Below are 72,089 nucleotides of genomic sequence, written 5' to 3'. Positions count from 1 at the left end.
GAGCCATGGGCCAGGTGCTGCCCCGTGGCACCCCAGTGAGCCCACAGACCAGCAACAGCATGGGCGCATCCCAATAGCTCTGGGGGACCCATGCTGACCTACTGAGTGTAAAGAATGTGGATGCTGCCACTGCACCTCAGAATCTCATGCAAAATGTCTCCTGGGGCCTGAGCTAACTCGGAACCATGCAGAGATAGGAATTCTGGGAAGTGTTGTTCCGGGTTAGTAGCTAAGCTGACTCAGAGCAACTTACCAGCCGTGATATACTGGCTGCTGCGGTCTGTTCTCTTCGAATCGCCTGGCACGCCTTCTGGGCTGGACGGCGGCCTCCTTTGTCACCAGGAGATTTAGAACTTTAGGGTAAATGTAACATATTTCTTTAAATTTCTTTTTCAATTATAGTTGATATATAACATTATATTAGTAAATGCAATCTTATTAAAGAAACACTTTTGTTTTACATGTTTTTAAAGTTCACCAGATTATTCTAATGTGCAGGTGGGCGTGGGAACCAGTCGTCCATAGGGAAAGTGACCGAGGCTGGTGGAACTTACATGGGACCAGCATGTAGGAGGTGGCCCAACGTCACACAAGTGACGGCTTTTCCAGCTGACCACGAGCCTGTGGTTCTGCTGTAAGGACAGCACAGGGAGTGGAGACATCAGTGAGCCTAGGCCTGTACCATCGAGAAGTGAGGGGCAGAGGGGCAGGCAGGCGGGTCTCCATCTCTCCGTAGAGCCTGTGCCCCCTTCTCCCACTATGCCCATGGCTTGGGGCCGTGGCTGGGCTCACCCACTTCTCAGTGACCGGGCCCAGGGGTTAGAGATGAGAAAGCACTCGTGATGAGTGGCATTTGGCTTGTCCTTTCCTTGCGTAGCCTAAAAAGAAGTGAATTACTCTGAAGATATTCGAGGACTATAGTTCCCAGGTCCTCCAGTATAAGGTGAGGCTGAGTGAAAGGTCCTTGCCTATGGCTTACGAATGGAAATGATATGCACCTCTTTCTGGCTCAGGAGCTGAAGAAGAGGGTGGAGCTCCTCCACTTGTTTCCTCACCTATTGGGGGGCTGTCCACATGACCTTGGAAGCCTCACGCTGACTATGGCAGGGCCTCTACCAGCTTGGACTCCCAAGTAATGGAGTAAAGCAGCATCCCCCGCACTCACCAACCAGGAGCGCCCAAATTGGAAAGTTACCGGAGTGGGAAGTAAACTTTCACTGTGATGAGGCATTGGCACCTTGGACTTTGTTACAGCATCTGTTGTTACCTTAACCCAGTGGTTCTCAAAGTGTGGCCCCGAGACCAGCAGCACCAGCAGCCCTGGGGGACAGGCTAGGGGGGCACACTCTCAGGTGCCGCCCCGGATCTGTTTCATCTGAAAGCTCTGGGGTGGGGGTGAGCTTTCTGTGCTTTTAACAAGCCGCCAGGGGCTTCTGAAGCACACTCAAGTTTGAACCCCCCCACCCCAACTTCTACACCTGTCAGTCAAAACTCCTGATTGGAGAGCCAGGTTTGGGCCCCCTCGGCGGCTTTAGGTTTTCTCCCACTGCCGTCCTCACCCTCCACCCCACTGTGGCCTCCCAGGGGTCTCTTGCAGAACACAGCAACAACACATGCTCTGACTCTTGCAAGGAAACCGGGCAGTAAAACGGTTCTCGTGAAACAACTCCTTAATTCCTCCCTGGTCTTTCGTCCACTCGACTGGTACAGAGAGGTGTGGAGCCCGAGGCTGACTGACAGACTTCGCTTGGGGCTCCACACTGTGCAGTTTGGACCAACAGCCTCGTTAGGTGGGTTTACTATCCCCGGAGCTTTAGAGAAGTGAGAACTGGGGCCCAGAGGGTGCTGAGAAGTGGTGGGTCCAGGATACAGGCCCGGTTCTCTGCGCTCCCATTTCCCATAATCATTTGGCTCCATTGTTACTGCCATGCCCGCATATTCCAGCTGGGTGGCCTTTTGCAGACAGAGCTCACTGATCGAGATCTTGTGTTGCCTAAGGAAGAATCACATTTTCCTGAATATATTAGGCAGGGGCATATGTTTGCTTTCTGTCTGTGACTGTGAATTCAATCCACCCTGAAAAAATGAATGAGTGAATGGCTGAATTAATGAATGGCTATCTAGGCAGCTTGCGCGGACCTTTCGTCTAACTTTGCATATCTAGAAACTCCTTGGGTCCTCACACGCTGAGAACACGCTTTCTGCACAGAAGCCAGCACCCAGCTGCATTGTTGCAGTTGTTTGCGGAGGACAAACAGATGGACTCGGTCCTTGAGGGCTGTGAATGACATGGTGTAAGTGAGGGCAGTGAGTCTTAGACCTGAACATGCGTCAGAATCGCTCGTAGTGCTTGTTAACACACAGTGGCTGGGACGCCTTCCTCACTCCCTGACCCTTGCCCGAGTCTCTCACATGGTAGGTCTGGGCCAAAGCTCCGCACTTCTAACAGCTTCCCCGGTGAGACTGCTGCTGGTGGGTCTGGTAGCCACACTTTGGGAGCTGCTGGGTCAGAGCGATGCTAACTGCTTTAAGTAAGCAGCCCCTGGGCATCAGCTCAACCCTGCAAATGTGCATTTTTCACTCACCGACAGGGTTAGCATTGGGCTGACCGTGTTGTGTTGAGCTTGTGACATGGCGGTCGGAAAGAATCGGATGTAGATGGAATAATCTGGAGCGATATCAACGGCTGTTGACCAAGCAGTGCAACTTGCCAAGGAATTCATATAATATGATCTTAGTTTTATAAAACAAAAACAGAAAACAAAGTGAAACAGCCCGTTTTCCCCCAACCTTAAGCCCTATATATGTTTTATAAATACAGCAAAAGGTACGTAAGACTATACCAGCCTATTAACATGGGGGTCATAGCCTGGTGTAGTCTTTTCAGAAGAAAGTTAAGTGAGATTATTAGCTTTCTAGTATTTCCTTCTGTATTAAGAGGATGCGGTTTTTGGAATAATTTAAAAATGCTGTGAAGTAATGAAACTGCTTAGCTCATTGAGAGACAGATTTGAGTCTGCTTCATTTTTTTTTTTTTTACTTTTCTGCACGTGTAGCCTCCCGCAGAGCATGTGGCCATGTTTCTCCTGTCTATGGGGCACATGCTATAGAACTTGTGACATTTTGATGAATGAATGGCCACATAAGGGACCATCTACACATGCAGTTGAGGAGGAAACCTGGAAGCCAGTTCCACCATTTTTTAGTTGTATGATCATGTGCCTGTCTTTCTGTTCAGTTAAAATACTAGAAATACTAGCTGATTTCCTCTTCACAATTGTTCTACGCAGTTGGCGTCACCATTCTCCATCATCCACATCGGTAAGTGAGGAAACTGAGGCTCAGAAGGCCTCCGAGTGAGTGACTGTCAAAGGTAGGCTTGGCCCCAGGCTCTGTGCCAGTGTTCCCTCGACTGGGATTTCCATGCCTTCTTTTAAAGCTTCTCTGAGCTTCCTTCCCTTCAGGCTTCATCTGTCAAGTGGGTTTGTATGAATCAGTTTCCCCCAAGAAATGGGAATTGCTTTAGGTATTTCAAACAGAGGGAATCTAATACAGGAAATTAGCCACACAGGTGGCTGAAGAAACTGAGAAGCACCCAGCTTTCAGCATGAGCAGGAAGCTGTTCCCACCTTTAGGACAGAGGGACCATGGGAGGGACAATGGGAGGAGGTGTTGTTTTTGGATCCCAGGAGGCAGGGCCACCAACGGAAGTTAAGGCCAGGGTGGTTTTGCCCAGTGGGTGAGGATCTCTGGAGGAGACGTCATCATTGCCAGAGAGGCCAGAGAGGCCAGAGGGAGCAGAGAGAAAGGGAGAAACACGCCCCAGTTTCTCACCTTTGCTCTCTGGTCGAAGTCAGAGGACAGGTAGTTCCCAGGGCAGAGCAGATGAAGGGCTCAGAATGGATCAGGGACCAGATGGGCAGCTGACCAGCTCTGCACTATTGGGAACACTGAAGACCGTATGGGACAGAGCAGGACCTCAGTGGGGCACACCGTGTGTGACAAGCTAGACTGACTGCCGGTGACTCCTGTCACTCCACTGCGAGGGAGTGAGGGCTGAAGAAAGCGTGTTTGATTCCATGGCTGTTGAGCCTCCTCAAGGCTGAAGAAAGTCGTTTAAGGCAGACGTAGAAGGAAGGCAGCCAATTCGATGGCCGACGGGCAACTTGCCCATAAACCTGCCCCCTTACACTTTCCGAAGCTCTGCTCCAATTGTTCAGGCTATTCCTATACTCTCCATGCTGCTGGGAGGTTCCGGACGCCTGATCTTTTTCCAGCTGGGGGTGGGCTCGTCACTGGCACATAGAGAGGAGGAGACACAGAGGGTGGGAGGTCTTGGTCCAAGGCTCAGAGGTTCCTGAAATTCCTCTGAGGTTTTCAGAATTGGGTCTGGGGGCCTGTGCTCCCCTCCTCTGCTTCCATCTAGCCACCCAGCATTCTTCCTACCGCAGGTCTGTCCTGTGGGATTTTTGGTCAGACCAGTCAGGGTCACTCTGTGACCTCTCTCTCTCCATCCTTCCCTCCCTTTCTCTTCCTTCTTGCCTTTCAATAATCTTCGATCATTTGTTATATCTAAGGATTATGCTTATGTAAGCAAGGGGAACACAATGGTGAGTAAGGTAGCTTTAAAACAAGTATATATATATTTGAAATAAAGAAACTACTTCTAAATAACTCATGGCTCCAATGAGAAGCTACAAATTATGTAATATAGTTAATATATTGTCTACAAGTTGTAATGAAAATTCTGTATATAACAACTGGTGGCATGTACTTGAAATGGTACTTGGAATGATCTCTAGAGCCTTGAATGCCTATCATGAGCTTAAGGAGATGGGAAAGGATTACTAGATTAAACCCCCCAAAAGTTTAGTAACAGAAGAAGCAAGTAATAAAATAAGAAACAGGGAACATTTGGGGAAGACCCGCACATCGGAAGCCGACTCTCAAAAAGCAAAATACGGAGAAGGCAGCCTGAAACCGCAGCCAGACATCACCCATCACGAAAGACTGTGTGACTCCTTTTGCACCCAAATACTGAAAATATTTTCAAAAGGGGCACTTCTAAGAAAAATCTAATTAATCGAAACTGACTTAAGAAAGATGAAATACACCAAACCGACCTGTAGCCGTGATCTTATTATGAATCTGGTCCCAGATGAAGTTTATAATTGTGCTTTCATGACTAAGGACATCGAGGCTCAGAGAGGTCAAAGAAAGTTGCCTAAGGACCTACGGTGGAGGTATGGAGACCGAGGTGTGTGGGTGCAAGTGTTCTCCCGCTGGGGGGCAGGGGAGGGCGTTGGTCCCGTGCGGCCTCTGCTGGGAAACTCCCCGGGCCTGCCTGCCGTTGGGGTTGCTCAACTCCCAGACACTTGAAATGCACCTCTAGGAGAGGCATTTGGCACCTGAATTTCCCCTGAACGTGTCGCCATCTCCAATTAGTGGACGCGCACAGCAGCCCCGCACTGCCTCTGGATCCTTCAATGCCTCCCACCTGAAAGGAGCAACAGCCTAAGCCCAGGCCCGAGGCCCTTTGACTCAGCAGCTCCCCAGCCCAAGGACGCCCAGTGCCTGACGTGGTGCCCGCAGCCACAGCCCAAGCCTTGGAGCCAGGCTGCCTCTTGCAGGGAGCAGGTGGTAGCCTGCCCCAGAGTCTGGGTGGGTGACAGACTTCCCACGGTCTGAGGCCTGCAAGAAGCTGCACAATGAAGGGAAATGAATCTTGAATTGGAAATCGTGGTGCTGGGGTATTTGGAAGACCAAAGATCTGCCCCTAACCTCGCTGACCCCAGAGAAGTCACCTCTATTGTCTCTGTCTTGCATCCTTTCCCTCGTTCTTCTCTCCTTGGGGTCCTGGTGGAGGGTCAGTTGTGATGTGTGGGTACTCCCTCCTTGCTCTGAGTCTGCTAAATAGAAATAAAGCAAGTCTGGAGTTTTTTTGGGGGGGTTCCATTTCTCTCTGCATCATGATAACTAGAGAGGGAAATAAGGGATCACACAGAGGCAAAGATGCTGGGGGAGGAGTAGAGACACCTGGTAGCAACATCCGTGGAGTTCCTGGATCCAGCTGTGCCCGAGGTACGGTCTGTTTCCTCATTTCTTTTGGGTAGTGGCAGCCAATATTGTCTCTTTGCTCTTCAACTTGTTTGAGTCGGGCTTTTGAAAGTCAGAACCTGGCTAACCCAGTTTGCCTTGGCTTCCTTTTCTTGTTGTCCCTTCTGAGTGGTGACCCATCTTCCCAATGCCTTAACTGCCACCCCCTCGCCCCAAACCATCCTCTCAGGGAATGGGTCCCAGCATCTGATTCTGAATACTTCAATGTTTAATATCCTAATAATGTAATGCAATGATAAGGAACTGTGAAAGAGACCCTGCCAAGATGGGTTCAGAGAAACATATCTGCCTGGGAAAGGGGCCAGTCAAAAAATAATCACCACAGCCAATACTGATTGAGCCAGAAGCTGTGCTATGGGCTTGTAGTGCATTAGCTCATTTCATCCTCACACCCACCGCACTCTTGGCTCTATTATTTTTCCTTTTTTGCAGATGAGAAAACTGAGGGTCGTGGAATTACAGAATCCACCAAGGTCCCAGAATTAGGAATTGGTGAGGTCAAGTTTGGAACTCAGGAGTCTAACTTCACAGTCTGTATTTTATACCACTCTGGGCTTAATCATGTTAGTATGGGGTCTTCTCTCAAAACAATCTTCGGTATCTTTTAGATTGTTTTCTCAATGTAAGGGCACTTAAATAAAATTAAATCTTATTTTGGAGGTGGAGGATTCCACAAAAATGCTGTGCATTAAAGGAAAAAATTAAAACAAACAGGAAAAAAAACAAATCTCAAACAACCCTTTCCATCACTGTTAGAGGTTATCTCCCTAGAAAAAGTAATGTTCTTTTACAAAGGAAAAGCTTTTGTAATTTTCCTTTGCTTGGGTGAAGGCTAAATTCCATCACCTGGCTTCCAAAGTCTTCCACAGACTGGCTCTGGCCACTCCCTCCAGGTTGTCTTTCCAAAATTGTCTAGACCATGTTCCCTTCCCCGAGGTAGCCTGGCTGTTGCTCTGCTAAGGTTGCCGCTCAGGGCCCTTGCTCAGGTCCCCAGCACTGTGTTCCCAGGGTGATGTGTTCCTGCCAAATTTGCAAAAGTTAGATATTTTAACTGAGATAGGTTAAGGCTAGTGCCTTTGTCTCTGACTTCAATCCTTCTATTTCCTCTTACTGTCAGAAAGGCTCCAGGGACTTTGGGGGTCTAGACAAGAGGAAGTCGAGGTGGGGATACACTTAGTTTGGGTTGGTAACTGTGGGATAGGCTGTCTCATCTAAGCGTATAGTTAAGTAATTACTAGTCAGCCTGGTGTAGAAATAGCTTCCAGGGAAACTCCTATCATGTATTGTGTCAGCTCACACGAGACATGTGATATATTGTGACATGAAAGTTTGGGGCCAGAGGCTGTGGCGTGACATGAATGAGTCTCCTGGTGCTCAAAGGATGGAGGAGAAACAAGTTTGAAATGCACACAGCCAGAAGCTCTCCCGTGAAAATCTCTCACGCGTCTCAGGGCTCAGGCGTTAGAAGGCGTGATAAAGACTTGGCCGTGGTTTGTAACACTCAAAACACAGAGGATGTTAGCAAAGAACTATGAAGCCAAAGGTATTTTCTAAATCTTCAATAATAAAAACAAATTTTGATCAACCACTGATACTGAAGAATTGTAATATTGACATAGGCAGAGAGAAAGAGAATGAAGCCAAAATATACACAGGAAAAAGTATTATAGATGTATGTCACACAGTTAATTAATGAGCAATATGGGTATTTTTCTGGATGTTGTGATGTTTGGGTTTGTCAGTTTTTAGAATTTGTTAATTAGTTGTAATTTCTTTTCTCATTCTAAATGAATGTTCCCCTTGGTGCCCACATTTTTATTTACTTTAAAAATCATCTTTACTGAGGTGTAATTTATATTCTATGAACTGTACACACTTACAGACATGGTTGTGGCTTTCAACAAATGTATACACCTGTGTAACTGCCAGCCGGTGGAACCATAAAGATTCCCCTCACCCCAGACCTTTTCCTCTTGCCCCTTCCCGTCCACCTCCTGCACACTCCTGCCCCGGGTGGCCATTCATCTGCTCTGGATCACTACAGAGTCCAACTGTTCTAGGACTCCATGTAAGTGGAATCATGCAGTACCCTTTGATTTCTGCCCTTTTTATGGGGAGGTGGATCAGCATTCTATCTCATTTTATGTTATGCAAAATTTTGTATTTTTTTCCTTACATAAGATCTGGCAATTTGGATATGCTGGGCCTGCTGCTACCCCCAGGCTCTGGATATGCCCAGAGGCCCTCTTGCTGCGTGCATATCCCATGCACATGCGCATCCCATGTGCATGCACATCCCATGTGCATGCACATCCCGTGTGCACACACATCCCGTATGCATGCACATCCCGTGTGCACACACATCCCGTGTGCATGCACATCCCGTGTGCACACACATCCCGTGTGCATGCATATCCCATGCGCATGCACATCCCGTGTGCATGCACATCCCGTGTGCACACACATCCCATATGTATGCACATCCCATGTGCACACACACATCCCATGTGCATGCACATCCCGTGTGCACACACATCCTGTGTGCGCGTCTGAGTTCATACACCTGAGCACTCTGTTCCCTCTGCCAGGAATGCTTTTCCCTCCTCATCCACATGGCTCATCCGTAGCTGTCTGGGTCGAATGCCTCCTCCCTTCTGTTTTCTTTCAGAACTTTCTCTGCTCTGGGAAGTGTTTGGCTTACAGGTCCCGCTAATTCCCATTTTATGGTCTCATATTGGAACTGACTTATTTTCCTCTGTCCTTCCCCCAGCACCTGCGGTTTTGATGTGGGTGCTGTGCACTGGCCAACACGAGCCACCCATTCCTCTTGGCCCCTGTTCACTGTAGCAACAAGGGGTCAGGTGAAAAGAAAAAGTAGAATGAAAGTCATCTCCCACTCTTGAAGACAATTGCCTTCCTCCAACTGTATCCAGTTCTCACTGGTTTCTCACACACCAGGTTTAGTGGGAACAGTGGCACTCCCTGTCCACTTAGGGGGACTAGAGTAAAGCCATCCCGTGGGGACGGAACCTCAGAGGACACTCTGAGCAGGAGCCGTGCTCTGCAAGGGCGGGGGGTTGAATAGTGTCTCACAAAAGACATGTCCAAGCTCTAATCCCTGGAGCCTGTGAATATGACCTTAGTTGGAAGTAAGGTCTTTTCAGATATAATTAAGGTAAGAATTTTGAGGTGAGATCATCCTGGATTCAGATGGACCCTAAATCCAATGACAGACATCATTCTGAGAGACAAAAAAGCAAAAGACACTCAGAGACACAGGGAAGAGGCCGTGGGAAGACAGAGGCTGAGGCTGGAGCGATGCAGCCACAAGAGAAGAATTGGCAGGGGCCTCCAGAAGCTGAAGCAGCAAGGACGAGTCCTCGGGTCCTCGGCTGAGTCTCTGGAGGGAGCGCAGCCTCTGGCCCCTGGGTCCCGACTTCTGGCCTCTGAAACTGTGTGACAATGGATTTCTGTTGCTTTAAGTCACCAAGTTTTGGTAAGCTGTAGTGGCGGCCTTAGGAAACTGATGCAGGTTTGCCAGTCTTCATGGATGTGTATATGGAGATGATACAAGCCAACTGAGATGGGAGAGAAAGTTCTATAGAACCGTGGTTGTAGGTTTATCCTGAAGAATCCAGAGGGTTTCTGAATTCTTCACCAAAGCTCCAGAGGGTTTGGTGAATGATTCAAACTATCCAGGCAGCAGGATGCAAGATCCGTTTTATTTTTTAAACAGCTTTTTTTGTGGGCAAGAACTTAAGTAATGATTGAGATAGTAAAATGATAAAATCAAGTAAGAAGTGACCATCTTCATCTGTCAAGTTGACACATAGAAGAAAAGAATGTTATATTTAGGTCTATTCGTAGGGTGTGGGGAAACAAGTGAAATCTTATACTCGACACAGGAGTCTAAACCTCCCGAATTTGTCAGCATATAGAAAAAAAGTTCTGAAAGGCACCTACTCTTTGACCCCTTCTCAGAATTTATGCTAAGGAAATATGAAAGGTGTAAATGATGGACACAAAGACTCTTTCAAGGTTACTCGTTACAGTATCGTGTGAAATAGCTGGAAATCGGAAACAACTTAATACACGCCCCAGACCAGGCTGGTTCAATACGCATTGCCACCTTCACGAAAATGGAGAAATGCGGCCCTCAAATTTTAGAGTATACAGAGATACCGACTAACTTGAGGAAATGCTCAGGATAAATGTTAAACAGAAAAAGTACACAACAAACTGGTGTTCAGCATGATCCTGATTCACTTACAAATATGCATAGAAGACTGAAAGTGGAATATTCCCAGTGCTTATTTCTGAGTGCTGAGATTAAAGCTGCTTTTATTTGGTTTGTTTATACCTACCTTTGATAAAACTCTAAAAAAACAGGTAGTGTTTTTGTAATCAAGAGAAATAGTAAATAGAATTTTAAAGAGGACTAAATTTTGAAATTTTTGCTGTAGTCTGTTAAGGATAAGTCATAGTTTCTCTCTCTTTAGGCAAAAGCGCTGTGTCGTGGATTCCAAAAGGGGCTCAGGATTTTTAAAAACTTGTATTTAGATATATTTGCATGTGGATATTGTGGGTGGGGAACTGAATCCGGTTTCAGCCAGTTCTGCCAGCGTTTGACCTGAGGGAGAGGCAAACGCTCCTGGAAATGCGGCAGCAGCAGATTCGCCCAGTGTCTCTTTGGTCCTTTCTTGTAGGCAGAGCAGTGTCCTCCCTCTGTCCTCCTTGCAGGCAGATGGGTCTGTGCCAGCCCTGCCTCAGGGCATCCCTGGCCTCCACGGCCCTGCCTTCACTGTGCACCTGGATCTGAGTCTTCTCTGTGCTGGTTATTAAAAGGAGACTCTGGCGCTGGTGGGTGTGGCTCAGTGGGCAGAACGCCAGCCTGTGAACCAAAGGGTCGCTAGTTTGATTCCCAGTCAGGGCACATGCCTGGGTTGCGGCTGGGTCCCCAGAGGGGCTGGCGTGAGAGGCAACCACACATTGATGTTTCTCTCCCTTCTCCTCTCTCTAAAAATAAATAAATAAAATCTTAAAAAAAATAAAAGGAGACTCTGCTTCTAAGTCATCTCAGGAGAGGGCAGGGACAGCTGGTGGAACCAGGAAAAAAAAGCAAGGCTGGTTCCTCTTCCTTCTCTATAGCCTGGCCTGAGCCCCAGGCTGCGGGGGAGCCCCTGTGGGTCTTAAGCCTCTATTGTTCCATTCTTAGGAGCATTGGAGTTAGGCTTGGAGTGACCAGATATCCTGGTTTGCCCAGGGACCATACCAGAGTTTTAAGATTCCTAGTGTAATCATCAACACTGTCCCCTTTGAGTCTCAGAAGTATCCTGGTTTGGATGACAAATTAAACCATTACTAGAGTTTTCGTGCAAATTGTCAACTACCATATCTGAATCACAGTACAGAGAACAATACTTGTTGCTACTGTTAATTGAGCTCCTATCCCGGGCCAGATGACTCGTACATAGATTTGGTTAATTCTTACAACTATCCAGTCACTAGACCCTAGTTGATATCTCACAGTCACCTCAAGTCACCATGTTCCCATCCAACCTCATCCTGAGAGATCGCCCTCCCCCTGCTTCTTCCTGAGTCTTTGGTCCCAGTCCAGGACTCAACTTGTCCCTGGTTGCCCAAGGGGGTGATCTGATGTCATCTCTGACCACTTCCTCTTTCTCCCTCTAATCAGCCCCCAGGCCCCAATGATTCTATCTCCTTAATGTCACACTGCACTCCAGCCACGCCAACCGTTCCATTCTGAGAGTTCTCCGTGGGGCCTTGAACCACAGGGCTCCAGCACGGGCTACTGCCTTGCCTGCTTCTGCGAAGTTAACTCGTATACTTTGTGGATTTCAGTTCCCTCTAACCTGACCCTCAGTTCTGGTAGGCTTATCCTGTTAAACAGGCCATATCACCCTTTATATTTCTTCCATGGCATTTATGTGGTTCTTTGGATGCTGTGTGTGGACCTCGATATCTCAAGCTTCTGAAGTAGGAACCTAGTCTGTCTTGTTCTCTGCAGAATCTCTAGGCCTCGGGCTAAGCCCAGTGTCTGACAAGTGGAAGGTTCTTGGTAAAGTGTTTGCTGAAAGAGTAGGAGCTGGAGTGCATCCACTTTTCTCCATTCCTCTGCTTCTGCTGCTGTCCAGCACCTGGCTCTTTGCAGCGGCCTCTAACCGGCCTCTTGCTTACGTATTACATTGCCTTCCACCCATTCTCCATACAGAGGCCATTCTCCGTGCAGAGGAATCCCGTAGACCAGACTGAGTGCCACTCCCCTACTTAGAACCTTCAATGGTTCCCCTTCATTCTTGGAGTGAGGCCCAAATGCCCAAACAGAGGCTTTCTGCTCTGGCCCCACTGACCCCGGTTCTCTCTGGGTGGACCAGCGTCTCTCATCTGCAGGTCCTTGCATGGGAATACATTGCTGGCTAACGCTTCCTCTTTCAGATCTTGGTTCAATGTCACACCCCTGGGGTCTTCCCTCAGTACTCAGAGGGTCACAGACCCCCTTGGTTACTCTCATATCCGTCTCCTTTTTGCGTATCCCAACCACAGGATGATCACGGGTTATTATTCCTTTACAAAGAACCAATAGGAAAAAACTCCCCCCCACCTTCATCAGAGTTCTCGGGTCTAGGGTATTCAAGTTCATTCATTTAGGTTTCCTGCATAATTTTCATGACACAGGAAGCACTCAAAGACTCTTTCGGAAATGAACGAATGATCCATTTTAAAGGTAAGAAATTTCAGGTAAATCCGTGGTGAATACAATACATCTAGTAAATGAACATGAGTTTCTAGTCTGGGGCAGTGTCATATGGTTATGGGCTGAGTTGTGTCTCCCTGTCCCCATTCATACACTGAGGTCCTAACTCCCAGTAACTCAAAACGTGACTGCATTTGGTGAGAGGGTCTTTAAAGAGATCATTAAGTTAAAATGGGGTCATTGGGGGGGCCCGAATTCAAAGCGACTGGTGTCCTTATAAGAAGAGAAGAAGAGGCCATTGACAGGCACGGAGGGAGGCCCAGGGAGGACGGAGGGAGAAGAGGGGCGTGTGCACGCCAAGGAGAGAGGCCTCGGAAGGAACCACCCCGTGGTCACCTTGACCTCGGACCCCTCGCCTCTACAGTTGTGAGAAAACAAACTGCTTGTTGTTGAAGTGACCAGGTCCGTGTGCTCTGTTGTGGCGGCCTTTGCAAACTAACCGAATGCCTGCAGGGGCTCTTCAAGGGGCCACCTGGGAACTGCCCACCGAGCAGGCTGTTGAGTAGCCATTCTCTGCGAATCACATGCAAGTTGAAATTTTTTCAGTAGCAACATTAAAAAAAAAGAAAAAGAGGTGAAATTAATTTGAAGAATATATTTAACCTACTAAATCTAAAATATCATTTTAATATGCAATCTATGTTAGACATTATTAGCAAAACACTTCACTTGTTTTTCATACTAAGTCCTTGGAATCTGGTATTTTACACTTAACAGCACCTCTTGATTCAGACTAGCTACATGGCCGGAGCTTAGTAAGCCACATGTGGTGACCGTATTAGAGATCATAGATGTAGATTTCTGCACATCAGTTTGACGGAAAAGGTGTTCTTTCCTGAGAATATATATATGATCATTATAAACAGTTAAAAAAGAAACTCAGCATATCTGCTTGCAACTGTCATTCCTGGGAGTTTCATCTTTGCTTTGACATCAGCAATCCTAACGGCTGGCTTCGTTGTTACTCAAAGGACTAAAGTATTTGGGCATTTTGGCCATCAGTGTTCGCCCTGGCATTAAACTATGAGTATCTGATGCAGATCGTACCTGTGCCTCCAGAGAAAGCCTCTTTGCCCCTCCTCCACACACCTCTTGGAAATGCAGAGCCAACAACACATTGCACCAGGCCTCGATCCCCCAAACCTCAACACAGCCTGTGTGTCTAGTGTGCCTCTTCGGTGGTTGTCGCTGCCAAGTTTGAACCAAGCACTTCTCTGGCCCAGTGCAGGTCTGGTCACCGCAGCCTGTTACCCTGGGCAGAGGACCCACCTCTGCAGCCCCTCAGCCAGGCCTTGCTGAACTTCCTCTTGTGCTAGGAGCAGAGAACTCACCACAGCACAGAGGGAGCTCAGCAGTTGCAATAAGCAGAGTCAGGGCATCAGGTAGTTAGCTTCAGACCTAATCGTTACCCAGTGCTCTCCCAAAGGGCATATTTGAACAGGCTGCGGCTGAGTGGCTCAGAGTGTGGTCTCGGGCATCGGACCGACCTGCTTCGTCATCCTGCTCTGCCAGTTGCTAACTCTGTGATTTTGCTGCGACTTTTCACTCCTAGGAGCTGCCTCTGTAAAATAGGAATGATAGCAGCAGTGCCCACTTTATTGGGCTTTGCAGTGGAGTTCCAGTAGTTTTCAACTTGGCAATGTTTAGACACTACAGGGCACATGACATGTTGCCTTGTATGTAGGAAGCTCTCAGTCAATGATGGGAAAAACCAGGCATGTAGTCTGGGTCAGGCACCAGGAGACTAGTCCATCATTGTTTGAGCTTTTATGTTACAAATGACAGAAACCCACTTGTACTAGCTTAAGCTGTCTTGGTTGAAGGATTGATTACAAGGGCCTTGGGCTGTTTTCCAGAATGCAGCTTGGCCTCAGGGAGGGACTGGGACTAGATATGGAGTGTTCTGGAACCCGGGAGCACACTATTTCTCATCTCTGCTTCAGTGTATATGCCTGGTCCCTTCCTCTTTCCTCTGGTCAGCATTCTCTGCTTCTCTGGCCACATGTTGAGTGACTGAAAGCTCCTCAAGATCTCTTTCTTTCCACTGACCAGCCTAGAATTCCTGGGAGACAGACGGGATTGGCCCAGTTGGAGCCAGGTGTTGACTTTTCATCACCTGTGGCCAAGAAGAGGGGGAGGCACAAAGTACAGACACAGCCTATTTTTTAAAAATGTGTTTAGTATGATGATCAGATCTTGGTTAACAAGGAGAATGGAGATGCAGACTTCGTGAAGGGCAAGACAATGTACAGTTTTGACTCTGAAAAGTTTACTCTAAGATCAAGAATGGAGACCTTGTGGAGGATGCCTCAAGGGGTGGATTAATAAGGGAGACTTAGAGCCTGTGTCTCATGTACTGCTCATTTCATTCATTCATTAAATTTTTTTCAAGTGCACTGGGGATACAATAGTGAACTTGCTCTCACGGCTTGTACTGCCTCCTTCTGTTGGTGTGGTTGTTCAATGGCATTCCATCGTTGTCTCACTTTTCCTACTTGGAAGCATCCTTTCAGGAAAAAAATAAACTCTGGACTTGGGAAAGGTGGAGGTCATTCCCTGGTGATTCTGGACAACTGGGTTCCAATCAACAGTGGCCAACTTTTGTTTTGATTTATCTCCCCAGTCCTTTTTTGCACCCACCAAAAAGTAAAATTCACCCAGAGGAGGCAGGAAAGGAGGCCAGGGAGTCAACACTATTGGAATACTTACGCTAGTCGAATACCTCTATTAGGCAGGATTTGGGGGCCAAGAATGGACTAAACCAAGAGGCTCTCCTCTCACAGAATTCCGTTGGTCAGTGCCGCCCACTCCAGGTTTTGGATAGCTGCCATTGAGAATGTGCCTTTCAGGGAAGTCGATGTCTATCTTCTTCGGACAGTGCACCTTGCCCTCAGAGGAGATGCAACTCCTACTAAGTGGCTGCAGGTAATGTCTGTTTTGGGAGTTCTATTCACTCATTGAAAGAACTCAACCCATATTGACTGAGCATCTTCTAAGCACCAAGCTGTATTCTGTGTGCTGCCGTGACGATCCAAGCCCGGTCCTCCTGCAGCTTACATTCTAACTGGGGAGCTCACATTTTTGGGGTCTTGACAATTACGCAGGGACTCGGAAGAAAGCCTGGGACATAGAAGCCCTTTGTGCAATGCAATGTGTTACATTTATTGAATGGGACTTCTGTGTTATTTTAAAATTATTATTGATATAATAATAATAATAATAATAATAATAATTGATATTATTGAGCAGTTTATTGGTCTGAGACAAAGAGAGAAGCGGAAAGAAAGAGAGAGGAACACTGATGTGAGAAGTAGCCATTGGCTGTCTCCTGTATGCACCCCAACGAGGGATTGAACCTGCAACCTTGGTGTGTGCCCTGCCTGAGAATCAAAGCCATGATCTTTTGGCATATGGGATGATGCTCCAGTCAACTGAGCCACCTGGCCAAGGCTGACTGGGACTGCTAAAACACTATTTGCTATCAAAGATATTTTTAAGGTTGGGCCTTCTTAGGTTCTCATTTTTGATTCAAAACCATTTTGTTAGAAGGTAAGTACCCTGAATCATCTGCTTTAGTATTTGTAGCAGTTACAAGATGACGTTTCTCCTTCCCTCACAGACACCTCACATTCAAGTTTCAATTTGGTAATAGTCGGGGCCCACGAACCAGAAGAAACAGAGTGGATCCAGATGGCCTGTTATTTCTAAGAACTTTACAAACCTGGGAGTGATGAGGAGTGCAGGCGAGTTACGGAAGATTTTGGAAGCTTGACATCACCTTCTTCTCCCCTTTCTGATTCTTGAACAGAATCCCTCATTTCTGAATGTAGTTGAGGACACAGTCATCTGGTTTTGATTTGAATTGTGGACACATTCACTACTTTCTCCCCCAAACATAATCAGGGCAGGTGAATATACTTAACACATTCTAGTGCCGTAGAGTGTCGGCCAGAGGAAGGGAGAAACGAACCACCGTGAGCTCAATGTGTACTGAGTGCCCATCCCTTTCACAGTGCCAGCCGGCTGTGCGTCTGTAGAGCAAAGCATTGTAGGTTTTCAAAGAAACCAGCTGGATCACTTCCAGTTTGAAATGGCATCTGGCTGTCTAGAGCTGCCCCTGACGCAGCCCCTTTTGATTTCCAATTAACCTCTCTAATGAAGACATGGAAACAATAAAGCACCCCCATCATAAAAGTGGAGACACTCACTCTTTCCTTGTTCCCTTCTTTACATTGGCTTAGAGACACAGCATCTCCAGTAATTAAAAAATTGCCTGGCTATCTCTCAAGTCTGTGGGTCTTGCTTTTTAAGGCAGCCAAGTCTTGCCATCTTCAATATACTTTTTGGAGATTATTTAAAAAAATAAAATGACAGGGCCCTGGCCAGGTGGCTCAGTTGGTTCAAGCATCGTCCTGTCCACCAAAAGCTTGTGGGTTCAGTTCCCAGTCGGGGCACATGCCTAGGTTGTAGGTTTGATCCCAGGTTGGGGCACATACAGGAGGCAACTGACTGATGTCTTTCTCTCACATCGATGTTTCTCTCTTTCTCCCCCATCCCCTCGCTCTAAATTCAACAAACATATGCTTGGGTGAGGATTAAAAATTAAAATAAGACGACAGGGTAGACATTTGGGGCCATGATACACTGACCCTGGGAGAGCCCCCACAGGGAAAGTTAGGTAGATAAGGGTAAAAACAGAAAAAGACTGGGGAGCAGAGCCTGTTGGAACTGCAGCTGCCCCCCCTCATCCACAGGGAAGATGTCCCAAGACTCCCAGTGGATGCTGTCCCTGAAATCAGGGACAGTACAAAATCCTCTCTATGTTTTTTCCTATATGTATATAGAGATGATAAAGTTTAATTTATAAATTAAATACCATAAGAAATCACCAAAAAGAAATGATGATAAAATAGAACAATTACAACAATACACTATAATCAAAGTAACATAAATGGCTCTGGGCCCCGGGTGACTGGAACCGAAGCACTGTGACACCTGGACCACGGGATGCTTCGTGACCTGCCCAGGCAGGCGAGAGAGGTCAGCATGCTCCTCAGAACAGTGTGCAATTTAGGATGTATGCATCATTCATTTCTAGAACTTTCCATTTAATGTTTTTGGGCAGTGGTTGGCCATGGGAAACTGAAGCCTCAAAGAAGGGGGGAACAACTATACAGATGTTCATGTTTCCTGGGTTCTGAGCATCAGAAAATAAGGAGGTGGGAGTGGAAGATTCTACCTCAGTGCGTCAAAGGTCTGTGAGTTAAAGGGCTGAAGAAAAAAAGAACAAGATTTTAAAATAAACCTTTTCCCAAGCACACAAATAAACAAATACCAGATTCTCTCATGTAAATATAGAGTAAAAAAAGTTAAAAATCTTCCCTCAGAGAAAATTCCAGGCTTACATATTTTCATTAATGAATTCTTTCAATGTTTAAGGGAGGCATAACACCAATGAAATGGACTCTTTTAGAAAAAGAGAGGAATACATTTTCCAATTCACTTTATGATACTCATTTATGAAATCGTCATACTAAAATCTGACAGACATTTCACAAAGAGAAAGAGTGAGAGAAAGAATGGATTACTGACTAAAATCCTGTATGAACATAGGCTCAGGAATTCTTAAAATATTAACAAATCAAATCTAGCAATATATGAAAAGGGAGGCATATCATGACTTGGTAGCATTTATCCCAGAAATGCAAAGCTGGTTGAACGTTTCAAAATCCAACAGCATAATCTACCCCACTGACAAAATTAAGAAGGAAAAAAATATCAAGGAGGAAAAGCATTCGACAAAAATGAATACCTATTCACGATAAAAATTCAACAAACTAGGAATAAAAGGGATATTTCTCAGTCAATAAAGGCTATCTATTAAAAACCTATAGCAAAAATTACACTGGTGAAATACTGAACACTTTCTTACTGAGACTGGTAACAAGGCAAAGATGTCGTGTCTCTTGCCCTTCCTGTTCGACATCACAGCCACTGCAAAAGTACAACACACAGTAGCAACGGCAACAACAAAACTAAATAAAATGCATACAGACAGGAAAGGAAAAGGTAACCCTGTATCTATTCCCAAGTGGCATGATTATGTGGAGAATTCTGAGAAGTATACCAAACAACGACTAGGACTAATAAGTGAATGCCCCTGTCAGGATATCATTGATAATAGTAAAAAACTGGAAGGAGCCCAGGTGTCCATCAGTAGAAGGATGGATAAATTATGGTGCATCCATACAATGGAATCCTGCTCTGCACTAAAAAGGAACACATTTCTGATACATGCAACAATGTGGATGTGTCGCCAAATATCTTATTACGTCAAAGAACTCACACGCATGAGTATGTATTGTCTGATTCCATTTGTGTGTGGTTGTAAAAAAGGCAAAACTAATTTATGGTGAAAGCAAATCAAAATACATGAATCCTTCAAATTTGTTCTTTCCAAAGAGCTTTTTTGGTTATTCTGAGAAGCTTGCAGGTACATATGAACTTTAGAATGAGTTTATCAATTTCTGCATAGAAGCCAGCTGGGATTCTCATAGACATTTCTCTGACTCTGTAGATCAGTTTGGGGGAGATTGACTTGTTAACGATATTGTCTTCCAATTCATTAATATGGAATTTTTTCCCAGCTTTGTAGGTCTTCTTTCAACAACATGCTATAGTTTTCAGAGTGTAAGTATTGCATCTTTAAAAAATATTCCTAAATATTTTACTGATTTTTGACCCTATTGTAAATTGAATTATTTTCCTAATTTTGTTTTTGAACTGTTCATTGCAAGAATATAAAAATATAATAGACTTTTGTGAATTGAACTTGTTTCTTGTAACCTTTCTACTCTTGTTTGTTAGTTTAAATTTTTTTAGGTGGATTCCTTAAGATATTGTATATATAAGATTCTACCATCTAAGATAGTTTTACTTCTTTCTTTTCAATGTGGATGTCATTACTTCTTTTCATTTCCGAATTGCCTTGGCTGAAACCTCCAGTATAATGTTGACTAGAAGTGGTAAGAGGGCATCCTTGTCTTGTTCCTGATCTTTGGGGGACAGCCAGTCCGTCATCACAAAGTAGGATGTTAGACTTGGGTTTTTCATAGGTGTGGGTTCCTTATCAAGTTGAGAAAGTTCCCTTTATTCCCTAGTTTGTTGAGGTTTTTTTTTTAATCATGAAAAGGTGTTGGATTTTGTCAAATGTTTTTCCTGCTGCTATTGAGATGATTATGTGGATTTTGTGTTTTAGTCTATCGATAAGGTGTATTTTGTTCATTGGTTATCAGGTGTAATCCATACACTTTTGTTGACTATGTGTTTTGCTAATGGGTATGTTTGGCAATGAAATTGAACCCACTATGGCCTAACGGGCACAGGCCACCATGTGCTGACTTTGGAGCATTGCCACCCTACCCCAGTCTCTACTAGCCCTTCCCCAGCTCTTTTCAATGCCAGTGCAATGCCTTGCACCAGTCAAGTCCAGACTTACACCTCCAGCCAGGTAGACGTGTTTCAGGTTAATTAGGGGCTTCAGTCAATTTAGTTCATAGGCTGTAATTACAGGCACCAAAGACCTGCAATTTCTGTTTTAATTAAAATAAACAATGTGAAAGGACTGACATCACACCGGGGCAACTGGTGTGCAAAGCACAGGTAATTACACCAAAGCTGAGCCTCTCGCTGTGAAGAAGTCTGTTGGGATCCACACTGGAGCACTGGGCCTGGCCTTCCTGGTGGATGCTAATTACCTGCTCAAACCAGACAGGTCGGTTGGTTGTGGCAATGATACTAGAACATGCTTCTTTCAAGTTGGAACTGAGTTGTGACGTTTGGAGCACGTGTGTGTATGTGTGTCTATTTACACGTGTAGTGTCTCTCCAAATGCATGTACCTGTCACATGCCTCCACACACACATGCATGAGGGTGAAAAATTCTTATTGTAACTGCTGGTTTTAGAGATCCTTTTGGGATGGCAGTTAGCCTTGTTTACAAAAATATTAGCTCACTTGGAGAGGCCTGGTGGCCAGAGTGGCTCAAAGACATATAAGAATAAGGTACTTAATCCTTCATTTACAATTGTTTGCATGCATGACATAAATTCCCTCTGACCCTGTGAACCTTCAGTGAAGTTATCAGCACACAAAATGTTTGGAATGACTGAATTTTGGGGGGGGGCATTGGTGAAGATCAAAGAAGGAAGATTTAATTCTGCATTTGAGTAGGGGTGTAAGGGACACTACATAAGTGAGAAAGTGAATCCAGGGGAACAGGGACCCAGAAGTGGCTAAAGACTGTTAAGTCTCAGGGACCTTTCAGAATCTTGTGCAGGGAGTTGAACCTCCCACAGGATATAGGAGAAAAAAAAAGTCCACATGTCTTAGAAAAGAAACCTCATCATCATACTCTTCTCTTGAACCCTTCTGGTGGTCCACACTGCCATGGTTATAAAGTATATATTTATCTAGAAGGTGGGAGAGGCTAAAAAAGCACCCCCCCAAAAAATATCTGCTCTTAATCCCCAAAGCCTGTAAATGGCCCTTTTTTATTTTTGAGAGTCTTTGCAGGTATGATTAAGTTAAGGATCTTGAGATGGGGGATTATCCTGGTGGGCTCTAAATATCATCACATGCATTCTTTTTTTAAAAAAACATTTAAAATTTTATTTTAGAGAAAGGAAAGGGAAAGAGAAAGAGAGGGAGAGAAACATCGATGTGAGAGAGAAACACTGACTGGCTGCCCTCTGCCTTCTGCAAGCACCTGACAGGGAGCAGAGCACAGAATCTGCAACGCAGGCATGTACCCTGATCAGGAACCAGACCAGCCACCCTTCGGTTTACAGGACGATGTCCCACCCACAGAGCCATGCCAGCCAGGACCACATACATTTTTATAGGAGGGAAGGAGAGGGAGATTTTACCACCCAGACAGAAGAGAACACAGACAGAAAAGGAGAAGCCATGTGAGCAGGGAGGCAGGGACTGGAGTGATGCAGCGGAAAACCAGGAATGCCAGCAGCCGTCAGCAGCTGCAAGAGGTAAGAAACCATTCTCCTCTGGAGCCCCAGAGGGAGCACCGCCCTGCTGACCTCTGGATGCCAGCCCAGGGAAGCTGACTTTGGATTTCTGGCCTCTAGAATGGTGAGGGAATAAACTTTGTTTGTTTCAAGCCACCCGGTTTGTGAAACAAAATAGATGGCTTCCCCAGAACCTTCAGGATCTGCCCCTGCTCCTGTCCAGACTCCCCACCCCCACCCCCGTCTGCTGTTCAGCAGACCTGCATCTCCAACCCCTCTCCCAACCCCCCCACACCTTGTAAGTGTCGATCCCCACCTGGAACACCCTTCCAGTCTCTGCCAAGCCCGAGAGATGTGACTTGCTAGTCCAGTTTACAGATGAGGAGACTGCCCTGCAGAGCACTGCTGAGCTGGTCTCCGAGTCAGCGCCCTGCCGGGACACAGTGTCAGGCTGAGAGAGCACCCTCTTGCCTATCCCTCTGGCGAAGGGCTCCATGTCAGGGCAAGTGGGCAAACCCCAGCTGTCTCATCTTTGACCTCACCAGCTGCCCACAGAGTGATACCTTCTTGGGCACTGTGGAATAAACACAGGCTTTGGTGCAGGATGGAGCTGGGTCCAAATGTTTTCTTGGCGGTGCACATGCTGTTGAACCCCAAGTTACTGAAGCTTTCTGAACCTCAGTTCTCTCCTTTGTAAAACGGGGCTTATAAAAGTGACCTTGGAGGGTGGTCGATATCTCATAACATGCATTTATGAAATGTCCACTCCATGTGGACAAGCCCAGGTCCCGGATTTTGTGAAGGGTGTATTTACTTAGGATACTGAGGGAGTAAAATGGGACCTGGAACATGTCCCCTCCACCCCCACAACATTTTCCCAGGTTCCCTTTTCCTCAGGGGCCACACCTGGCTCACCCAGTCTAAGGGAAATCTCCAGAAGAGAGGCAAGTGAGCAGGGCGTGGGGCTGAGTACACAGGTTGGCAGTGGCTCGCAGGCCAGGTTTCAACAGCTGGGAGACAGCGGTGGTCTTTGTAGTAGGAAAGGTTGGTCAATGTGGCAGGCAGAGAGGTAGCAAGAGCAAGCTCTGATACCTGGCTGGAGCCACTGTGTAGAGGCAGGGGGCTCAGAGGGAACACATGTGAGTTCTGACAACTATGCTCATGTGCAAATGCATGTACATACACATATGTTCACAGACCCACCTGGGCACCCAGGCCTCTACGTACACTCGCTCATGCTTTGTGTTTGTAGGCATGATTTCAGAGACTTATTTTTGTTCTTCTCTTCCAATAACTGGAAGTTTGGAAAAAGTGATGGGGAAATAGAGGCTCGGAGACGTGAAGTCCCTTCATCAACGTCCCCCAGCCTGTACAGCAGAATGAAGCCTCAAGTTCAAGATTCTGTAAAGGAGGATATATGTAAGGTTCATGGCCCCTTGCCTATCACATAGTAAGTGCTCAATAAATGTTGATTTTTACTGTGGGGCAGGCAGGCACCTTACTAGGCAGTGGGGGTCTTCACCAAGTCAAGTACAATACTCTTTCTAGGAATATTATTGAAATACTATTTCAAATGTGGTAAAGGTGATACATTGTCCAGCAGGCCCTCATTCTGCCAGAAGGACTAAGAAAAAGTCTAAGCACAGAGCCCCATGGTGGTGTTGAAATCCCCTCCAGGGTCTGCTGTCTGGGGATCTTTTTCTAGCCACTGCCCCCACCTATAGCCTCATGCCCAACTCATTTCAAGGTCTTGGGTCTGGCTGGGCTTGCAGAAATGAGCCCCATAGCCATGCAGGGTGGCTTTCTCCTTAGCGCTTGGGACAGGAGGGCTGGTCCTTGCGCATGTCATCCCAGGGATGAGCTCGGCACAAGCTGCTACAAGCTCACAGAAGGCAGGAGACAGCAGTGACTCCGACGCTTCTGCGGTTTGCCTGGGCAGAATATCCAGGTCGTGTGCTCCCTGGGGCCGTTTCTGAGGATGTGGAATATGCCGTGCTGGGCAGCCCGACTCCTGTCCCGTCCTGCCTGCCCACCTCCAGCCCTGAGTCCCGGTGGAAGGGTTTTCATTGCTCCTAGTGGCAGTTTGAGCCCTTTGATACCCACGATCAAACTGGGATTTGTGATAACCCCTACCTCATTGGGTTGTCATGAAGATTACGTGAGATAATGCATGAAACATCAGTTTTGACACATAATCGGTGCCTTGTAAATACAGCATAATTATTGTCATTATTGCTGTCATTATCATGGTCGGTGTCATCATCATTATCATTATCACCATTGGATCCTGAAGGCAGCTAGCTGGGGATTAGATCCAGTTCCTGGCCATGGGACATCAGGCAAGTAACATCTCTGTGCCTCAGTTTCCTGTAACACAAACTGGCTATTCTTTTCAAAGCTTCCTCTCTTTGCTCCTGTTTAAAGTCTCAGAATCTCCTGCTGGGCAATTTTAATAACCACCCCTGTGGGAAGCTGGGGATGTGACCTTCTTTGGGCCTCAGTTTCCTTAGCAGAGAAAGGGGACAAGTATCAATTCACTGCCAGGGCAGCTCAGAGGGTAAAAAAGAGCAACTTTAACTTGCTTTGCATGGTGTCTAGCCCACAGTAGGGGTCACAGATGTCTGCAGCTGGGTCATCGGTCTATTTTCTATGCCTGGTTTGAGTCAGGTTCGGTGAGAGTTTCCCCCGGTACATCCAAGTACAGATTTCCAAGAGATAATTGGCTATTTAGATCCAGAGTTCAAGGGGAAGCTCAAGGCAGCAGACATCAATTGGAGGGTGAGCAAGGCATCCAGGAAGGTGAGATTTGGGCCCAAACACCGTGGAAAGAAAAGCAGGAAGATTTCCTGTTTGGGTTTGGGTCTGGGTTCTTCCACTGCTGCCCTTGGATTACACCCCTGTCTGTAGGCTTTGTGCTCTAGAGCAGGGCCTGGTTTTCTTTGAACTTGTGGGAGTTTTTCTCAGTCTCTTCTGTGAGCATCTTTCCCTCAAGTCATCAGTAAATGCTGGTACTTCCCAGAGTCCCATGCTCCAAGCCTTCCTCTCTCTGGGGATTTCTTCTGCTAGCAATGCTCACTTCTCACTCCATCCTGGTCACCCTCCAATCGATGTCTGCTGCCTTGAGCTTCCCCTTGAACTCTGGATCTAAATAGCCAATTATCTCTTGGAAATCTGTACCTGGATGTACCGGAGGAAACTCTCACCGAACCCTCCCAAACCTGACTCACCATCTTCTCCTTAAGCCTGTTCTGTCTTCTGTCTTCCATGTCTCGGCCAAGGCACTGTCTCCCCAAAAGCTGTCTGAATCAGAAGGCTGTGGGTCCCCCCACATGCTTTTCTCTCTTGTACTCTGAGAGAGAACACATAGTACTCTTGTAGTGTGTGCTCTGTTTATGTCCCTTCTCCCCTCCCCTCCCTCCCTCCCTCCTCCCTCCCTCCCTCCCTCCCTCCCTCCCTCCCTCCCTCCCTCCCTCCCTCCCTTCCTTCCTTCCTTCCTTCCTTCCTTCATCTCAATACAAATGTCACAGATTTACTGATTATCTGCTATTCGTCAGTCACTGTATTATTTGTTGGGCCCCTAAGTCACTAAATCCTCTTCACATTACCCATAAATGTCTAAGAATTGTGTTATCCTTCCTTCTCAGTTGCAAATGACAGAACACATACTTAGGAAGGAAATAAACCCAATGGCTCCCAGAATTAATGCGTGAGATGGAGAAATTCACTTGAGGCCAAGCTTCTAAGACCATCTAAGCCCACATTGCAGATTTGGCCTAATGGTGCAGCTGTCATTACTGAAGCTGCCGCTGATCACTGGCCACCAGAAGCCTGACTTTATCGCTGACCACTGGCATCACCAGCACCAGGGTTGCTCCTGGGGGGCAGTTTGACTTGGCAACCACGCCGCCCTGAAAGTTGTGTGCCTTTGCTGTTTTCTACCCCAGCAAAACAGCAAGTGAGCCCCGAGCAGAGCCAGTCCTCCCACTGACGACTTCCTGAGTGGAGCGTCTGATTGCTGAAGGTTGGTCCTGTGCTTGCGGTGTATTGGCCACTTCCACACGGGAGTCTGGACACTATTTGAGTTCTGAGTTCTACCTCGAACATAGGGTCTCATTGTGTTGTATTTCTTCCCAACTGCAGAAGTCTGTTGAAAAGATGACTGGTAGCCACACCAGAGAATGACATATTTCTAGTATAGGTTTCTATCTTGCCCCCTCCGTCATCACTGCTGATGCTCCAGGCCACCTTATCGCATCTCACCCACCCACATGGTCAATCCTGACCCTAGTGGCTGGTGCATTTTATTTAAAGTGTAGTTCTGACGTTGTCTCTGTCCAGTGTCCTTCCTATGGCCCCTCATTGTCCTAACACTTCAGATACCCAATGTGGGCCTTCGCAATCTGTCCTTTGTATAGTTGTTCAGCCTCATTCTCTCCCATCTCTCTCTCTCTTCCTCCCTCCCTTCCCTACACACATACACACAGGTACACACACACACTGATACATATTCATGTTCTTCTGGGACAAATAGAGACAACAGCCATTGGATGAAAGTGTCTCAGTGACATTTGTAGGATGGTGTGTTAGTTCTTCTTATGGACCCAACATAACTTAGATTCCCAGCAGAAGGCAGGGAAGATTTTATTGACTGAGGATACAGACAGGGCTTACCTGTGGCTGACTTGGGGACAATTTAACCAAGGGCTTTTTGAATATCCCTTCCACTGGGCCAGAAATCTCACCACTGGGGCCCAGAGGCTGGGTTCAACAACCCTGTGTACTGTCTTTGTACATGGTAATCCACTGAGAACTGGGGCCCCCTATGTAGTTTCTAAGGCTTTAAAGAAAGGTATCTTTATGTTTCCTTTCCCCCCTTACTTTTTAGCTGGGGCCAGTACTCACCCTCCATGATGCCCTCACCCTCAACCTATTATAATTGCACCTGCAAAAGTCCGGAAGGCAGTGAGCCATGAGACAATGAGTGGAGAGAGAGAGTGTACGAACACCTGTTTTCTTTTCTCTTAGGTAAACACTTAGAAGTCAGATTACTGGGTTACGTGTAAGTGTATGTTTAACTTTCTAAGAAACTGCCAGACTGTCCTCCAAAATTATGGTACTATTTTGCATTTTCACCAGCAGTGTGTGAGTGTTCCTGATGCTCTGCCTCCTTGTTGACACTTGGTGTTGTCTGACTTTTGAATTTTAGACATTCTAATGGCATGCCATGTTACCTCACTATGCTTTTAACTTTTTCTCTAGTGACTAATGATGTTTTCATGTGCATAGGGGCTAATTTGTACACCTTCTCTGGTGAAGTGTTTCACCAGGTTAAAAATTTGTGCTGATTCTTTATTATCAAGTTGTAAGATTTCTTTAAATATTCTGGATACAAATCTTTTTTTCAGACAAATGTATATAAATAGTTTTTCCAGTCTGTACCTTGTTTTTTTTGTTGTCTTAGTAGTGCCTTTCAAAGTTTTTAATGTTGATGAAGTCCAATTTATCATTTAAAAAATGGGTCATGTTTTTCTTCCCCTTTTTTTATATCATATGTAAAAAATATTTGCCTATTGCAGTGTTGCAAAGACTTTCTTCCATTACTTAGGGAACTTGAACAGTTTTATCTTTTGCAATTATGCCTGCGATCAATTTTTGAATTAATTTTATGTGTGGTGAGAGGCAAGGGCTAAGATTCTTTTCCTGTTTATTTATTTATTCTTCTTGCATATGCATGTCCAATTATCCCAGCACCATTTGTAGAAAAAAACTATCCTTTTATCATTGGATTAACTGGGCATATTTGTCAAAAATCAGCGGACCATGTTCATTTGGGTTTATTTCTGGACTCTACTGAGTTTCATGGGTCTGTGTATCTCTCCTTACCCCAGGACTGCACTGTCTGGATCACAGTGGTTTTATAGAAAGTCTTGAAATCAGGTTGGTTAAGTTCTCCAAACCATCCTTTTGTAAAATTACTTTGATTCTTTTATGTCCTTTGCATTTTCATGTAATTTTAGAATCAGTTTGTCAATTTCTTTTAAAAAAAAAACCCACTGAGATTTTGATTAGGATTGCACTGACATTATAGATCAGCTAGGGGTATGTTTGTATTTTCACAATCCTGAGTTTTCCAGTTCATAAACATAATATAACTTCCTATGTAGTTAAATCTTCTCTATTTTCTTTCAGTGATGCTTTGCAATTTCGACTGTACCATTTGTGTACAAATTTTGTTAAATTTATCCCTAAGTATTTGATATTTCTTGGTTTTAAAATTTACCCCTAAGTTTTTTGTAAATGGTATTTTAAATTTAAATGGCCAATTGTTGGCTGCTAGCATATAGAAATACAATTGCTATAATTTTGACCTTGTATACTGTGATCTTGCTAAACTCAGTTCTACCAGCATTTTTTTTTTTCAGATTTTTTAGGGTCATCTCCATTTCCTTATCTATCACATGGGGATAAAGAGTGTATAGCCATCTCAGAGCTCTGAGTGGAGATTAACTGTGATAACACCTCTAAAGGACTCATCCCAGTTCCTGGCACACATTTGATAATAGTAATAAAACCATGTTGCCATCTTTAACACAGGCAAAACGAATCCCTGCTGTTAGAAGTAAGGGTAGGAGTTACCGTTGGGAGGCAATAGTGACCGGAAAGGTGTGGGTGCTTCCGGGATGCTGGGCACATTCCATTTCTTGATTTGGGTGCTGGTCGTGCATGTGTTCAGTTTGTAAAAATTGGTGAGCCATGTACTTACGATTGGTGCATTATTCTATGTGTTCACTGCACTTCAATAACAAGTGAAAACACAGTCCAACAACTAATGTCCTTTGAGCTTTTGTCATGTACTCAGCCCTGGTGCCTTCTGTTTACATGGCTTCTGTCATTAACCCTGTGATCTGGAAGTCACCACGATCCTATTTACAGAAGACAATACCGAGGCTCTAAGGGGCGGAGTCACTTGTCCAGGGTCACAGAGTGAGTGTGTGGTGAAGGTCAGGGCTTATACCAGTTCTTAAGCCCTTAATCACAAGGCAGTGTAGCCTTGTTTTAGAGTTTGGTTGGAAAACATGTAAAATCTTTAGTTCTAGGACTGAGTTCTGTGATGGTGGGCAGCATAGAGGGATTCTGGGCAGGTGGCAGGATACAGGGGGAAAGGGTGGTAGAAGAGGGGCCTCAAGGGGGCCTGGGAAGGCCCCGCAGGGCCAGCTGGGTCTCCTCATTATCATCATCACTCATGGTCAACCCAGTGTCTCAGAACTAACCCCCTCACACAAACACTCTGTAATTGCCTGATCTGGCCTAGTGAAGCGGGCAGAGGGGGGGGATGTTTATTTTTCATTAAAAGGTCAAAATGAGATTATGGGAGGTGGTGCTTAGTGCAGGGGAGCTGCCCCAGAAAATGTGCTGACTGGTCCAAACTTATTAGGCCAACACGACACACATGTTGCTGGTACCTTCCACCACCTCCCCAAGCTTCTCCTTCTCCAGCTAAAGCTTAATTTTGCCAACCTTCCCAGGGCCGTAGGGATGGTTACATGAGCTAATACAGGGATGAGAGTGAGAGGAGGTGGGACGCGAGCGTCCAGATGTTCTTTCTGTCATTTAAGAAATGGATTTTGAACAAGCTTGGTATACTTTCCTGGGCTTTAGTTTCCTCATCTTAAAAATGGGGATATATCACCTATCCTGTAGGCTTGTCGTGGGGCATCAAGTTCATGATAGGTGTTAAGCCTGGAGCACAGTGAGTGCTTGGTGAGTATCACAATGTTTGAAACTATAAACGATAGTTGAAGCAGCCTGCCCTGGGCCGAGCCCTGCATCTACATGTTGCACATCCCCGGAAAGATGGCTCTTGGCTGCCGAGAGGCGTCATCCCTCCCAGAAGCCTCCCCTGGGCACCTGCACAGGCCCATCCCATGTCTACAAGCCCCACCATATGTGACTGAAACGCAGCCAGTTACCTCCTTTCTGGGCCACGGGGTGACAAACCGCTTCCCTGACAGAATTGGGCCAGTGTTTGGGTCCCCCTCCCCCTCTCAGCCCCACCCCAGGATTCAGTCCTGTCCAAGAGGGCAGCCTTCTTACTAGCTGCGACTCTGCTGGAAGTAGGGAAGGGTGAAGAGGAGGGGACAGGAAGGGTCTCTGCTCACGGCTAAGACTTTCCTCTCATCCCCCCTCGTGTGATAAAAGCTGAGCTGCTGGGCTTGGGGCTTCTTCAGGTAACACCTTCTCCCTGCAGCCTCCAGCTGACGTGAGAAGGGAGCATCAGGGGAAGGCCAACCCTTGGCTCTGCCCCCGACTTTATCCTCTCTTCCCTGGGAACACGTGCAGACAGGCTGAAGCAGGCAGGGTCCACACCTGCTGGGTCTGCCTTGCTCATCTCACGTTCCCCTCCCGGGCCATGACCTCTTTCACCTCCAGGTCTTGGCACATGCACTTCCCCAGCTCATTCTGCCTGGAACGCACTTCCCTTTTCCATTGCCCTTCCTCGTTGTGTAACGGGCTATCTCAGATGGACATCATTCCTCCAGGAATCCTTCCCTGACCCCGTGGGTCAAGTCACATGCCTCTGCTCTGTGTCCCTGTGCCCCCCTCCTTTTCTCCATTACAGTACAGAGTGCACTGTAATAAGTCCTGGCTGCTTGTCCATACCCCCTCTCCCATTACACTGTCAACTCCAATAACATAGGATCTCTTGTTTATTATTATACCCCCAGTTTCTGGCACAATGAGGGGATCAACAAATACTTGTTAAGTGAATGAACATCCCATGTGGCCCTGCAAACCACACTTTAGTGTGTCAGGTTGGAGGTACTCAACTCAGATATTCTTAAGTAGTAATTGGAGAGACAGCAATTTAGGATGAACACAATAAAAATGTTTGCAGAGAACACTGAGCTCATATTCTAGACTGAGAAGCCTATTTGGGTAATTTGAGGACACTGGCCTAGAAAAATCTATGCATGATATGCTGTGGGGTTCTATGTAGGCTCCCATTTTATCCTCGCTATGTCTCTGGTGAAAACTCAGGGCCAGGAACAGCCAAGAGCATGGATATATCTGGTTCTTGCAAGCAACATCTGACTTCTGACTGAAAGCATGGCGTTTTTGCTCAGGCACCTCTGGACTCACATTACTCTTTGCAAAACATAAAAATAAAAAATCTCAGCTTCAGATTATGTTCTTACCCAAAGCTTACTCTGTGGACCATTGATGATATTCTTAAATATTTCTAAGGAATTTTGCTTCTTCTAATATACTCTGGCAAATGCTTACCCTTGCTTTTTTTTTTTTTTTTTAATTCAATGAACCATTTCTCGCCCCTGCCTCCTGCCCCAATGGTTCATAGCTCAGGCTCCCAAACTCCCTGTGGTCCGTCTATAATTAGAATTGTTATGAGGAATTAATGAAGGAGGTGGTCTTTTTCTACCTTCTGGTAGGCAAAGTAACTCTGAATAAGGTTCGAGCTGAAAAATGGATCCCCCTCTGGGTGGGAACCTGACCACCGTGTCACTTCATGGTAGCTCCTTTAACAGTCCTCCTGCCCCGCCCTCCTGTGGAGGCTGATCCTACATTATTTACAGTTACTCTCAGCCTTCCTCTTCCTCTTGCCTGTGGCGAGAGTTCCGATTAGCTCACAGACATTCATTCCACCATGTTGACAAAATCAGCCTGTTTTAGTGGGATTAACATCAAGATACAAAATATTTAAATTAATAACAATAAATAGAAGTTGTCTTAATGGATAACAAGGGAAATGGCATTCCAGGAATCATGTGCAAAGGCACTGGGGCATAAAAAATATTTGGTGTGTTTAGGGAACTGGCAGATACCTGGAGTGTCAGGACTCTGGGGAAACTGAGAGAAGTGATGGTTGGAAAAGCTGAAGGTCAAACTGAGGCCAAGGTCTTGAGTGCTCTGCCAAACTGTCTGGAGGTGGGAGAGAGCCCAGGAAGTTTTCAAGAAGTGTGGCATTGACCAAAGTGTGCTTCAAAAAATTTCTCTGGCAGCTGTGTGAGGGAAGGACTGAAGCAGAGTAAGACCAGAGGCAGGGATATCAGACAGGAAGCCATGAAGATGCCCATCCAGGGACAGCTATTTTTAGGCAGGAACATCTCTGCACAAGCTGGTTTCAAGGAAGTTCTCTTTTGCAAAGCAGGTTTGACTCCCCTCCTTTAGTCTTCTCATCATCATGAAATGACTCCAGAGTCCCTGCCTGCTGGGGTCTAAAATGTAGACCCCAGTGGCCTTAGGGAGGGAGGGATAGATGGCAACCCAGTTTGTGGAGCCCCACGGAGGGTGACAAGTTTCCCCTGTTCTCCTCCTTCCCTGTCTTACCAGGATCGTGTCTCATCCCAGGAGCGTCTGAATGAGCTGGAAGGACTGCAGACTCATTAGTTTCTGAACTAGGCCAGCGGCGCCCTGGTTGCATTACAGACAGACTTTGCGAATGTTGTGCGCACTATGACATGTTAATCAGCCTCAGAAAATGTAGTCACACCGTCGTGGTTTTGCTTCTCACCCTGAGTAAATCTTTTCAATTTGTTGGCCTCAGTTTCTCCACCTGAAAATGCGGAAGGCCAAAGTAAATCTAAGGGCCTCCCACCCTCATCTGTCTAGGGAGGCTAAGCTCCTGATTCTAGACTCACCCTCTACGGGGCTGGTGACCACGACTGATTGACCCTCATGACCAGTCTATCAACACTATTCTACCGATTTCTCAAAGTCAGCCTTTGGTGAACCCACTGCCCACATTGGTGTTTGTTGATTCAAGAGAGACCATTTGTTAAGCTCTAGAGAAATTGTGTACAGAGATGTTGTACATGTGATGAGGATGCAGACTGTGCTTTTACTCATCACTGGAAAATAAAAGAGAGAATCAGGGTATACGGGGATTGCTTGTTATGGAAACTTGGCCAAGGAGCGGGGTGTGGCTTCCAATACTTGGAAGACGGACTTTTGTTCCTGCATTGCAACTCTTGATCTTTCCTTCATGATTATTCCTTAAATTTCAGTGTTTCCCAGATTCTCTTCTGAGTGCCCATCTCATTCCAGAATGCTCTCCATGGGTTCCAACTCCGCCAAGACCCTCTCCAGGTCACACTTCGCTCCTTCGGAGAGTGTGTGCCCTGTCTCCTGGGAGCCTCTTCTTCCATATCCTCCTTTAACTCAACAAGTCACAGCCTGAATTAATCTTTCTTGCCCAACTTGCTCTTTCTCCTCTATTCCAAGTTTCAGGAATGACACCATTCTCCACACAGTCATCAAAGCTAGGACCTGGGAGTCCTTCTGGGCTCCTCCCCAACACTCATTCCTACATCCATCCATCACCACAGCTCGCCGGTTTGGCCCCTGAAATGTGTTCAGAACACCCTGTTCTCTCCTACCCAACAGCTCCTTATTAAGCTCACTTCTGACTCTCTTCCTTTCTTACTAGGCAACGAAAACAACCTCCTCCTATTTGGTTTCTCATCCACCAATCTCTTTTCATATTGACTTTCCTTTTGCTACTATGGTGATTTTCCTAAAATCCTAGTCTGGTCATGTCTCTCTCCTGCTTGAGGCACTACATGAGATGATCATGGCTTATCGAGCAAAGTTCAAATTTCTCAGCCAGACCACCTGATGTTTCTTGGATGCAACTTCTTTTTACAAAGCTCTGTGCCTTTCCTTATCTTGATCCTGCTGCTTGGTTTGTCTATGCTCTCAATACTTTTCTACTTGACCCAGCTGTCCTTTGATACCTGTTGACCTCCCAAGCCTCACGCCTTCTCACTCTTTCCCAACCTCTGTGCAACCCTCACTGCTGGTCCCAGGGTGGTTATCTCATCCCCTGAACAGCCCCCAGTGGTGCTTTGAGATGGCCAATGAGACTTCTTACTGCTGACCTTCTTGCATCTGATGAATGTGTGATGAGCTCCTCTGGGTTGCTCTTAAGCCATGTGGGCAAGGGATGGGCATTCCTTGTGTGAATGGGACCACTCTTCTTCTTTTCCTCACAGGCTCTTCATCTGTGCTCCCTGCTGCTACCTGTGAGTGGAAGGCCATCATGTGGTCAATATCGAAAGAGGTCACATTCTAGGAATGTGGTGATTATGGCTGAAAGAGTTCCAGAGAGAATGTGAAGATCTGTTTTTCCATGGTTAGGTTATGCAGTTTTGAGTGGTAAATTTGACTTAACTGGAAAATAAATCGCTATTCACATTTTCCTACAGGTTCAGGGCAAGGCTTGCATTGGTGGCTTTCGTCAACGGAGCTGAGTCACTGGACGCCAGTATTCATTCAAAGGTGGTACAATGGATGAGGCAGCATGTGAGCATGATGCAATTGGCATTAAAAAGGGCTGTTAGGGAACGGCACAGGCACAAAGATCTTTACTCTTTCCAAATGAGCATGTTTTAGAATGCCATAGCATTAGAAGTAAGTACAACATTGCTGCTTTTTCTTTCTTAAGGTGGGAGATATAAAACTCCCCCAAAATGGTGCATTTGACAATAAAGAACACAAAGAGATGTTGGGTGCCTGGACATGAGCAGAAAGAAATTTTGCCTGCACCCTAAGAAAAATCTTCATGTGCACTATTAGACAATAAACAAGTACATAATTACCTCTTCTTTATCCATTATTCTAAGTCTTCATTGATTAATTACTATGTCTTGCACAGTCCCATGAATTCTATAATATATTTTAAAACTAAATTGATTATTTGTCAGAACCTCACAGAAACAATTCATCTAGGGCCCCATACTTTCTGGACAACTCTGCTCTGGAGGGTGACTTTATGTATATTTTGAAATGTTCCTGGATCTCCAAAAGGAACATTACACATGCCACATAGCCTATATTTTATGTTGGACTATGTCAAAGAACTCTCCAAATGTGATGGATGCCTGCCAATCTGTTTTTAAGCAATGTGATAGCCGGAGCTGACAGACAAAACTATGTTCATTCACCAGAGGGAAAATGCCCCATAGAAACTAAAAAAAAAAATCATGTCTACAAGTTGCTGACCCAAAGGTGCTTACCCAGTTGTGCAGCTCTTTGAGAGTGAGTAGGTGTTACTACCCTCATTTTAGAGATGATGCTCATACTGCTGGTGAAAGATTTAGGTGAAGTTCAAGCCCCTGTGACTCTGAGCCCAGTATCCATGTTCCTTTCATTGTATAATCCCAATATGCAGAAGTGGAAAGCAGTGTGACTTCATAGCATCATCTCTGATGGGCTTGGATTTAAAAAACACAAAAACTAAGGAAGAGCACACAGCCAGACACCTGGAGAGAAGACCCACATTTGCAAGAGCTGTGTCAAAAAGGCTGAATTTGATAGGAGCTAAGGCTTTGAAAAACCCCTGAAAGTATAAATGAGAGAAGTTCTTTTTGTGCTGTTTGGAGACCGATGGTGGGGGAGGAAGGGAAGTCCATGGCATGGTAATGGTGGTGTAATGCTGACAGCTGTCAGAGGGAATTGGGAGAGCTGCTCAATGCATCAAAGCAAAAGCCTTTAATCTGGAAAGATTGGAACTCAAGATAAAGGAATGGCAGAAGGTGTGCCTCACTGCTCTTAATCCAAGTGTCCAATCCCACACAAACTGTCACCCAGGGTAGCAGAAGGACTTGCAGAAGTCTCTGTGAAATCCCTGTTAGTGTTTTTGAAGAACTATGGTGGGAAAGAGATGCCACAAGACTGGGGAGGGGCACATCTTGTCTTGAATTTCCAAACCCAGGTTCTCAAAACTATGAACTTAAGACCAGTCTTTGCAAATGAACTAGAAAGGCTTATTTAAATGATTTAGGGGTTACGTCCATTTAGAAGAGGAAGTAGGAATTGGTTTGGAGGCACCAGAGTTCACTAGGAACTAGTAATTCCAAAACATCAACATTGCTCTTTTGAAAAATAAGATTTCTAGATTAGTGCTGTGGGTATTGGTTATTACTATTTTTATCTCCCCACCTTTTGGACTACTATGGAGGAATTATTTCAGGTATGGATCTTGGTGAGATGTGGAACCCATCTTCCACCACAAAACTGAAGATGCCACATGCTCAATTTCCCAACCTCCCTCACAGGTAGTACACTGGCAGATACTCTAGGTTTGGCCAACCGGAGTCCGCCACCCCTGACTAGAAGTTGGGTTCAAGAGATGTCAAGGAGCAGGGCTACCAGGCAGAATCAGCTCTGTCTATTGAGTTTTCAGGGGCATTGGTGGCCACAACACTGATGGAAGAGTCCTGTGTCCAGGCTGATGGCATTGGAGGGGCAGTAACAACAACTTCTGCCCAGATAGATTCTGCCATAGGATTTGGAGAGCTGTTCTTGGCTACTTGATATATGACCAGTTTTCTCCATCCTTTTAGAGGCTTTCTGAGCTTTATAATAACCTTTTAACAAAGGCTTTCTATTCCTAAATCAGCCAGACCCAATTTCTCTTGCTTGTAACTAATAACCCTGAGAAGGCAGCTTGTATCTTGTAAGTCTGGGTAATGCCACAGACATTGTACCTCGATTGTAGCAGGCATTTGTTCAAGATTCACATGTAAAAATAGTGGGTTGCAGATATTGTGCTAAGGTGGATAGGATGTTTTCATCCCCAAATGCTGAGTAATTTATTTAGGCTGGTCTCTAAAGGGGTCTTTGGTGACAAGCTGTAGCCAGCAGAATAATGGTCTTCCAGAGATGTCCACATCCCAATTCTTGGAAACTGTAAATATGCTAAGCTATATGGTAAAGGGAAATTAAGGTTGCAGATGGAGTTAAGGCTGATAATGGACTGTCCCTAACATAGGGAACTTTTCCTGGATAATCTGGGTAGGACCACGTAATCACGTGGGCTCTTAACATTGCTGGCTTTGAAGATGGAGGAAGGAGCCCAAGAGCCAAGAAGGTGGTGACCTCTAGACATTGGACAAAGCAAGGAAACAGATTCTCCTCTAGGGCCTCCAGAAGGAGGATAGCCTGTTAACATCTTGGCTTTAGCCTAGTGAAGTTGATTCTGAATGTTTTACCTACAAACCTGTAAGATAATAGATGTGTGTTGTCTAAGCACTGAGTTTGGTACAGCAACAATAGAAACTAATACACATTCCATATGTCGCTGCAATTGGCCTTTTCTAGTGGAGCATTTATTGACATGGATTAATAGTTTTCCAAATAGACTGGGCAGAGGCCTAAGGTTCCAGAGTGTCTCAGAGGCTACAAAGAAGGCCAGTAGGAGTGGGATCCTGTGAGACCCACCCATGCTTCCACCAGAGCAATATTGCTTTTCTATGTTTTACATATTGGGATTCTAGGAAAAATATGTAGAATCCATCACTGACATCATAGATAAAGGTATTACTTAGAACAGTAAGGCAATATTTATGGAACATTTACTTAGACCAGACACCATGCTTTTTAGCTGTTGATATACATTATCTTATTGAATTCTTATAATAAATGATCCTTGTGAGGTAGGTCTCATCTTTGCAGATGGGGAAACAGGATCAGAGAAAGCAAGTCACTCAACCAAAGTTCCACAGCTTGTAGGTGGCAGAGATGGTATTTTAACTTGGGCAGTCTGACTCTAGGGCTTGCACTCTTAGGCAAGTGGATCGACCACTCAATTGGAAAAAGCTAGTTGGCGTATCATATGGATGGTACAATTCAGAATCCAAATGAATTTCATAAGGTAAAAGATATTTATTTGGGAAAGAGACGAAGTCCTGCATTTGGATTAAAAAACACAATTACATCATTGGTATTTTGAGGGAGTTAATCAGATTATTTGTTGGTTTGTTGCAGAGGAGTGTCTGCAGTGGGTGGAAAGTCACCAGCTTTTGGGTGTAACACAAGTGTAAGATTCTAAGACCCTGTAAGAAGAAAGTTCTTTATGAAACAGAATTGGTTGTTTCATGGAGTTATGAGTTCTCTCTGTCATTGGTAGGAGTCAAGGAAATACTTAGTTTGTGATGGTAGGGAGTTGATTTCAGCTGTCTTTAAAAACATGAGGTTCTAAGATCTAAGGGCTACTGTGCATGGGAACAAATGTTTGAAAGTCTTAGTGCTTAGCTTAAGCACTCCCATCTTCTCTAGGCTCACCAGGAGGAGGAAATTCTAGACTGATTGATTTTGCCTCAGAGCGGGACACACAACCTCAGAGTGGGAGAAACTGAATTAGGGAGAACAGCTGGAAAGTCCTACGTGAGAGGGATGTGTTTCTGGGCCAGAGCAGACAGAGCCAGAAGACTTGGGCTGAGACGGGAAAGGAGAGGGTGGAGACTAGCACAACACCAGGGTGAGGTCTGGGTGGAGCTGTCCAGAACGGGCGGTGCTGGTGCCTGCAGGCGGCAGGAACTCAGGGACACAGAGAAGGTCCACAGGGAAGCTTGTCTGGGGAGGAGCCCTGTGGGAAGTGGGTCATAGACTTGGACAACTGCACAGATGGGTTAGTCAGAAGTGGGTCAGGAGCTGGAGGTCCACCGTCAAGACAGGTGGAACCTCGTAATCTCCAGCCTGCCTATGATTTGGTGGGGACAAATATGCATTTGTCCTGGTGATGGCATGGGCCTGGCCTCCAAATAAGATGTGGGCATCCAGGATGCAGGCTGGAGGCAGCAGAGAGATGCTGCCTGGCTTTGAATCCCACTGACCAGGACTTCCAGCACCACTACCTCCCCACTCCTCAGTGGATCTTTCATTACCAGACATGAATGAATAAGCATAATTTTGGGAGATAAGCCCTTTTCCCAGAAAACATTCACCAGCATCTACCTCCCTCTGGCCTTCGGACTAGTTTACTCACTCCAGGAATTTAACCACCTCCGCCTATTGTTCTAGGACATCATGTCCCCCAAAGCTAGTGCTTTAATCTTTCAGTATTTTAATTTTATCCTCATTAACACTCTAGCTCTCCTTTCCCCAACACAAAACTGTCTGAGCCTCAGTTTCTTTACCTGTAAAATGGAGATAATAGTATTGACCCTTATTGTACAGACAGGTATTGCATATAAAATTCTTAGTACATATTGAACACTCAATATGAGCCAGTTGTTGCCAGGGAGGAGACAGTAAACCCCAAACTGAAAAGTCAGGTTATCTCATGCGATCCGATGGTACTGATAGGGCTTGATTAGGCTTTGTGGGAGGAAGATGGGGAGAAGAAAGACATAAAAATGGAGGTGAGACCAGGATCACAGGGGAACAGAGTTAAGAGGGTTCAGGTTGATAGTTTTGGGGTGTGCCAAGGCCAGAGGTTAGAGTGTGGCCTTGGCCAAATGCACCTGCTTATGTCTCTTCCAGCCACTGAGTCTGATACCAGCTAACCTAAGTGCTAGGCTCAGGGTGAGAAAGCATAGATGCCTATGTCTATGTGTATTGTAGTCACCAGTAGAGTCTGGAACACCTAACTTCATTTCTAGATTTTTTCTCCATTTACCCCGATTCTACACAATCCGCTTCCCTTCTCTCTGTATAAGTGTCTTCAGCTGTAAAACTAAAGAGCTGAGTCATGTTGGCTCAGGTGATCCCTCTTAACTGACATTATGGGACACTGAGCCAATTCTCTGACAAAGCATTCTCCTTGACCAAAGGTAAAAAATGAGTTACACTGAATGAGAGTTTCAGAGGCCCTTTATTGAGGATCTGCAATGCTCCAGGTCGTGGACTAGGCATTTTTATATCCATAAACACATTCATTTTAGAACAGGTCTGTAGTCAGTGGGTTCTGGGCCCCACGTTGATTGCACACTAAGAATGCATCATTATCTCTGTTTCTTTTCATGTCTTATTGCATTGGTTGAATGCTATCATCTTCTTAGTATGCTCAAGCCTTCTTGGTTTCCATTTTTTTCTAGATTCACATTGCCTCAGGAAATTCCCCTCTTGATTCTACCCTCTCCCTAATTCTCTTTTGTTTGTGATATTCCCAGGGGCACAAGTCTTAGGCTGTTCAATATGTCACAGCAGACCCATTTTTGGCATTGCTAGACTTCAGGCAGTACCATAATTCCAGGTATCTTGAATCAGGGTTCTGCTAATACACAGAAAACTGGGGTCAGGAGTAACTCACAGGGGGTGGCACTGGCAAGACCCATACAGGAACTAGAGATAATCCAAGCAGGATGATTTCCAATGGCCAGCAAACACTATGGTTAACATTAATCAGACATATTTTCCAGGCACTGAGTTTACCCACTGGTTCTCAATCAGGAATTCTGTTGGGGTACTTTTGCAATGTCTAGAGATACTTTTAGTTGTCACAACTGAAGGAGAGGTGTGCTACTGTCATCTAGTGGGTGGGGGCTAGGAATTCTGCTAAACACCCTGTAATGCACAGGACACCCCACACAACAAATAATTTTCTAGCTTGAAATGTCATGGTGATGAGGTTGAGAAACTTTGGGTCAAACCCTTTGCGTGCACTATCTCATGTAGTCATCAAACCAACACTATGAAGTAGGTGCTGCATTATTATTAACATCCCCTTTTTATAGATGAGAAGCTGCACATTAGGTACATGAAGCAATTTGCCTAAGTTTGCCAAGCTAGAAAGTGCCAGAGCTAGGTGGCGATCCTAAGTTTGGCCAACTCTGAAGCCTGTGCACTTGATTACTTTGTTGGGAACAAAAAGATCAGACCAACTGACCATGTAGGTCAGGACAAGGAGCATGGCTTGAGGACTGGCACAGTAACCACCAAGTCTTGCTGCCACTGCAAGAGAATAGCCCCTATCTGCTGAGGGGAGAGTCCCCCAGGGGTGCTTGTATTGAACTGGGGTTTTGATCTTGAGTGTTCTCAGCTGAGCTGAGCTAGAGAAGGCAGGGATACCATCCCAATAACTTCAGCATCACACTCCCACAGTCTGACCTCTGCAACTTCGGAATCAAGTGCAGGGAGGAGGCTGGCTGACCAGCTGGCCACACATGCTCTCAGCCAAATGAGCAGTGTGGCAACTGGCCAGAAGTCAGGTCACCTCCTCTGATTTTATCTGCAAACATACTTAGAAAATTGGCACAATGGAGAGTTGACAAATGCATGAATAGGGGCCTGGCACATAGTAGGTGCCTGATAAGGAGAGAATGAATAAATCAAATGGGTGCATGCATACATTTTTATGAGGTCAAACCTTGGAACACAGTGAAAGGGCTAGGCACAGGTCAAGAGGGGAAGGCAGGGCCAGGCCAGTGGGGTGATGCATTGGTGGATGGATGGTGTCAAGTCCTTCAGAGCGGCCAGCAGAGCAGCAGCTGCAGCTACATCTTCTAGAACATGAGCCACAGGAGACTGAGGGTAAGTCTGACTCCGAGCACCTTGGGGGCTTGACTAATTTTTGGACTGCATCATTGGAATGCTTTGGCAACCAGGCATTAAACTCCATGACCTCCCAATCCAAGGGCAGCAGAGCCTGGAGTGTTCTTGCCCAGGACCTCCCCTGGGTAAGGGTTGAGGCCACAAATGGACTCAAAAATTTAGTTTATTGTTCTTAGAGTGGGAATAATTCTCAATATTCTGGTTTCTTCTTTCTAAGCCCTTTCAAAAACTATATTTACCCAGATAAACTAGCTTCATGGAATCCAGAGAAACCAGTGAATAACTCTGGGATCCTTGTTGTTGTTTTTCCTCCATGAAGAAAGGAAGAGGAGGGGGCAAGGGGGGAAAGGGAACTGAAACTCACTGATGGTTTATTTTGGGTCGAGCACTTTTCATGGTTGCATTAGGGAGGTGGCGAAGTGCCTGGTCACAAAGCATAGAGCCAGACAGACCTGAGTCACCAGAGGCTTGGGTAGGTGTTCTAACCTCCCTAAACCTCACTTCACTTGTTGGTAAAATGGGGATAACATTTGTACCTACTTTCTAGAGCTGCGATGAAGGTTTAACCTGCTGGGGCACAAGATGTGCTTAGCCCAGCAGCTGGTCTAAGTGCTCACTAATGTTGGCCAGCATTATTGTTATTTAAGTTAATCACTCCCAGCCACCCTGGGAGGTGAGACTTATTGTCTCCATTTTACATATGAGCAAGCCAAAGCTTGGAGGGGTGATCTGCTGTAGCTTCACTCTCAGTTCCTCTGTCAAGTCTCTGCCTACCTCTCAGGCCAGGCCAGCGTCCCCTCTCCGTGCAGCCCAGGCCTTGAACTTCCCTCTCAGCTTCCATTTGTAGGTCCTTACACCCAAAGGGTCATTCTCTGCTGTGATATCAACACCTAGCAGAGTGCCTGGTGCATGGTGAAAGCTGAATGTCCATCAGCTGACTGACAGGTCATTCAAGGTCATTTGACCGAGTGGTTTGACATTGGTTTACTTTCTTTCTTATAGTGAATGTGTGTGTGTGTGTGTGTGTGTGTGTGTGTGTGTGTGTGTGTGTGTATGTTCTTTCTTAGGAATGATGAGTGAAGTGGGCAGCCGGGGACATCTTTTAGATGTTAGCAGGTCTCTTCCCTTTGGTATAGTGACAATGGCAAACCCAGCCCATGTTCCCTCTCCCTGTTGCCCACCTCCACCAATTTCTGGAAAATCTAACATTCCCAAAGAGAGAAAGTAAAGTGTGCTCTCCAATTAGAAGAAGTGGGGGAGTTAGTTATGCACTTTTTGGGTACAGAAATAGGTAAGTAACAAGGGACCCTCACACGTTACAGGGAAACAATGGCTGATTTTAGCATAAGGTTCTGAACCTTTCAGAACTCTGTTTTTCCTCCACTTTTCACTCCTAGTTCATCCAGTTGTCCCATCTCCCTGAGGATTGCTAAACACAGGACGTTGCCCAGCTAATGGAAGTTGAGCCCAACTCCATTAAATAGCTATTCCTCGTTCATTAATTACTTCCTCCAAGAGTTTGAGCTTTTACTCCTCGCCAAGCATTCTGCTAAGCACTGGTGGTATAATGCAGGACAAAACACTCCTGCCCTCCAGAGTCTACAGCTTGGTGGGAGAGAGAGACAACAGTCATACAGTCACACCAGTGAATCCATACTTATACATGGATATAAGTGCTCAGGAGGAAAACACAGTTCTAGGAGAACTTGACCTAGACTGGGCAATCAAGGAATATTTCTCTGAAGAAGGAAAAGTGAGCAGAGATCTGAAGAATGGATAGAATGTAGTTGATAATGGGAGAATGTTCCAGACAAAGGGAACATCATGTGCGAAGTCTCTGTGGAGAGCTGGAATTAAACTCTTCACAGGGGGTGAGAGCATGGAAGTTGAAGGGCCATCGGGTGCAAGTTGGGCTGGACGGGAGAGCAGTGGCTGACTGTGTGGGGTCTTGCCGGCTAAGGGAGGATCTGGCTTCCCTTCTAAGAAAAGTGGGAAGGGATGTAGAAGCAGCAGGATACAACTTGACCCACTGTTTGAATAGATCTTTCCGGCTGCTGGGGAGAGAATGAAGGGTGCCTGTTTAAGTGTGGGGAGACCAGTAAGGAGACAACCGTGGTTGTCCAGGAAGAGGTAATGGTTGTTAGAACTCAATGGGCAGTGGAGATGGCGGCAGAGTGTGTGCTTAGGAGGTAGCTTCAGTGGATGAATGAAAAATGTCCCACACCCAGAGGGACACTGTAATTAATTCTGTCATCCTTTGCTCACCATAGCTACCACTATAGGTATTTTACAAAACTAAGAAGGGTGAGAAGAATATTTCTTTCAATTAAGCAACCCATGAGTCCTATTTATCTTACCTTTTAGCATTATTTTATTTGTGTTGCTTTTCATCAACTAAATCATTGACCAGGTGATGGTTAATTTTATGTGTCACGTTTGCTGGGCCACGTGGTGCCCAGAGACTTGGTTGAATATTCTTTTGGGTGTTCCTGTAAGAGTGTTTTGGATAAGACTGTCATTTAAATTGGTAGATTGTGGAGAGCAGATTGCTCTCCTTAATCTGGGTGGGCCTCATCCAATCAGTTGAAGAAACAAACAAGCTAATCTTCCCTTTATTAGGAGAGAATTCTTTTCTGCCTCATGGCCCATGAGCTGGGGCTTTGGCTTCTTTCCTGCTTTCTGACTCAAGCTGAAACAGTGGTTTTTCCTGGGTGTTAAGCCTGCTGGTTTTCAGATGGAAATTATATCATCGACTCTCCTGGGTCTCAGGTATTTGGACTCCCGCTGGAACTCACCATTGTCTCTCCTGGGTCTTCAGCTCGCTGACTCATTCTGCAGATCTTGAGATGTGGCTGCCTCCCTAACCATATGAGTCAACTCCACGTACATATACACACATATCTCTTATTGGTTCTGTTTCTCTGGAGAACCCGACTGACACAACCAACCGATGGTTTGTGTCATCATTGGGAAGACCTGAAGACAGAGGCAGACACATGGACAAATGGCCACTCCTGCAGGTGGGTTTGCAGTCTAGGTCGAACTGGTAACAAATGTCTAGGCTTTAAGAGCTATTCCTGGAAGATTGAACTACATTTTTAAAAGCCTGTAAAGGCATGATTTGCCTGGAAAAGCCAAATAGTTCTAAACCTGCTCTAGTTGCCGAAGCTGGGGGGATGTTGGAAGACGAGAGAAGGAAGCCTTTTACGGATGGGATCTGGCAGCAAGAGGGAGTTAAAGCAAGCTTTAGAGCAGAGGAGCGACATGCCCAGGTGTGCTCTCCAGGTAGATCACCCTGGCGGCAGTGAGGAGAATGGACCACAGAGGGTGAGACTTGGGAGCCGGGAGCAGAATCAGGAGCCTGTGCCCGTAATCCCAGGGCGTGAGAGCCAGCTCCTAGATTCAGGCCTGGTCATGGGAACGGAGATGAGGAGTGATGGGGGACGTTTCGAAGATGGAGGTGGCAGGGCATGGCGACTAGCTGGGTGTGGAGGGACTAGGAGAAACAGACTTGGAGAATTCCAAGGTTTCTGCTTTAAATGACCAGGAGGATGGTAATAATGTGACAATAGATAGTTATCACTAGTGAAGTCCGTCGTTTCTATGTTTCACAAAATAAACCAGAAAGATGTTGCTATAAAATCATTTTCCACCCTCTCCTAATTCTTTTCTCCTTTGAAGTGTATCTTTGCGGATCCCGCTATCAAAAGCTGGAGTCTGTTGACCGCCCCCCCCTTGAACCTGGGCTGGGCTGTGGCTTGCTTTAGCCAAGAGGAAGTGGTGGAGTGGTAGTGTACTGGGTTCGACTCTAGCTTTGTGGGCTGTGATGCTCTTTTGGAAATCTGCCTGGCCGTCATGCCAACGAAGCTAGCCTGCTGGTTGAAGAGAGACCGTGTGGAGTCGGAACTCACCATCCCGCGGAGGCCAGCCTGGACCAGCCGGCGCCGAGCGGCTCAGCAGCTGACTGACCATTGCTGCATGGGCCCAGCCTAGAGGAGCTGCCTAGCCGAGCCCGGCTCAAGCTGCTACCCATAGAATCACGAGATAAACACACGGCTGTTGTTTTGAACCACTAAGTCTTTGGGCGGCCTGTTAGACAGCAACGTGAAGCGGTGCAGATGTTCGTGAAATAGACACAAAGCTAAAATGACTCTGGGGAATGTACATTGTCATGATCATAGGAGCTTAACTAAACCTTGTGGTGCTGATATAGGACTAAATTACAATATGAAAGTTTCTGGATTAAACCTGTCATAAGTTCTCAGAATATCTGCTTAATGCATCAGTCAGTGTATATTTTTCCAGAACATTCACTTCACACTCTTGATGACCTTAGTCCTTATCCTTGTGACTATGGAGTTGTGTTATATTTGAAGACACATCGATTGACCCACAGTCCTGGTTTGTCCTGGACTCTCCTGGTTTTGCACTGAAAGACACACATCTCTGCATACTTGTCTATCCCAAATAAAACGGGAGGGTGGGTCACTTTCATCTCCATGTCACTTTGTTGCTTGCACGTCAGCTGTACACACTTTCACCCATTGGATTCTGGTAGTGGGGCTGGGAGGCTTTGTAGTTGACTGTTTTATGGACAGCAAGCCTGAGACCCAGCAAGTCGGAGGTGCCCACTTGGGGCCACCCAGCTAGAAGCAGCCAGGAGTGGACTTGATTGCCGGGCAGCCTGGTGCTCCTGCCTGCGCCTGCTTCTCCACTCCTGCTGCTTCAGGGGTGGTTACATCAATGCTTATACAAGGACACGGATGTGAGGGGTTGTTTCTCAGACACACCCCTGCACTATGGACATCTCTCAATTTTGATTATTTACAAGACACACCCCAACACCAGGAGGGAAGAACCTGTGGCTGACTATGTAGCTGACTCTATGTGGAGAGGGGATGCAGGCCACGGTCAAGCCTGACCCAACCCTCTGAGGCAAGGAGAGCTGCCACCTTGGATCTGAACATGGCAATGCAGATGAGGCTGGGCTCCAGAGAGAGGCCTCAGAGAATCTAGAAAAAGGCGAGGCAAGGAAGGGCAAGGGGCGGGAATGGAAAACCGGTTTCATCTCTTTCAGGATCGACTCTTTATCGTGAACTCTTTTGTTTAAAGAAAAAATCTGTTTCTCGTACATTCCTAATTCCAAGCTGCCGAAAATTTCCTCCTGTTGATGAGATGCATTCAGGACAAAACCGTGCAGCCTGATTTGTCTCTCCCTGAAATCAAAGGCACTGTCTGAGCGCGGCTGCGTTTGCCGCACACAAAGGTGGCAGATGTTCGCTGGGACTGTAGCTGCGCGAGCATCCGCACGTTCAGTCTTGGGAGCGTTTCAGTTTCTGAAAAGAGGAACAGTTTTGTGTTCTTTTGTGATGCACAGAAGCTTCTGGAGTCGGGACTCAGGTGGAGCGTGGCTTGAAGGCGAGTTTTGAACCTGGCCTCTGCACTCCAGACGGTTAGGCAGAGTAAGTCCAGGGAGGGTAGGACAAGTCGAAGCATCAAGTGCTGACCCAGCGTCTATTGTGTACCTAGAATGGTGTTAGGTCTTATAGGTGGGGAGGCAGGGCCTCCAGGATGCTGCAATCTTTAAAATACGATTATTTTAATTAAATTTGTCGTGGTGACACTAGTGAATAAGATGATTATATGAGTTTCAAGTGTACAATTCTACAAGGCATCATCTGCGTATATTGCGTTGGGTGCTCACCACCCACTATTTAGTCTCCTCTTATCATTGTCTATTTGATCCCCTTGACCTTCTTAAGTCTTGCCCTCAAAGAGTTTCCAGTCTAATTTTCAGGCTTGCATATTTAGAAGGCGATTCTGAAGCTGCATTGGTATGAACTTCCCAACCATATTTTCTTTTTTTAAAAAAAATTTTTAAAGATTTTTATTTATTTATCTTTAAAGGGGAAGGGAAGGAGAGAGGGAGAAAAACATCAATGTATGGTTGTCTCTCGTGCATCCCATGCTGGGAACTGGCCTGCAACCCAGACATGTTGCAGACCAGTTGACTGGGAATTGAACCATGATCAAGTTCGCAGGCCCGAGCTCAATCCACTGAGCTACGCCAGCCAGGGCCCAAACATATTTTCTGTTCCTCCTTCCCTCCTCTTGGTCTCCTGTCCTGGAGGTCTGAGTCTCCCTGTCCCTCATCCCTGGAAGACAATCAGTCACAGAGCCCCGCACCTTCTGGCTCCAGAAAGGGAACTCGAAATCCACCCTCTTTCCCATTTGCAGGGAGATTTAATCTCTTCTCACCCACATGCATCAGAAGCATGCTTGTCACTGTAATGATCTGTTCAGGGGTCGCACTGGGAGCTACTGGAGGCTAGACTGAGCTTCGTGTTCCCATTAGTTAGCACACGGCTTGGCGTCTACACGGGGGTTCATTAGTTTCTTCCAATGAATGACGAAGTAAAGATATAATTGATGGGATCTTCCTTAACCACATCCCACCCTGCTCTGTCTCTGCTGGGGCAGGCCTCACTTATTTATTTATTTTAAAGATTTTATTTATTTATCTTTAGAGGGGAAGGGAAGGAGAGAGGGAGAGAAACATCAATGTATGGTTGCCTTTTGTGCGTCCCCTGCTGGGAACTGGCCTGCAACCCAGGCATGAGCCCTGACCGGGAATCGAACTGCGCTTATCTGGTTCGCAGGCCTGCGCTCAATCCACTGAGCTACACACCAGCCAGGGTTACTTTATTTATTTTTTCACATGACAATTCCCAGTAATTATTCAAGATTGTTTCCATGTTAACTCCTCCAGGAAAACCTCCCTGATACCCTCAGCCCGTGCGGCTCATTCACTTCTTCCACACTTGTACACCATCCCGTACTTGTGCACACAAGAAAAAATACGTCAATGACTTCCTACATATCTGATTTCTCATCTGTCTCTGTCAGGAATAGTGGGTAGACTCAATTTCCTAATTCCGTTCTTCCTGGTGTTGCTGCACGAAGCAGTGTCGAGCTGAATTCAGAGGGTGCCTTTCCAGTGTTATATTCGGCCTGCTGGGCTGGTGTGGTTTCTGGAACATTTAGCCTGGTCTGTGCAGAGAGGCTAAAGCTCACTGATCCCAAGGCCTACGTGGGGATGCTGCTTGAAGCCGTCCTGTAGCTTTTGTTCTATTTCCCGTGCTAGGTGTTAATTCACAGCTCACTCCTTGCCGGGCAGATGCCACACTCTGATAGTTATGGGTGTGGACTTTGGGTTTAGAAAGATTGGGTTGGAATCTTCACTCCCTCACTTCTAACTGTGTGATGTGAGTCAAGTTGCTTGGCTTCTTGAAGCTCCAGTTTCCTTAAAAGGAAAAGGAGATTCATGCTAAAAGTCAGCCTTTGCAGAGCCCCTTGTACGTGCCAGATGCAGTGTTAAGTGTTTGGTGTTATCAAATCTAATCTTCACAGCCCCAGTGAGGTCATCGCCATTGCCACCCCCATGTTACAGATGAAACTGAGGCTCGGAGTACTTGAGTGAAGCGTTCTAGGTCACCTGCCAGGAAGGCTTCAACTCTAAATAGAAAACCCAGACAGCCTGACTTCATATCCAGTACTGTTGGCCATGCCCCGCACTTTCTGATAAGGAGTTTTTAAAGGGTTACATAAGTTAACTTTTAAGTCGGGCTTTATTTTTAAATCTCACCATGAGGACATGTTTCTATTGATTTTTAGAGAGAGGAAGGCAAAGAGAGAGAGAAGAGGGGTGGGGGAGAGAGACAGACAGACAGATAGACAGACAGACAGACTTCGACGTGAGAGAGAAACATCAATCAGTTGCCTCCTGTATGTGTCCTAACTGGGGATCGAACCTGCAACCTAGGTACGTGCCCTGACTGGGAATCAAACCTGAAGACTTTTGGTATATGAGATGACACTCCAACCAGCTGAGCCACCTGGTCAGGGCTATAAAGTGACAACTTGAAAAAATACTTTAGGATAACCTTATTGAGAATGCAAAATGGAAGGACTTACATTTCAAGAAAAAAAATTAAAAGGGCTCTCATGGTTTTGGACCAAAATATTTCACTCATAAGGATAATTCATTTTTCTACTATACACATTGAGGAAGACAAAACAAAACAAACAAAAACAAACAAAAAACACACCTATTATAAAGAATAGGGAAATTCGCTGTCTCCAAAACAGAAGCAGCTTTACAAGCTTTTGAAGCCAGAAAATTGAGACCTAAGAATTTTGAAGACCTCATCATAAAAGGAACAGGGAGATGTTCTCAGCGATCCAACGACTCAGAATAGATTTACACTAGAGATTCAAGACAAATCAACTTGAGGAATGTGAGAATGAGGGAAGGACAAGCAGTCCTTTCTTTTTGAAACCTGGACTCCGGTTCGGAAGTTCAGCTGGATTCTGGGTTACAATTTTGCACCCTTGATCTGACCCCTCACCCTGGATCTCGGGTACTTTTCTGCTTTTGCAACTTCACCGAGACCAAGAAATCCATTTTCCTATTATCTTAATCTCTTCCTTAATATAAGCTGTTTAATTCGGGGAAATGGGGGTGAGCAGACGCAATGTGGTGCGCACACTTGCCCAGGCCCCACAGGTGGCATTGCGGGATCCCCACTGAGTTCTCTGAGACTCAACTTCTGCTTGGCCCCAGGGTTCCTCCCACCAGAGCAGAAATGGGACAGAACAGGCACCTGTACCTGTGCCACTATGTCTCCTGGCTGGGTGACTTTGCTGAGGTCTTGGGCAAGGGCCGCACTGGGGAGGTCTCTGTGGGCCCCCACCCCTCTCCAGTGCTTTCTTCTGGGCAATAGTGAGGTTGTGAGTCCTGACTCGAGGGTCCCTGCAGGGTTACAAGACAAAGCAGGGGCTAAGTCTTCCCAGGCCACACCCGGCCCCAGAACCTTCCTGCTTGGTGCTTTTCTTTAGGGAAGTCCTTCAGATCCTTGGTCAGATAACCAACAGTGAGCGAGTCTTCCTCTTTCAAGATAGCCCTCTCCATTGGCCAAAGGGCCAAGACAAAGGGACAGGCTGTGGCAGAAAGGGCCCTGACATGGTCCTGGCCTCGCTTTTTTTAGCCAAGGCACTCTTTCCCATGCTTAGGGCAGAAGTCAGACTTTCCTGTTCCTCTTGGGCCAGGCATGAAGCAATCTTCAACCCTGATGTTGACACCAGGTCAAACCCCAGACCTTCTCTCTGGGCCTGGCTCCTTGCCCTTCTGAGATCTGGCCCTTCCAGCAGCTGACCAGAGGGTCCGCAGTAGCAACAAGTGCGCTCGGCCTTATAGGGGAGTGAGAAAAGCAGGGAACAGAGGGAGGAACCCACACAGCTTGGGTTGGTCCCTGGCTTCACCTTACATTGCCTGGGAAGCCTTGAGCAAGTGACTTAATTTTTCTGAGTCTCAGTCTCCCCAACCAGGAAAGTAGGGAAATTGTGCTATATGTACAAAAGGGCTTTTTTTTTTTTTTTACAAGAAAAAGTGAGAAGATCTTTGTGGAGACCTTAGTGTAGAGCTTGGCATACGGTAAGCATGCAATAGACATTAGTTACTCTCAAGGTTATTGAAAGTCGTGCCTGAATCTCTAGTTTGAACAGTGACCTGAACACACAGTATAAGTAAGGACTGTGTACCTAGGTAGGGCTCTGGTTTCCACATGAACTGGGTTCAAATCCCAGCTCCCCCACTTATCAGAAAGCAGTGATTTCGTAATTCCTTGCTTGCATGTGTTTTTCTGATGGGTGGTAGTGGGGGAAGTAAGTGAAATAATGCGTGTATTTGCCAAGCACCTGGCAATGAGCAATAATTGTGTCCATTATTAGTAAAGAATCAAGTGCAACCCATTCAGTGCATGGTCTGAACCCTAGATGGGTCAGTCCTCGGTCCCTTGGCCTCTTATGCTTGGTGGAGAAAACCTAACGGGAAAATTAAGGCTGAAGTGGCTTTCTTGGTTGATCATTCACTTTTCGATAGTCTCATTGCCTGGCACGTTTCGGGCCCTCAGTACATATTTGTCAAATTTAAGAAAGTTTTGTTAATGGCAATGGAGTTTTGTGCAGAAATGGCTGGCTCCGCAGGCAGAGCCCCAGGCTTGGAAGGGTCTCTGCTGTTGCTGTCCTGGAACTCCCGGTGCTTTCTGAACGAGGCCCTTCCATTTGCATTTTGCACCGGCAACACTATTCCGGAGCAGGTCAAGAGCACGGGCAAATACGCTTAGAAGACCTCACCTTTAACAGGAATCTAATCAACAAAACAAACAAACAAGCAAAATATAACCAAAGGCACTGAAATTGAGAACAGGCTGACAGTGACCAGAGGGGAGAAGGGAGGGAATTTCAGGGGAAAAGGGGGAGGGTTTGCAGGAGCAAGTATAAAGGACACATGGACGACAACAAGGGACAGGGTTGGAAATGGGAGGGAGGTGGGGAGGTCTGAGGGGTTGGGGTGGGATGAGGGTAAAAGGCAGAAAACTGTACTACTTGAACAATTAAAACAAAAACAAACAAACGACAACAACAAAATCCAAGCTCTTATGTTGACTTACCAGGTGCTACCTCCTTGGTCTCTTCTGCTTTGAGCTCTGGACCATGCTTCACCTTGCTTCCTGAACTCCAGCCACCCAAGCTGCTTCTGTAACAGCCAATACCCTGCCCCACCCCTCTCCAAACTCATCCCAAGGTTGGCGCCTGTCATCATTTCTGTCTCAGCTTCTAAGTCACCTCCACAGAGAGGCTCACCCTGACCACCCTCCCAGCCTCTCTATGTTTTATAAACTTTATTTACACTCTTTGTAACCCCTGACACTTTTTCTGATATAAGCTTGCTTACTTACTTGTTGACTCACTTATTTTCTGTTTTCTCCAATAGACCAAACCTGATGAAGGCAGCGTCTTCCTGTCTTGTTTGCTACCTTGTTCCGTAAGCAGTCCTGTTCCCAAAGCAGCACACAGCCCTTGGTTCAGACCAGTGCTCAGTAAATACCTGCTGACGGATGAATGAATGGAATTGGCAATGTGGGTTTTCTTCTCAGAATCTCCTGGGACTCTCTCAGATGGGCAGTGAGAGCTGAGTTGAAGCCACATACTCTTGGTGCAGATGACAAAGGCTGTGTGGGTCCACAGCCCCTGCAGCTGACCAAGAAGGTCACCGTTCCCATGTTCTTTTGGCAATACAGGCTGGTGTCCTGGGTCAGGTCCCTGTCATAGGAGTCCACTCTGTACAAGGGGACGCAGAAAGTTCTGAACAGCTGGTGTGAACCAAGAGAAGGGAAATTAGAGATTGATAGCAACAAAAACACTGGAGTAGAGGCCATCTAACCCAGTGCTCCATTGTACAGATAAGAATATTGAGGCCCAGAGAGAGGAAGAAATTAATTCTGAAACAATACCAATAATAGCAAAAACCAAACCCCAAACAAAGCAAGCCAACCAACCAACCAACAACGAAATAAACAATAACAACAACTAAAACAACAAAAAACACAGTGAGAGGCAGCATTATGTACAAGTGTGATATTACATGAATGAACATTGATAAGATGTTTAGGACAGTTCTTGGCACAGAGGAAATGCTACCTAAGTCATAAGTATTTTACAAATTAGAGATTAATCTGTTGAGTTCTTCTGCTATTCCAGGAAATTTGCAAGCCCTTTGCTTGTATCTTTTCACTGAATCCTCTCAGAAACCAATAGTGATTTAGTCCCATTTTACACATCAGGAGAGGAAGGCCCAAGCTACGGAGTGGCAGAGCTGGGGTGTGACCCCAGGCTGGCTGACTTGAGGGCCAGGTTCTTAACCACTACCCTGGATTGCACTTATGGGCAGAGCTGGCCTGGCATCTCTGGGCACCTTCCCAGTGCCAGGCAGGAGACTGGCCTGAGTGGGAAATGTCTCTGATTCACATTTGCTTTTCTGGGAAGCTCCACCTTACTCATTGGCTCATTCATGCTGCAAGCATCCTCTGCCATCATCTCTCCTGTGCAGGGTGCCATGCTGGGCACTGCAGACACACAGGTGAAGTCAGGCATCCCCTGTGTACTGGGGCAGCAGTCTCTCAGGCTGAAGGGGTTGGCAGAAGGTGGCACCCACACTGGAGAGCCCATAGGCATGGGTTTGCTGGGTTTGCTCTTCCTCTGGAGGTCCTTGTCCACACCTGTGTGGAGGATGGAGCCTGCACAGGGGTCATGAATGACTGGGATCCCAGATATAGCAGAGCAGACTGTGTCTGTTCAGCTCTCCCCTGCCAAGTCTCACCTGGAGGACTGTGATACACAACTCTACTCACTCCTGTGTGTCTAAGAGCCCTAGCCACCTGTGGGACAACTGAGCTGTGGGGAGGGGGTAAAGTCTTAGCAGAAACTGTGCCTGGAAAACCCAAGAACTTTCAGCATTGATTCCAGCCTCATCTCTCCTCCTACAGCCGAGCTTCTGCCTGGAACCCCTTGGCTTGTCCTGTCCCCCACGCCCTACTGGGTGTACCCCAACAAGCCCTGTGGGAGTCCGTGTGGGTGTTCCCTCTGTAGTCCCAGGCAGAGGTACCCAACCCTATGACATCCATTGACCTCATGCACCCATTCATTTATGCATTCATGCATTTATACATTCATTCAACAAATATTTATTGAATTTCTATTGTGGGCTAGACATTATGCTGGGGGACACAGCTGGAAATAAATCAGTCATGGTCCCACCCTCATGGAAGCCACAGTCTAGAGGGCTAGCCTAAACCGAATAAGGCAAAAGAGGAAAATAAGTGTAGATCTGAAAGGGTGCACAGAGGGAAAGAACATGGGTATATCAAGTGGTTTTAGAGCTAATTTGTATCAGCTCATAAAAAAGCAACTTAAATTTTCAAGACTTTTGTGAGCTGGTTGTTAAACACAGCCATCATGAAAAATTGAATTATATGAATTTACAATTACATAAATTATATTAAAATAAAAACCAGATGCATCACTTCTTAATTATTTTACTATTATCTATGCTCTTGAAGTTATTTACTTCTGTTGTATCCATGGCAATACTCTATAGCAATGCTGTATTGCTTTTCTTCCCAACTCCACATTCAGTGACCTCATACTCTTACTTTGACATTGACCTTGCTGGGGGCCTTTATACCACAAAACCTGGCCAACACAATGTGTCAGGACTTTCGTTTTTGTCTGAGATCCAGCTGTTAAACATTTAGCAGCAGCCACTGGGATGTGAGCAAACATAACAGGGAAGCTGGACTCAGGAAGGGTGGCCAGAAAGATCTCTCATATGGGCGATGCTTGTCCTGAAACCTGAAGGACCACAAGGGGTCAACCACGTGACCACAGACACGGCATTTCTGTTGACTGAAGAGGTAGGGTGAAGGTTTGAGGATCGGCTGTTTCTGGGAATGGAGAGGAGACTGATATGGCTGGTGAGTGAAGAGCAGAGGGGAGGGAGAGGAGGTTGGAAAAGTAGGCAAGGGTCAGACTATATGGAACCTCTGGGGCCCTGGGAGAGGGCTTGTATTTTATTTGAGGTACAGGAGGGCAAGGCAGGTGCCTGGGTGTCCAGTCAGATTCCTGATTCCTATCTGTGGGTTTTTCCCAGAACTACAGAGGTGCAGGTGTCGGGAAATGAACTCTCTTGGGGGTTGTCTTCAATCAAAGAGGCTGGAAATCAGTGGAAAAACCCTCCAGTCTCTTGTTTTTTGAAGGGGAAATTCTGGGAGGTCCTCTGTACATTTCTCAGAGGTCCCAGTGCACTCAGGCCCTGTGTCCTACTGTGATAATCTCAGGATGTGCACTTCCAACCTTTCTCCCTTTTTTTATCTCCCTCTTACTGCTTCCTGGGATCACCTACCAAATCAGCTACATGCACCAAAGTTTTGGTCTTGGGATCTGCTTTCTAAGGACCCCAAACTAAGATGAGGAGTTGTCTGGGGGTGATGTGAACACAGGGAGCAGGGAATGGGGATATTGGAGATAGGTTGGAGGAACCACTTCTGCACTTAGGCTCTCTAGCCATGCTGGGGCCCTGGGTTCATCCTTCAGGGCCCCTCCCAGGTCTGGGGATCAGTTCTAATTAAGGACAGGCTAGTTCCTGTTCTAAGACCTGAATGTGCCAGCCAGGAGGCAAATCAAACCCATCATGTGGGGACACTCTAGAGGCTTTTCTGTGTCTGTCCAGACACCCAGCGCTCGCCCCTCCTTGGTGACCTCCTCTGCTGGGCCCTGTCTCCTCTCCTCATCCTGCTCCCCGCCCCCCACTTGATTCTGCCAGTCTGCAGCCCAGATCCGATGGCTTGGCGCGCTCTCTGAGAGTCCCCACATTACAGCATGACTGGTCCCCAGCACTGTCCACATCCCTGAATTAAGCTGGGTCACACACACAGTGTAGGACCCTGCCAGAGGGAGCAAGCCCCGCCCTGTTGGCCCAGCCTGGGTCCAATAGGACACCCAGCATTTCCTCTTCCTCCGTTTCCCCAGTTCAGCATGGGATATCGGTAGCATCCTGCTCAGTTAGCAGACGGGGGCTTTGAGACATGCTTCTATAGCAGCGGGAGGGTCTGGGACTGAGTCTTTCCCGAAGACAGCTGGTTGTGGGTGTTGTAGGTGTCTTGTGTGCACACAGTAGCATCCAAATACTCCGTCTGAAACCTTCCCTGCTTGGCCCCTCAAAAGGCACTTCCTTCCCTTAATGCCCCTCCACTTTGCACCCCACAGTGCAGGCCCCTTCTTCAGGACCCCAGTCCCTCCAGGACGTTCTTCCCTGGCCCCATGCCTGAAAAAACAACCCATTCTCCCTCCCTCTCCCCTGGGGGCCTGGCTCCCTTTCCTACCATCAGCCCCTCCTGCTGCTCCCTTCTGAAGCTCTCCAGAACGTTCTGACTCATCCTCTGACTCAGGTGGAGTCTATTTCTGTTCCCACGTCCTGCTCCCTGATGGGCTGGAGATCTCAGCCGTCACATCTGGCTTAGTATTGGGAAGGGAACAGCTGGGCTTCTGGGACTGTGTGTGTGCGTGTGTGTGTGTTGGAGGTGGGCACACCTCCCCCCAGGGAGTGGGGGAGGGTGGTTCTCTTGCTCCTTCCCTATCTGATATCCCCCAACCCCTCCTGAGCTGACAAGCCTCCTCTAAGGCCCCAGGAGGGGTGAGTGGCCCAAGTAGCCACAGGCCTCACCCTGATCTTTCCAAGATGACTGTTATCAAAAGTGCTTTTTAGCAAAGACAGTCCAAAGCGATGACTCCATTCCCCAAACTCTGAGTTCCAGAACCTTCACATAGTCGAGCTGGTGGGAACCTGGGAACTGAAGACAATGGAAACTTTGGGCTTAAAAGAGACCCAGATTGTTTAGAAACCACGTCCCCAATCACCCAGAAAGCAATGGCCAAACTGGATTCGGGTCACCCACAATTCACGCCCCCAGTTCCTGCTGCATAGTCTCCTGTCCTTGTCACTGCCCAGGCAGTGTCCCCACTTCTGCTGGGCCTGCGCTCACCAGCGTGTGCCGACTGAGCACAGACGCGTGGGGGGTCTGAACTGAGAGGGGCTGTGAAGTGTGACATGCACACTGAATTTCAAAGGTCCAGTACAAAAAAACAATGCAAAATATTTATAATTTTTTACAGTGGGCACAGGTTGAAGTGGTAATGTTTTGGATTAAGTAAAACATAATATTAATTTTACCCTTTTATTTTACTTTTAAAAATATGTCTGGTAGAAAAATTTTAAGTTAATGGCTAATGTTTGTGGCTCGCATGATGGTTGGAGTCGACCAGCCCCCTGGGCCAAATCTGGCTCAGTGTCTGTCTATATCAATAAAGTTTTACTGAAACATAACCAGGTTCATTCATTTACATAGTGTCTATGGGTGATTTTGATTTACAACGACAGGGTTGAGAATTTGCAGAGGGAAACTTTGACTTATAAAACCTAATATACTTACTCTCCAGCCCTTCACAGAAAATGTTTGGTGACTTATATTAAACCATCGGTTTCGTGAGAGTGGGGATTATGAGCTTAACACAGAGTACGTGCTTAATAAATAGTAGCTGAATGAACGAATGACTCAATTAATTTTGGTAAGTTTGTTGGAATTCCAGGCAGAGGGGATAGCATGTGCCAAGGCATGGGGCCAATTCGTGGCACCGGGTGTGTTGGTGACGGGAGATGTTTGAGGTGGCCCTTTATGTAACGACTCCTAGCTCTTCCTTTGGATGCTGTGTCGGCCTCCTCCTTGGGTCCCTGCCTCGTGCTTCTCTTTCCAGGCAACCTCCATTCCTCCTACCCCACCCCGACAAGTCATCCTTCAGCTCCAAAATCTTCAACAGCCTGGTCACGGTCCGCAGGATGAAGTCAGAACTTCATAGCATGACCTTGCAGGTGCTCCCACTCCACCCTGCCCGGCCCTGGTGCTCTGGGGCCTGGTGCTCTGCCACCCCCTGGCCCCTCAGCGCTCCGGGGCCATTCCTGACGTGCCCCACCCAGCCCGGTCTTCCTGCCTTTCTTCATACTCCTCTGCCTGGAAACCTCTCCTTGATCTCTGCAAGTCCCACATCCACCCTTCGGGGCTCAGCTCCAATATTTCTTCCTTGAGACACACGTGGCATTTTGCCAGTTTTTGAGTTTCTTTGAAATAATTGTTACTGGAAGATAAATGATAGGAGGTAGTCCGTTCCCACAGTATTCTGTATTTTTCTTTTGGTCACTGCAGCACTGATAATTTATAGCAGAAAAAAATCTCCCTTTCCATCTAGCACTGACCATGTATACCTCGATGAGTGCTGTGTGCATCTTTTGCAGTTCTTACAACTTCATGGAACAGGTGCCGTTTGACAGGTGAGGAAACTGAGGCTCAGAGATGTGTGATAGGAGGATAGTACGTGGTGATCCTGAAATTCAAATTTAGATTGGTTGGACCCTGGAGCCCAAAGTCTTACTCTGCACTCTGTGCTTTGTCCTGACACTACTTCCTACTCAGTTATGCCTGGGCCCTTGGGTTCCTCAGTCAGGTCTTAGAACCAGTTCTGACTGGTAACAGCCTATTTTCTCTCTGAGGCCTGAGTGTATTCATCCAGAAATCGGTCAAACCTAGCACTATTGTGTGGGGATCTCCAGAGGTCTCTGTTCATGGAGCCCCCATCTCTGAGGGTCCGGGGCAGAGGGTGGAGTGTTGAATGAGCTCTTTGCTCATTTTTGGTATTGATGTAAAGGTCACTTCCTCAGGGAAGTCTTCCATGATTGCCCAGCCTGGGATAGATCTTGGATAAATGTTCTCAGGACACTCGGTCAGTTCTCCTCTCATTAAAAAAATTTTTTTTTTATGTAATGAGTCTATTTTCATTTGTTTTCCCTACTTCTTGTATTTCCTGCACCTTCCTCAGTGCCTGGCACATAATAGGTGCACAATGAATATTTGAATGAATGAATGAATGAATGAATGAAACTGCTTCTTCTCCTCACCTGGATATCAGCTTTGATAGTCTCCAAATCCACAGGGAAGCGGAAACACATGTGGATTTCTGTCCCCTCCCTTCCCAGAGTGACTTAGTGTTGAAGACCCTGGGATGTGTTGAAAGGAGACTAGGAGAGATCGATGATTACAAGGCCAGTAATGTCTGAGTGTGAGCAGATCTCCAGACAAAAAGCCCCTTCTTCGGCTTCAGCCAAGGAAACCCACCTCACCACGTACCCTCCGGGGGCACAGGCTGGGGCTGATGGCCCAGCTGAACCAGACGGAGTGGGCAGGTTCCTCTGTTCCACAGGCAGGTCCCCTGTCCCTCAGGCAGAACTGTGGCTTGGGCGGTGAGCCAGGTGACTCCCCACCCTGACCCCACCCCCGCCCCCGGGGAGTGCGGGGAAGCACGCTGATCGATCATACAGGACAGCTCAGAGGAGGCTGATCCCCAAGTTCAGCCAAGGGCTTCCCCCATTTCTCTTTTCTCCTGCTGCCTCAGTGGGTGTGGCTTTCACTGGGTTTAGAGGAGGCAATGTCCCTTGAGGCCTGCGGCAGCTGGAATTTTATGTCTGCCCTGAACATCCCCAGACATCTTGGGGTTTGGTGGGTGGGTGGGAAGGTCAGCCTGCCCTGGGGCTCTGACAATCAGGCCTGGTGTGCGTACTTGGGGCCAGGGCGACCAATTCATTCTGGTTTGCCTGAGATTGGCCTGTTTTCAAAAGTAAAAGTCCTGCTTCCCAGGACGGGATAAACTGGACCTGAAAATGCAATAGAAATACAATGCAAGCCATGCAGGCAATTCTAAATTTTCTAGTAGCTATGTTAAAAAGGAAATAGATAAAATTAATTTTAATAATACCTTCCATTTAACCCGATCATCCAAAAATATTATCATTTCAACATGTAATCGATCTAAAAATTATTAATGAGTTATTTTACTGTTTTTTCCCCATGAAGCATATGTCAACTCAGACCAGCGACATTGCCGAGGCCAGAGAGCTGTGTGGGGCTGGTCTTGGCCAGCAAAGGCCTAGAGCAGTAGTGGAGGGGCTGCATCCAGACAGGGCTTCTAAGGTCTTAGCAGGTTCATTTTGAGGTGATATTTGAGATCTTGAAGGTGAAGGTGTATCGGTGGACTCCAGCCCTTGGTCACTCTAGTGTGACACTGAAGGTTTCTGGGGATACTGCTTGGTGGCTGTAGGGACGTTGGGGAAAGGGTGGTTTCATCATAGTTCACTTTTGTAAGGCAGCCAGGCCATGAGGGGGAATATCAATGGGTATGGCCAGGGAGGGGATCCTTCTTACTCTCCAGAAGGCACCTAAGGAAGCCTGAACCCTCATGTGGGCAGCTTCAGACAGGCTCTCGAGAGTCTCCTGCTGGGAGAGTGGGAATTCCCTTCCCTTCCCACCCGGAGGGGCAGGTGGTGGATCGCCCTCTGGGTCTGATTTCCATCCTAGAATCTGCTGAGCCGAAAGGCTTCTTAAGAATCATTTGGCAAACGTTGATCTCTTCCTTAGAGTGGTGTTTCTTTGGTTTTTGAAAGTGTGGTCCCTTCTTTCAGAAACATGCACACTCCCAAATATTCACAGATTTTAAAATACAATTATAGGGGTACAGAGGCTCCCTGAAGCATTCTTGGCGCTCTAGAGAAAACACTTCCACTTAAGATTTTAAATAGAATTACAATGTCCTAAACTGAGTTTCTTGAATGTCTGCAGCAAAAAAGATGAGAAAGACGAGTCCAAATGTTGGCAAGGATGCGGAGCCACTGGAACCTCGCAGGTGGTCTGTGAATGATGGAGCCCCATGGAAAACAGTTGCACATGAGAGAGTTAAAGATGCACGCACTCGATGACCTAGTGATTCTATTTCTTGGTGCTTATCTGAAAGAAATGAAAATAATGTATTCAATAAAAAGTCTTGCACAAAAATGTTCATAGCAGCTTTCATCATAACAGCCTAAAACCAGAAATAGCCCCAAATATTCATCAACAAGAGAGTGGATAAAAAGCTCTGGTATATTTACACAGTAGAACACAACTCAACAATAAAAATAAATAGATTAGGGATACACACAACAGCACCAGTGAATCTCAGAAACATGCTGACACTAAAAAGAAGCCAGACACTAAAGCATTCATCTGTATAGTCCCATTTATGTGAAGTCCAAGAACAAGCAAAACTAACTTGTTGGGAAAGAAATCAGCATAGGGGTTGCTTCTGGGGGAAGGTGGATTTTCTGGGACAGGACACAGGGTAACTTTCTTAGGTGATGGGAAAGTTCTGTGGGTTTCAGTTAACGTTGAAAGGCTAGTCTACCCCCAAATCTGAGTATTTCATTGTATGTAAATTATGCTGAAAAATGGGAAAGGAGCCAGCTAAGGAACTACGTTTTTTTTCTGGGGCTCTGAAAGACCTGGTAAACATCCAGTCATTCTCTGACAATAGGTTCCCAGACAATGAGACTGGCCCGCTCTCACTCAAGTTCATGATCATTCCCGGCTAGACTGGTCTAATCCATCATGTTCCCAGTTCCCCATGTGGGCATGGGCCCTTAACAGATGCAAAGGAAATCTTTCCGATTAAATGAATAAATAAGTGACTCTTGTTGGAATGCCTTCACAGGAGGAAGTTTTTGTACTCATGGGTGATCCATAGGTTTTGCCACTGGAAGAGAGCCCTTGTGTTTTCACGTTGGAAGGAGTCAGCTTTCCTTTTTCCTTTTCCCTCTTCCCTTCTTTCCTCCCTCCCTCCCTCCTCTCGCCCTTCCCCCTGCCCCCCCTTCCTTCCTTCAGTCTCTCTCCTTTCCAACTCCCCTCTTTCTTTTTTGCCTTCCTTTATTTCTCTCTCTTTTTTTCCTTCCTTCCTCTTTTCCTTTCTTTTCTCTTTTCTCCCTCACATTTTCTCCTTCTCTTTCTTTAACTCCCTGCTACTCTGCCTCAAAGGAACATTCATTCCTTTAGGGCCCTTGGATTCACTGAGTCCTTGTGTACATAGGGTCTCTCACATCTGTAGTAAAAGCTCTGTTTAATTCTTTTGTTTCCCCTCCAGGGCTGCCTAGCACACAATTTGCCTTTGCAGGACCATGAAGAAAAGATGAAAACAAGCCCCTGGGATGTGACAGCTCTTTAGGACAACATACTTCGGCACTTGAAGAACCATCTTCCTTCTCATAAATTGTGGGACCGCATGCTTTAGACCTTGAAGAACCATCTTTTTTCACATAACCAATTGCAAAAATAATTATGAACTGTTTTTATCTGTTCATTAAGACAGATATAATTAAGGCAACATTTTGTTAAACTAGTTGCTTCTGTGCTTTAGAGTAATAATTACTACTTGTATTTCTTTGAGATTCTAAGTTGTCTTGGCTCCATCTCAGGCCATCTCCTGTTCTGTGTTCTCCATCACAAGAAAAATGTTGGCCCTCCCTGGCTGGTGTAGCTCAATGGATTGAGCACGGAACCAGATGATCTGTGAACCAGATGATCGCTGTCTGATTCCTAGTCAGGGCACATGCCTGGGTTGCGGGCCAGTTCCCAGCAGGGGATGCACAAGAGGCAACCACACATTGATATTTCTCTCCTTCTCTCCTTCCCTTCCCTCTAAAGATAAATAAATAAAATCTTAAAAAAAAGAAAAATGTTGGCCCGTCTGTCCTGTATCCCTGCCACTGTCCTAGTCCATTTCTATGTCATCTGCCATGGGTCCTCTTAAATCTCACTTTCTCAGGGAGGCTGCCCTGATGGCCCAGGCTGGGGAAACCCTCTGGTGTGCATTACCTCAGCACCCAGCTCCTTCTCCTTTTCCACTTATTATACTTGTCAGTCGAAACATGTAACGCCTGCATTACCCACTGCACCAGGAGCTCCATTAAGCCAGGGCCTCAGGTCTGTGCACATGGTCATATTCAATGAATATCAGTGGATTGATTCGTGATGGGTTTGGACTGGTCTTTACTCCTTACCGACTGCTGTCGGAATCATGTGTATTATGTGCCACCGAATAGACCTGAACTCCTCATGCCCCACGAATGAGTGAGGTCCACAGTGTCCTGTCCTCAACGCCCCTGCTCAGCCCCTGCAGACTCATGCCTGTGGCTTCTTTTGCAGAGTCAGTCTGTCTCATGCTTGGTCTTTCCCTTTTCTGGCTGTCTTTTGTTTTTCCCAGCATAATCGTCTTCTCTGAAGAACCTTGCCTTCTCCTGATGTGCTTGAAAACAGCTTCAGTTGTCCGCGTTGCTACCCAGACCCTAACTGGGTGTGACTTTCGTCCCACTCTCCACCCTCCACTTCCTCCTCGCCCCATTTGGTGAATGTGCACTTGCCCATAGGTACCCCCGTACACGTGTGCACACATATGCATATGGGAGATGAGCAACGCCTTTTCCTATCTCCTCTTTGCCTTTAGGTAAGAGTCCCTTGGCTCTTGCTAGCAGACCCAGCTTCTACGTTGGTCTATTGAAGGAGAAAGGGCACCCGTACTGCCTGGGAGGGTTGTATCACTTTCTGGGAGCATCTACCTTTCTGGATACTGGGGCATTATCCATGCATCTGTCTGCCACCTCTGCTCTGACCAGCCTCGGCCCGGAGGCCTCCTTTTTCCTGAATTCACAGTCTGGTACTCCATTCCTGCCTCTCCTACTCCGCGAGGGCTGGTGCTCAGAGAGAGGAGCCCAAGGCCACGCCTCCTCTCCCCATCCTCTGCAGGACAGGAGTGTCTGGTGGGAGGTTCCCTCTTTCTGGGCTCTCTAGGAGACTACCTGTAATTTCATGGCTGCTCCCCAGACACCACACAGCTGTGGCCTGAGGCTGGATTGCAGTCTTAAACGAGGCTTGACCCCTGGACCACAGCCCTTTGGAGCAGCGACCCCAGGGTGGTCATTGCACAACCAGCCAGTGAAATTCATGCCCTAGGGTTGAAGCCCTTTGAACTTTGACTGTAGACCCTCAGCATTTGGAAAGAGATTAGTCGGAGGTGAGGTTCTTTGGTGTCCCTGTTCCCAGCTGCCTCAGCTCTGCCCCTCCCCCCTCATACCCTACATCAGCCTTTGCTCTGAACCTTGTACCTTCCCAGTGCCCCTAGTCTGCTCCACCTGCTGCTCAGACCAATGAGAGGCCAGAGGGGGAGAGTCTGATGGGGTGGGGTGGGGGCGGAGCTGCCTTCACACCCAGCTGCACAATTGTGACCACCCCACAGTGCTTTGGGGCAGCAGCTTCCTGAATCCCAGGGGGAGGTGGGGTCTGTGCCAGCTGGCCTCCCTGCCTGCTTCCTGCTCCCAGCATACTTGTGTTCTCTGGCATAGCCAGATCATTCCCCCTCAGTAGCTCTGTTCCTCTAGTCTACCGTCAAGATGTGCAGAGTGCTGGTTAAGACCTTTGGAGTCTACAAGCTTGGGTTTTAATACCTGACTGTTTGACCTTGGCCATGTGACTTCAAATTTTTTTTGGACCTCTGTTTCCCCATCTGTAAAATGGGCTTCATAAACCCTTTCTCATGGGGTTGTCAATGAGAGTGAAATAAGGGACTGTACCTTTTTTTTTAAATCCCCACCCGAGAGTATTTTTTAAACTGATTTCAGATTGAGAGGAAGGGAGAGAGGGAGAGAAACATCGATGCGAGAGAGAAACATTGATCAGTTGCCTCCCCTATGCACCCTGACTGGGGATTGAACCCACAGCCTTGGTATGTGTCCCAAATGGGAATCAAATCCACAACTCCCTGGTGTATGGGATGACAGTCCAACGAACTGAGCCACCTGGCCACGACTAGGCATGTACCTATTTAACACACATTTTCTGAGCACCTACTGTGTGACAGACCCTGAGCTGTGTTCTGGGATTACTGTGGTGGTTAAGACACAGTCAGTCTGGAAGGAGCCTTCATCTAAAAGTAGAGTTAGAAAACTCTGACCCAGGCACACAGAGATACTCCAAAAAATAAACAGAGCCACACACTCCCACCGTATGTTGGATGTGCTAGGAAGCAAAGAGATCGAAACAGCAGTGGAAGACAGCGAGGGGAGAGCACCCTTTGGGCTGCGGACAGAGGGCTATGGCACTCACCTGAGCCCTGGAGGGTGAGAAGGGGTCCAGGACTGGGGAGAGCAAGCCAGGTGGAGGAATAAGGGCCTGAAAGCAAGAAGCAGTCCAGCGAGTTTATAGATATCAGCTGGGGTCTTTGTGGCTTGGGTAAACGAGCAAGAGTTAGATTTGGAAAGGGGGAGCGTAAGACAAAATACACTGGTGCCTGTAGGCCAGTGATGCTCATGGTGTGGCCCTGGACCGGCAGCATCAGCATCACCTGGGGACGTGTTAGAAGTACCCATTTCTGAGTCCCACCCCAGATCCGAATCGGAGACTCCGGGGGCGGGACCCTGCAAGCAATTCTGACATGCGCTCAAGTTTGGGAGTCTCAGCTCGAGTGAAGAGTTTGGATTGCCCCCCACCCCGTCCCTCAAGTGTGGGAAGATACTATTAGAGGATTGTAAAGAGGGAAGTGAGGGTGGGAGTGGGATGTGACCCCATCCATTGAGTGTAACAGTTCCTGTGACCGGAGGGTAGAGGGTGGACTGCAGGAACCCAGAGTGGCTGTCTGAACTGGGCTCAGAGTCTAGCTTAATGGCTGGATTCAGCACCATCTGCTTCTCGCCTTTCAAACTCACACTTTGCCACCTCTTCCACTTTGAATGAGCACCAGACAGCCCTGTGGCTGCCTAACCCATGTCCCCTTCATGGGCCTCTATCTGTGGGGTCATGCACCGGAGGGCCAAGAGGCCAGACTTGAATTTGCAAAGCCCTCTGTTTGAGCTACTTCCCTGTGGGAAGCCTGGGAAATGGAGCCCAGCAGACCATTGTGTGGGTTCAGGAGCCAACATTATTGGGGAGAAGATGGGAGCAGAGCTCTGGGCTAAGTGGGAGGTCCTGACTGCCCTCTGACTGTTTCTGTGGACAGTGTCCAGTGGGCATGGCTGGCAGAGGGGATCTGACAGCCCCAGCCCTTCCCGTTGCCATCCCAGCCTCGAGACCCCAGGTTTGCCAGTCTGCTGTGGAGTGTCCGCCCCCAGCTGGTGCCTGTACTGGTGGTCCAGAAGCTCTGGCCTTCATGGTCTCACTGTACTTACCACCAATGGGCAAATTTCAATAGATTATTTAGGTAAAAATTGTTAAAATACTCCCCCCCAAATTCAGGCAAAATAACTGAACTACTTAGGCAATTAAGGCCAAATATCTGAACTACTTAAAAATATTTAGGCAAGCCCTGGCTGGCGTAGCTCAGTGGATTGAGCGCGGGCCTGCGAACCAGAGTATCGCGGTTCGATTCCCAGTCAGGGCACATGCCTGGGTTGCAGGCCAGTTCCCGGCAGGGGACGCATGAGAGGCAACCACACATTGATGTTTCTCTCCCACTCTTTCTCCTTCCATTCCCCTCTCTCGAAAAATAAATAAAGAAAATATTTAAATTAAAAAAAAATATTTAGGCAAAAGTAGTTGAAACACTCAGAGAACTCAGGCAAATTTGATTAGTCATCCAGGAAGGCAGGGGAGCAAGCATGGGGTTGGAATCAGTTTGCTGGGTTGTGAGGTGTGTCTCTGCCTTTCAGAAGAATCATTCCATCTTCTCTAATGGGGTAACAGTAGCACCCACCTTGTAGGATTTCGATAGAAACTAGTGAAAACACTAAAATATGCAAAGCGAGAGGCAGGGAGCAGGCACAGAGGGAGTGCTTTCCCTTCTGTTCAGTTACTGCTGTGCTTCCTTGCTGGCTGTTACAGTTTCTCCTGCTGTGTAACAAACCATCCCCAACTTAGTGGTAGAGGAAGCAGCCACTTTTTATGTCTGGGGAGTCTGCAGGTTGGGAATTCAGAGAGGGCACAAGAAACCTGGCCAGACTCTTTACCCTGATGTCTGAGGCCTCATCTGGCAAGGCTCAAAGGGCTAGAGAGTCCAATTCCACAACCGCTGCAGTCATGATCTGGAGCCTTGGCCGGGATGGCTGGACGCTGGACAAGGCTGGCCCTGCATATTTCCACACCAGCCTGATTCCTTACATGGCAGCCCCATGTTCCAGAGAATGAGGTGGAAACTGCCTGGCCCTTTATGACAAGCCTTGGAAACCACATAACATAATGTCGGCTTTAGTGTATTGATTAAAACCGTCACAAGCCCACCCAGACTCAGGGAGAGGAAACACAGGTCTTACCTTCCAATGGGGAAAGTGTAAAAAATTTTTATGCCTGTGCTTTCAATCAGCCACACTGATAAGCCTCCCAGACTTAAGTCGATGATGGCCAGGCCTGTGGTCCCAGCCCTTATGGAGAGTGATAGCAAGTCTCCTTTCAGAAGCTGTGGATGCAAAATCCTCAGCTCCTGATAAGCCTGAGAATTCACCTAACCTTGGTTCTTGACCTGAGGAGGGTCCTGGAAGTCATTTTCTTGCAGCGTGTAGAGGTCAGCCAAGCCAGGGAAGGGATGAATAACATCCAGCAGGTTCTCCCTCTTTGGGCATTTAAAAAGCAGTAACAAATAGATGAGAGCCTGGGAGGTGTGATTGATTTGTCTTATGAATCACAGAAGAGGCTGTAACTCACGGGAGATTAGGGCTGAAGTAAGTTGTTCGGCTCTTGCATTACAGGTGGAGATTAATGGCTTATTACTCGAGGCCCCACCGTTAACCCAGCTCACCCACAGGGAGTTTAATAGCAGGGCCAATACGGGCTGACTTTTAATTCTTGAACAAATGCTCCTGGTTTGTGTGTGGCCCTGATTCTCACCAATGAGCACCTGCCTGGTTGGAGCTAGGAGGGCCCAGGAACTGGGGTGCAGCTTCCTTCGTGGAGAGAAAGAGCTTAGGTTTCCCCAGGACACCCCTTCCCTTCCTGCCTTCTTTTTTCCTCAAGGCAAAATTTCTCAGGTGAGCTGAGGAATGAGGCCATTCCTGTTGCTACCATCAGCTAGTATTTACAGTGTTGAGCTGAGGGCTTTATAGATTCTCCTTGTATTATCCCAGCTACTGCACGGCGTAGGCATGGCTGAAGCTGTTTTACAGGCGAGGAACGTGGGCTGGGGGCTGCCTGGCCTCATGGAGGGAGCACAGGGCGGACTCCTGGGGACATGCTTCCTTCACCGGTGTCCTTGGAGGTCCAGTGTTCTCATCTGTAAAGTGGGCGATAGAAAATGCATAACGTGGATCCTGCTAGAGGTGCTCTGAGGACGCAAGGGCACAGTGACTGGCTCTTAGTGCTCATTTTGAAGTCAACCCAGCAGACTGCTGGGGACAAGAAAGGGACGGCAGAGGGAAAAGCCTCTGAGACAAACCTGGCCTCCGGTGGGGGTCTCTGGTGTCATACCTAGGAAGGTCAAAGTGGAGTTCAGTGGGTCAGTGGGATTGGCCCAGATGGTTAAAGGGTGAGGTCAGATCTGAGACTGGGCTGTGATGCACAGTATCAGTCTAAGAGCCCCCAGTGGTGCTGTCACTGAATGTGGGTAGAGCCCGGGAGCGTGATGGCAACTCCTGCTGCAGGCTCAGCTCACTTCTGCGATGTCTGTCCTGACCAGGGCGGCCGCTGCCAGAAGTTTCCGCAGAACCTGCATGGAATCTGAAGTCACTTACGCTGCTGGTGAGCACCCACTGAGGCCATGGGGTGCTCTTGACATTCCCAGGCTCAGCCTGTGTGTCAGTGTTTGCATCTCAGTTCCTCCCTCTGCTCCCTTGACCAGCGTGCCTTGTGCCTGATGAGATTGGAGCCTGGGGTCCGGATCTGCCATCCCAGTGTCCCAGCGGCGGGCTTATGTCTGCTGGCTTGGTCAGGCAGAACTCTATACTTTCTATCCACATGATCCCTCACCTTTGTACCACAGAGAGGACCTCCTTGGATTGTTATGGCTGCCCCGATCTTAGCAGAGTTCCCCAGATGGCTTGAAACTCTGCTTTTAACCGGAACTAACCCAGGTTAATACCCATGAACTTGAGCCACAGAATCCTGGCACTAAAGGTAGGGAACTCCATGTAAAGCTTGCTGGACTAACATTAGGATGAGTTAAGACTTTTTCCCTTCTCACAGTGGGAGTAGCGGCATGAACATTTGTTGTCCAAGCTCTTCCCATTTTCCATATTAGATAATCTTTCCACTAAATGCATCTGGAACATCTCCCTTTCATGGCACCTAAAACCTTCTATTTTATAGTCTATGTATTTATTTTAATTATCTGCCTGTCTTTCCACCTCCACTAGAATATAAACTCTACAAGGACAAGGATTTTTGTCTGGTGTGTTTATTGCCGTATCCCTTACCCAGACATTATCTGGCATATAGTAGGAGCTCAGTAAATATCAGTGGAATTGATTAGGTGAATAAATACTCACGAGCTTCCAGAGATTCAGGTCTCCCACCTTAGGTCCCTTCTGTGGCCCTGTCTGGTTCGGGGACACTGAACCCTGGGCAGGTCACCATGGATTCATTGGCCCCTAAACTCATCACTGAACTTAACTCCCTGGGTACAGTCTTGGCCTTTGCCCCAGGCTTTCCAGGAAATTCAAACCCAGCTATTCTCAGTCTTGACTTTGCTACTCTTAACCAGTCTCTGAAAGTCTGTGGGGCTCTCGCTGCTCTGTGTGTCAGACACACAAATGGCCAATCATATGGGGCCTGTAGTCATTGTCAGTCCTATTGTCACATAGCAGATCTTCAGCTGGCCAATCAGTCAACAAGTGTATATGACACAGAACTAGAACTCTGAACCACATGGCCTGGGTTCAAGGTCCAGCTGTGCTACATATTAGCGGCATGGGCAACATTTCTGAGCCTCAGTTTTTACCAATAAAATGGGCTTAATGACCCTTGGAGGCTTCCGTGTGAGCAAGCTTGAAGAACAAATTAGTTTGTTCTCAGGCATGGTGTGCTCCAGCCACCTGAGTACCCTGTGGACACCTGCATGTTCTGTACCTCGATCGTTTATCTTATTCATTCTCACACAAATATAAACTTACTCTGCAACATTTAAAATCAAGGAAAAAGGTAAGAAAATAAAATAAAAAACACATACAAATTGAAATTCAGACATAATATGACTGCTTTAAATTTTCTTTTAAATATCCTATTTCTCCAGCTCCAGTGATGCCTGACACATTGTCCCTCTGGGCCATGGGATTATCCCCAGTGTTCTTCAGGCAGGCGATGCAGCACGGTCAAGGGCATGGAGCTTGCTGGAGTTCTAGCTCTGTCCCTTCTCAGCTGTGTGGTTCTGGGGAAGTCAAACTCTTTGGAGCGTGCACTGTCGGCTTTCTGTCTCCTGATTCCTTTACTATTTTTGTCCACAACAGTCAACAGCCAGCAGGTGTGCCCTCTTGCTGCAGAAACTCCCTCCCTTAGCTGAAAGTGACTCCTGGGTGCAGGGGATATATATTCTGCAGCTTGTTCCCAAGTTGGGACAACTCTGAGGCGTGACTCACACTGTTTGCAGAGCTCCCCTGTGGGACCGAGTAAGATTTGCCCTCCGGGGGTCTTGGTCTCCTACTGCACCTTTGCTGACTTCCTTCTCTTCCTGCTCCTGCTTCTCTTCACCCCACACGTCTTCCCGGGAACACTTCCAACCATCTTCGTCGCAGACAAACCTATATGGATGAATACTCTACAAAACGCCTGGCCCATACTCTTCCAAAATGTCAAGGTCAAGAGAGACAAATCAAGATTAAGAAGATAGACAAAAAACTGTACTTGAAAAAAAAAAGTATTTGCTGAATTAAAAAAAAAAAAAAAGATTAAGAAGATGTTTCCACTTACAGAAAACTAAAGAGATGTGATAATTAAATGCAATGCATGATCCTGAATGGAATCTTGAACTGGGAAAAAATAGCTTGTAAAAGACATTATTGGCACAACTGACAGAATTTGAATATGAACTGTACCAGTAGTAATAGTATTGTAACAATGTTAAAGTTCATGATTTTGGTAATTGTACCATGATTCTGTAAAAACAATGTCCTTGGTTGGAGGACATAAACACTAAAATATGTAGGATACATGGTGTCTCCAACTTACTTTTAAACAATGAGAGAGAGAGAAGGAGAGAGAGAGAGAGAATAAAGCAAATATATCAAAGCATAATAATTAGCAAGCCTGGAGAGAAGACTGACTATAGGAGCCTCTTACACTATGCTGAAACTTTTTTTGAAGTTCGAACTTGTATCAGAGTAAAATGAAACTTTGCCCTAGGGAGCCCAACCTCAGGTTCCCTCTGAGCCTTCCAACCAGACTATTACGAGGATTAAAGTAGCTGAGACTGTTCGGAGGATTTAAAGGAGCTGGTGTTCGAGACAGACCTGGGACGGCGATCAGAGACTGTGTCTCCCCGGCCTCGTTAGCCGCACATTCTGGAACACGGGGTTTGGGAGGCGTCCAACCCTTACTGGAAACATCTTATTGTCCCCAGTTATCTCTCTGTGTTCACGCTCACTGACTCTGCTGAGCCTGTCTCTTCGTAGAACCCCTCTGGGTCTGCAGCTGTGGTCGGTGATTTTGGTAGATTGAAAAAAACCCTGGGTGGGGGTGGGGGCCAAGTTTTTCTTGAAGAGATCAAAGGGTCAGCCTAACATAAAGGAAATCATGTAAAATATATTTATAGATATATATTAGGAACAAAACAAACAAAACAAAAAACCCGACCAGGGAGGCCGATCCACATGTCAGAGTCGATAAGACTGGACTTCCGTGACCTGCTCTATAGAGTCGCCAACTGAGGCAGGAATGTTGCCTGGTCCAGAAAAGGCAGCCGCATCAAAGGGAGATTTTTATGGACTTTGGCACAAGGATGAGGCAGGAACTGTACGTCCAAGGCTTTGTGAGGACTCCCGAGGACTGATGTGGTTTCTTTTACCCCCACTTTTAATCAGTGACTACACGTCAGGGTTCAGCCAGAGAAACAGAGCTAATGGAAGATGTACATCAAGAGCAATAGTAAGGAATTGGCGGATGTGATGGCTGGGGCTGGCTTAGCAAGTCCGACGTCTGCAGGGCTCCCTGAAACTCTCGGGTGTGGGCTGAAGCTTCAGTCCACACGCAGCATTTCTTCTACAGGGAAACCTTCCATCTTCTACCTGACCGACTCAGGACCACCCACATTATCCAGGCCAGTTTTCCAGGCTTAGAGTCAACTGATTATGGACTTCAATCACGCCTATGAAATAACTTCACAGCAACTCCTAGACTAGGGTTTGATGAGATGACGGGGACATGGAGCCTACCCCAGTGGATACACAAAACTGACCATCACGGTCACACAAACCAGTTGGTGCCACCTCCTTATACTGTATATTCAGGATCCCCCTTCTTCCCTCCATCCTCACTTACAGGTCCTAGGTCAGTGGCTCCCTACTCTGTCCCTGCATGCCAGTCCATGGTCCCCAGTCCAGTCCAGGGTGGCACACTCCAGGTCCGAAGCCACTAAGTTCATCCCACTCATTATGGCATAAACATCCAAAT

The sequence above is a fragment of the Artibeus jamaicensis genome, unplaced genomic scaffold, assembly GCF_021234435.1.
Source record: "Artibeus jamaicensis isolate MK-2021 breed Jamaican fruit bat unplaced genomic scaffold, CSHL_Jam_final contig_685, whole genome shotgun sequence".
Lineage (NCBI taxonomy): Eukaryota > Metazoa > Chordata > Mammalia > Chiroptera > Phyllostomidae > Artibeus > Artibeus jamaicensis.
This window is presented reverse-complemented; position numbering follows the sequence as displayed.